The 72,089-nt window shown below is 32.8% G+C and overlaps 2 protein-coding genes, 2 long non-coding RNA genes and 1 other non-coding gene across 5 annotated transcripts; 4 read left to right on the top strand and 1 right to left on the bottom strand.

Moving 5' to 3' along the window:
- Positions 1-14,258: 14,258 nt before the first annotated feature.
- LOC140016963 (uncharacterized) lies at positions 14,259-17,137 on the top strand. Its single transcript, XR_011823246.1, has 3 exons — positions 14,259-14,494; positions 16,114-16,188; positions 16,972-17,137. It is a non-coding gene; the product is annotated as an uncharacterized lncRNA (long non-coding RNA).
- A 22,599-nt stretch (positions 17,138-39,736) lies between these two features.
- LOC113716021 (uncharacterized) lies at positions 39,737-44,887 on the top strand. The gene is made up of 2 exons (XM_027240323.2): positions 39,737-40,615; positions 44,411-44,887. The coding sequence occupies exons 1-2, from the start codon at positions 39,737-39,739 to the stop codon at positions 44,885-44,887; spliced, it is 1,356 nt and encodes a 451-aa protein (XP_027096124.2).
- Positions 44,888-47,774: 2,887 nt separating this feature from the next.
- On the top strand, positions 47,775-50,537 carry LOC140016822 (uncharacterized). The gene is made up of 2 exons (XR_011823073.1): positions 47,775-47,817; positions 50,470-50,537. It is a non-coding gene; the product is annotated as an uncharacterized lncRNA (long non-coding RNA).
- A 2,850-nt stretch (positions 50,538-53,387) lies between these two features.
- LOC113717482 (U1 spliceosomal RNA) lies at positions 53,388-53,549 on the top strand. Its single transcript, XR_003454399.1, has one exon. It is a non-coding gene; the product is annotated as a U1 spliceosomal RNA (small nuclear RNA).
- Positions 53,550-56,692: 3,143 nt separating this feature from the next.
- On the bottom strand, positions 56,693-57,340 carry LOC140016545 (protein ASPARTIC PROTEASE IN GUARD CELL 1-like). The gene is made up of 2 exons (XM_072070087.1): positions 57,253-57,340; positions 56,693-57,063 (listed from the first exon to the last, which is right to left on the bottom strand). The coding sequence occupies exons 1-2, from the start codon at positions 57,338-57,340 to the stop codon at positions 56,693-56,695; spliced, it is 459 nt and encodes a 152-aa protein (XP_071926188.1).
- Between the last annotated feature and the right edge of the window lie 14,749 nt (positions 57,341-72,089).

Raw genomic sequence — 72,089 nt, 5'->3', positions numbered from 1 at the left:
TTAATAAATGGGTATAATTGGGTAACCCATCAAACTCAATTACCCCATTTAGAATTCTCTTCCCCCCACCCTTTTTTTTAAAATTTTTTATTTTATCATGATGTTAACTACTTTTGTTTCATTATTATTATTATTATTTGTTGGTTTTATCTTATTATTTTATTTTCTTTAGTTTGTTAACTTGCTCATTTTTCAGCATTACCAATTTATGATAAGTTTTAGCCTCTTTTCTTATTTTTCTAAAATGAAATTTTAAATTTATATATGAAAAAAATGTTAGGGGTTCAAAATTTTTGGATTAAGTTTTTATATTAACTTTTATAGTACTTAGTTCAAATTTTTATATTCTTATTATTCAATTATTAAATAATATGTAATTTTGTGACATAGAGTATAAATGGAAAAAAAATTGGTAATTAAGCTTATTGAGCATTATAAGTAAATATTTAAAACTAATGATGGGTACAAAGAGCGGTATAAATTGATAACTTAGTTTGCAAAAATGAATTTAAATGAGTTTACAAAAAGTTAAAAAAAAAGGGTTATAAATGAGTAATTAAGTTACCCAATTCATTTTTTGACTTATTCATTTATACTCATCTAATTAAATGGGTATAAATGGGTTGACTTACTTATACCCATTATCCATTTTATTCAACCCAAACCCGTTCAAATCACCCATTTTGACACATCTATCTAAAATTTACCATTTTGAGTTACACTATGGTTCGTGATTATTCTTTTCCACTTTCGGAGTTTCCTCGTAGCTGATCTTCCTGTTCTGCCCACTTATTTGGACGCACATATTGGCGTAAACCTTGTGAGTCAATGTCTATACTGTTTTTTGAACGTACATATCAAGGGAGGCAACCATGTCTTTGAAGCTGGCCAGTAAGATTGAGAAACTTTTTCACTTTGGGCAAAAAAGCAGAATGGCCCTCAAACTTTATAGATGATTGACTTTTAACCCTCCAACTATTAAGGACATATGTTTGCCCCTCGAACTTATAAAAGGATATACTCTTCATCCTTTTGGCTAGAGATATTTTCAGAAACCTCTCCTGAGACACTTGATACATTTGAAGTTTTAGATATGTCACTCAATTCCCACATTAGTGAGATGGGACCATTAGTTATTATGATAACACAAATTGTTAAAATTATCTTCACTACTGTAACAATTTTGAGGTAAAACATTATGAAAATAAAAGTTTTAGGCAAAACATGTAAATATTATATTATCATCAACTGGGTAGAGAATTCAATATTAAACAGCACAAAAGAGTAGAATTGGAAGAAAAATATATCTCTCTCATTAAATGATTATTTTAATGATACAAGGGTGAAATTATTATAAAAAAGTATGGTTTTAAGGGAGGTTAATGATGTTTTTTGAAACTCTAGGAGTGCCAAGTAATATTTACATGAATCTTGGGAAAGTTTCTAAAAGTATCTCTAGTCAAAAAGGTAGAAAATATACTTTTTTACAAGTTGAAGGGGCAAAAATATACACTTAATAGTTAGAGGGCTAAAAGCCAACTAACTTAATAGTTTGAGGGCCATTCAGATTTGTTGCCCTTTCATTTTTAACATGGTAGTAAACTTGATTTGCAATATAGCATAGTGTTATGGGAGCTTTTATCATGAAAAAGGTGGTAGATTTGCAAAATCGATTTTAGAAAAAGATGCAGTTTTAGTCTCCAATATTTAGTACATGTCTGGAATTAGTCTTTAAAGTTTCAGCCAAAAAAAAAAAAAAAAAACTGATCCCCAATGTCTAAAAACCTGCATAGTTTTAGTTCCTAAAATTTTGGTAAGAACAAAACGGTCCTCAATGCATCCAATTTAAAGCAGGTTTATGACAAGTAAAAAATTTTCTCCATTATTGACAGAATTTAGTTATGTGCAGTAATGTGACTATAAATTAAAAATAAAGCAAAGGACAAAATAATCACTGGCTTTATAAAACAAAACTAAAGACCAATAACTCACATGCTAGTATGTGAGTAGCTAATTAACCAGTAAAAAAATTGTCAAACTACAAAATTGAAACTAGTCATCGCTACCGACCCCAAGCAAAAAGCCCTAACACTTGGTTTTAAGCATATAGTTTAACAAAATTAATTTGTTTTTGTTCTGTTAGTTAATTAGTTACTCATGTATCATGACAAGGGTTATTCTAATTTATTTTTTAAGTTATCTTTTGTTTTGCTTCATTTTTTCACTAACGAACACATTATTGAATGTGACTGTGACTTTAGGGGTGGCAATTCATGACACGACCCGAAAACACGACACGAACCTAACACGAAATTAATGGGTTTGGGTTGAGGTTTCGAGAGTTCGGGTCAGAATTGGGTCGAACCCGATGAACCCGAAAAGAAAACAGGTCAATTTCGGGTCAATCCGTGGTGACCTGATATGATCCGATGTGACCCGTTTATGAATTAAAATTAATTTAATAAACATAAAAATTATTTTATCTAACTAAACTAAATCATTTTTTTCCAAAGGCATTAATTACTTAATCCTAAATGAATTTATTTAACTTGTGTGAAGTTAAAATTATTATATTTGGACAAATAATATATTATGTTATTTTTTACTTTTATGCTGTTTTAATTTATTTTATATTTGGTTTGGGATAAAACACTTTTATGGTGTTTAATTTATTTTAGATTTGGTTTGAAATTATTTATTTAAAATTTTATTACTTGATGATGTAATTAATTTTGTGAAAAATTGATTTTATTAGAAATTACAGTGATAAATTAATAAATTAAAATTAAGTTTCGGGTCATTTCGGGTCGACCCGCCAACCCGCCAACCCGAAATTTTCGGGTTCGTGTCAGGTACCCTAACCCGTTTCGGGTTGGCGGGTCGAGTTCGGGTCAACAGGTTCTTTGTTATACTTAAGCCTCAACCCGACCCGCCAACCCGAACCCGATCCGATTGCCACCCCTATGTGACTGTATGCCCTTTGTAATTGGAAAAATCTGCCAGTTGTAACTAAATTTGCTTCAAATAAAAAATGTGGAGGATCAGATTTTCTTTCAACAAAATTTTAAAGGCTCAAAGAGCACAAGTACTAAAGATTGGCAGCGCTGCTCTATTTGGATTAACTGTTTTTTTTGGTGTTTTTAAAAAATTGTACGGTAGCATAGTTTTTAGAGTATATTTTGGGATATTTTTAGAATATATTTTGGTTATGTAAGTAGTAGAGTTTTTAGAATATATTTTGGGATATGTTTTAAACATTAAAAAAATTTAGACTACTTTTTAGAGTACCGTTTAGAGTACTTTTTAAAAATTTTTATAGTATTTCAAAAACTAATTTTTGAAAAACTTATGGATCCAAACAAAATAGTTTTAGGGACAATTCACTCAGGTGTCAAATTTTGGGGACAAAAACTGCTTTTCTAAAATAAGATATGCAACTTGAGCTTTCTTATGGTATCTAATAATATCAAGTAATACAAAAGATAGAAATAATTTCCTAAACCTCCTTAAGGTTTCTAACAATTACAACCATATCCCTTGATATTTGAGTTATTACACTTACTTCTTTTAGTGCTGTGAAAAGACTATAATAGCCTTGACAATTTTACAAATCCTAAGTAGAAAGTGGTTGTAAAGGAAAAAGAAGACCGCATTTTGCAAATATTTTTGTAAACAAAAGCTCTAATATCATCTCACTTAATACATTATATTCAATTCCTAGGTTATTTAAATTGACTTCTTGCTTAGTTTTGTTAAATAACTAACTAGTAGGGACACATTTGTTAAAATCAGCTGCTTCACAACTTACTTAGCAAAGGGAAAAAAATAAAAAATAGTCCAAGCATTAAAAAATAATGCCTTAACACATGGACTAAATTTTGCTGCAAAGAACTATCTTAAAATTTTTACTTAGCAAGTAATGTTGATATTTAATTTTTTTATTTAATTTTTTTTGTAAATCAAGTAGGGGCAATATAGGATATTCATTAGACTTTTTTGTGCTTACATCACCATTTGTTACCAAAACATACTTTTTAAGGGAGGTTTCTGTAAATTTTGAAACCCGAAGGGAGTTGACTTATAAACCTCAGGCGAGGTTTCTAAAATTATCCCTAAACGATAAAGCAGGAATCTTCCAATGGTATTTGAGCATATTTTACCATGTTTTAATTTCAATTTTTCGCATTGGCATTTTATCATGCACTTGGTTGGTACACCACCTACCTTATTGTTAATGTCATGTTTACACTTTTTGAATGTCCCAAATGAAGAGTCGTCTTTCAAAAGTGAAAATGCTATTCATCAACTTCCCCATTTTGCTATTGAAAAGGTAAAAATTTCCATATACCAATGGAATCTTCAAATTTTCAAAATTTGAATTTGAGGCTATAGTGTCAATTCATTCCATGCCACTAATTAGACACAATAATTACATATTCCCTCAATAAATTGGTCTCTCAAACAAATGCCTCTAATTATGGGATAGAGGGAGTACTAAAAATAAAGAACGTTAACCAAAAAAAGAATCTAGATACCCATAATAGCCCCGTACCAACAACCCAAGTAGGGAACTGGCTTTTCGTATTTGAAATAAGTGGTTCCTTTATTCTTTACGTTTTTTTTTTCAATAATTTGTATATTTTGGATAGCTTGAAAAACCTACTTTGGCTACGAAATTGGGCATTTTATCTGTATTTTTTTATTTGATCTTTGTTTATGAAATGTGGTGTGGTTTTAAATAATGATGTTATGAACCTAGAAAACACTAGAATATCTTGTTTATTCTTTTTTTTTTTTGTCAATCGTCAACCCTACTCCTACTCCTACTCTATTCTAACCTAACTATGGAGGAGATCCAACTGGGCCCATGGGAGGACCGATGGGAACAGAACCACCACCGGACCAGACGGGTGCACCACGCACCCATCTAGATTTTTTGAAGAACCACAATTGTGACAAATTGGTGGGAGGCAAGCCTCACCAAAGCCTTAAAGGCATGGCGGTGGCCATCAGCCTAAGGCTGATGGTTATATCTTGTTTATTCTTAGCAGAACCAATTCCATCTTTATGAACCGCCCAACCGAGTTGTAGTTGAGATATGAGCCATACTAATCGGATAGTAATTGGATTATGATTATGAACTGTCTCATCCGAGCTTTAGTTGAGTTATAGGCCGTGCTAATCAGAATTGTAGTTGACAACCACATATTGAAAGCGAATAAGATGCAATGTAATGCTTCTAACTTATATGGATGAATGTGATATGTCTATGATTGTTAATGACCATAAGTTTGCTATGGAATTATTTTATGATTCTGTATCATGATATTTATGAAAAGTAAAAGAAATTGTAGCATCCAAATTAGGCGCCCGAAAGGCGACAACAGCTGAGTAAGATAGCAGCCGGAGCGAGATAATGGCAATGTTTTAAAAGATAAACGCATTGGGGGCAGGGTTTAGTATCTCCCAACGGGGCGAAAGCCCCGATGTGTGAGGCGTAAGTCCCCCAAATTTTTATTTTTAAAATAAATATGACCATGATATATATATATATATATGTTATAAAAAAGTCATTTGGAGACATAAATAAATATAATAAAATTAGTTAAAATTAAGAAAATGTATACATATAAAGTATTATTATTGTATAACTCTAACTAATAATTTAAGAACATACATATTAATATTTATTGTATAACTCTACCTAATAATTTAAGAAACATACATATTAATATTAGCTACACAAAAAGCAGAATAATTAATATTATAAAAGTTCAATTTTAGAAACAAACTAGTCACAACTTAGAAGTCACCACAGTATCAAGCACTTAAATTACAAACATATAAATTCAAGTAAACACAAACTTCAAATGTTAATTGTTTCAGTAAACAAACTTAACTAGTATAAAAAATAAAATACCAAACTAGCAACCATAGTGCTTATAATACATAACAAGGAATAACGCAAATAATTAGAAACAAACTGACAAATAAAGTGACACTGTTCATCAAAGTCAATATCATCCATTGATGATCATGATTCCTATCTTTTAATGTTTACAAAATAATTGAATATTACTAATATCTTTTCAATAAGAAAACTTTTCAGCTCTGAAGTAATTTGATTCAAAAGTAATTGAAAGAAGATAAAGGAAGTCGAAAGCTGTCGGACGCTCACAAAGATAATACCGGACGTCTGATAAACAAGGCAGATACTGGACAATCATATCGGACGAAGAACATCCCTATCGGACTTTTGAAAGAATTGAAATAATTTTTCAAACTCTCTATCCGTCTTCGGACGCACAAAGAACTCTATCATCGGACGTCCGAAAGAATTAAAATGATCTCTCAATCTCTCTGTCTACTTTCGGACGCAAGCATCGGATGTATCGGACGTCCGATACTTCCAACGGCTAGTTGACTCTTCAACTATCTTCTATCCATTGAAAGCCATAATGAAACACTTTTCTGGTCTCATATAAATAGTGCATGGTAAAAAACTTAAAAATAACTTTTTGCACACTGAGAATACAAAAGATAAATAGTAATTTTAGTGAGAAAACACTCTCCAAGAAATATTTGTACTCTTGGTAGTGTAAGGTTCCTTGTAAGCTTTTTATTTGTGAGAGAATATTTCAATAGTGTAGCTTTGTGAGGGTTATCCAGAGAGATAGTAAAACTTTCTAACTTGATCGAGTGAAGTTTGGGGTTAGGAGAAAGAGAGCCTTCTTTTGTACACAAAATTGATTGTATTTCATCAATTTCAAGAAGCTTGTTTTGTGAATTGATCTTCAATCTCAAGAGAAGATTGGTAGTCTATTGGTTTACAATTCTTCTCTTCTTATTTACTTATTATTATCTTGTGATTCTAAAATTGCATATTTCTTCTACTTCTCTCAAGTGATATTGTTCATTCATTGATTGATTTATTGTGTGATCATTTAAAAAAGAGGGTAAATTTTATATTGAACAAAAAGTGCTCATAACTTGATTAGTTTTTTAATCAACCTAATTCACACCCTCTTTTAGGTTGTTTTCAGGCCTAATAATTGGTATCAGAATTTGGTCTTCTAAAGATTAAGTTCAAGCAACTTAGGAGTAAAGATGACAACTAACAATGTCATATTTTTTTAAAGACAATCTGTAACTAGACCTCTTATGTTTAATTAGTCAAATTATGTGAGTTGGAAAGAGAGAATGATTATTTTCTTGCAATCTATTGACATTGAATTGTGGTTTATTGTTAATGAAGATCCATATGATGTCTCAATAGAAGATGAAAATACTCATAGGTTTAAATCAAAAATAAGAAATGAATTAACTATTGATGATAGAGCTCATCTCACCTTAAATACAAAAGTTATGAATGTGTTATATAGTGCTTTAGACTCAAATGAATCTATTAGTGTCAAAGGTTGTAAGTCGGCTAAAGAGATTTGGGACAAATTGAGAGAAATTCATGAAGATAGTGAGAATGTTAGAGAATAAAAGAAGTCTATCTTAGTCACTAAATATGAGTCGTTTAAGATGGAATCTCATGAAAATATTGATAAAATGTATTGTAAATTTAATGATCTTATTAAAAAATTAGAGGTTCTGGAAAAGAAATACTCCTTAGGAGAGAAAAACAGAAAAATCTTGAATGTTTTGTCCAAAGATTGGGAAAGTAAAGTGACTACTATTGAAGAGACGAAAGATTTGAGTTCAATACCTATTGAATCTCTTATGAACTCTCTAACATCTTATGAATTGAAACTTAAGACCAAGGTACAAGAAGAAGAAGATACAAAAGCTACAAGGAACATTTCTCTAAAAGTATCTCAAGATGAAGATGACTCGGTTTCACTGGATGGTGAAGATATTATTGATAATGATCCAGTTCTCATCACAAAAAGTTTCAAAAGAATCCTCAACAAAAGAAAATTCAGAAAAAGAGGATCTAGCAATTCGTATTCCAATCAATTCAACAATACAAGAAACAAGAGAAAGCAAGAGACTAATTAAAAGTAAGGTGACAAATGCTATGAATGTAGCTAATTTAGATACTACATGAGTGAGTGTCCAATTAAGAAAAAGAAAAAAGGAAAAGCTAAAAGAAAATCAAGATTCAACAACTTCCAAATCACATGAAATGAATGCAATTCCAATGGTGAAATTGAAGACGAAGAAAAATCTGTTCAAATGACTTTCATGGCCATTGGAAATGATGAAGTAATAACTTGTAACCCTCAACTTGATAGTGATGATGAAACTGATGATATTTTTGAATCCTTCATTGAAAAATTGAATGATAGTTTGAAAAAAACTTATGCTTTTAACAAAGAATTAAAACATAAAATTAGTTTTCTTTTTCAGGACAATGCACTTCTTTTTCAAGAAAACAAAAAACTGAAAATTGAAAATAATTACTTGAAAAAAGGTGAGATTGATCTACAAAATAAAGTTGATAGAAAAACAAGATTTTGTGAAATGTTTAAAGAGGAACAAGGTGATTTGGAAAGAAGAATGAACAATCTAAATGAGTTTTTTCAACATAAAAAGCAAAATTATTTTCAAGAAAATGGATCAAAACCTCATCTTGGTACTCATAAAATTTATGGTGCAAATAACTTTACTATTCATAAGAGAAGACAAGTAAGCTTTCTTAAACCTTCTCATATAAACAACTCCCTGGTTATTTGTAGTTTCTGTTGTCAAAAAGGTCACATGAAAAGTAATTGCTATGTGAAGAAGAACATGAGAAAAGACATAAAAATGCATGTGGATAGTTAGACATGATACTAACTCTCGAGTACTTAAAAATTAGGGATAATTGCAGAAACCTCCCCTGAGCTTTCTGACATTTGCACTGACCTCCCCTGAGGTTACTAATCCTTTGCAAATTTAGTCCAAACGATTAAAATATTATTTTAGAGAGTGAAATTAGAAATTTGTACCAGATTTGCCCTTTGTGCTACATATCAAATGAATGACAAAATACTATAAATCAATTAACAATTAATAAATTTTAAGGAGTATAATTTATAGACAAACACGCATTACTCATTTAAAGTATCAGCTCTTTACGAGTATTTTACTTTTAAATATTTAATTTATGATAAATATATCAATATTTGTAAGTAAAATTCAAAAATTATTATAGTAATATTTTTGCAAAAAGGAAATCGATAAGTTATTTATTTAATATAAATTAAATATTTTTTTTAAAAAATAAATGGCCCATAAAGTATTAATTTTTTATGGCTTTCATCCATTACACGAGTAAAGTATTCGCTCTTTATGTGCATTTTATTCTGAATCATTTAATTTATATTAAATACATAAATATTTGTAACTAAAATTGAAAAAGTGTTATATTAATATTTTTACGGAAGAGAGATTGGTAGGTTTTGTATTTAAAAAAAATTAAATATTTGAAAGTAAATACAAATCTGTATTTGAGCGTAAATATTTGTATTAAATTAAATGTTTGAAAGTAAAATATCATTAAAGAACCAGTACTTTAAATAGTTACCAACTCTTTATAGGCAAACACGCATTACTCATTTAAAGTACCGGCTTTTTATCGATATTTTACTTTCAAATATTTAATTTATGATAAATATATCAATGTTTGTTAGTAAAATTCAAAAAGTGTTATAGTAGTATTTTTGTAAAAAAGAAATCGGTAAGTTATTTATTTAATATAACTTAATTTTTTTTAAAAATAACCCATAAAGTATTAATTCGTTATGACTTTCATCCATTACATGAGTAAAGTATTGGCTCTTTATGGGTATTTTATTTTGAATCATTTAATTTATGTTAAATACATAAATGTTTGTAAATAAAATTGAAAAAGTGTTATATTAATATTTTTACGGAAGAGAGATTGGTAGTTTTTGTATTTAACAAAAATTAAATATTTGAAAGTAAATACAAATATATATTTGAGTGTAAATATTTGTATTAAATTAAATGTTTGAAAGTAAAATACCCATAAAGAACCGTTACTTTAAATAGGTAATGCATATTTGTCTATAAACTATACTCCTTAAAGTTTATTAATTATTAATTGATTTGTAATATTTTGTCATTCATTAGACATGTAGTACAAAGGACAAATTTAGTAAAAAATTCTAATTTCATTCTCTAAAACAATATTTTAATCATTTGGATTGAATTTGCAAAGGATTAGCAATCTCAGGGGAGGTTAGTGTAATTTTTCAAATCACAGGGGAGGTCAGTGCAAATGTCAGAAACCTCAGGGGAGGTTTCTGCAATTATCCCTAAAAATTAAAGGGTACCAAATATTATTTTTTGAACTCTTGTGTAGGTAAATTTGGTGAACATCATTAAGAAATCAAAATAGTTCATAGACAGTGGATATTTAAGATACATGATCGGTGATCTATCACAATTTATTAAACTCAAGCCAAAATCTAGTAGCAAACTGGCATTTGGAGATAATATAAAAGTTAAAACAACAAGAGTAGGAGATGTTGTAAGAATGGTGAGATTTTTGTTCATAATGTTCTTTTGGTTGATAATTTGAGTTATAACTTGTTAAATGTTAGTCAATTATTTGATAGAAATTTATTTATTTTATTCAAGAAGTATGAGTGTTTAGTTCTTGATTCAAAATTTAACATCATTTTCAAAAGAAAAAAATTTAATGACATCTATTTTGTGATTCTTGAAAATATTAATTTCTCTAACTTTTAATGTTTTAAAGTTTCAAATGAAAATTCTTAGTTGTGGCATAGAAAATTTTGTCATTTCAATATGAATTTGTTAAAAGATTTTCAAAAAGAATCTTGTTAGAGGTTTGCCAAAAATTAAGTTTGAAAAAGATAAAATTTGTGATGTTTGTGAATTTAGAAAACAAATCAAAATCTCTTTTAAACCCAAAAATTGTGTTTTTACTTCAAAACCATTAGAGTTTTTACATCTTGATTTGTTCGGTCCTACACAAATTACCAACTTGGGTGGTAAGAGATATTGCCTAATAATTGTTGATGATTATTCTAGATACACTTGGGTGGTTTTTCTTGCTCATACTCTAGATACTTTCAAAAATTTTATTTTGCTATGTGCAAAAGTTCAAATCTGCTTGATTTGAATATTGTCAGAAGTGACAATGGTTCGCAATTTAAATTTTGTGATTTTTCGAAATTTTGTAATCACAATAGAATTACACATGAGTTTTTAATTGCAAGAACTCCTTAACAAAATGATGTTGTTGAAAGAAAGAATAATATCCTTCAAGAAACTGCAAGAACTATGTTAAGTGAATGTAAGTTGTTAAAATATTTTTGAGTCGAAACCGTAAATACGGCATGCTATGTAATGAATAGAGTTCTTTTGAAATCAATTTTGAACAAAACTTCTTATGAGTTAATTTTTAGTAAAAGGTCAATTGTTGAATATTTTAAAGTTTTTGGTTGTAATTGCTTTATCTTAAATATCAAGGAGCATCTTGAAAATTTTGATAAGAAAACTAATGAAAGTATTTTCTTGGTTTATTGTGAAAATGAAAAAGGATATAGGGTCTACAATAGAAGAACTCTTGTTATAGAAGAAAATATACATGTCACATTTGATGAAACTAATGATGATATTTTCAAAAGTTGTTGTGAAAATAATGATGTAGGTGTTCAAAAAAGATTCAAGAAACTCACGATTCAAGATGAAGAAAATACTCCATTACAAAAAAAAATAAAAGGAAGATAATCTTCAAGAAAATTAAGTATTAGAAAAAAATAACAAGGATGTTGGTAGACCTAAAAATCTTCCAAAAGTTTGGAAATTTGTTCAAAATCATCCCAAAGAACTTATTATTGGTGATCCATCCGAAAAAGTAAGAACTCGCTACTCATCTAAACAATTAATAGATTATTTTGCTTTAGTATCTCATTTTGAACCTAAAAATATTGATGATGTTTTGAAAGATGAAAATTGAATTTTAACCATGCAAAAGGAATAAATTAATTTGAAAGAAACAAAGTTTGGACACTAGTTGAAAGGCCCCAATGTTATCCTATTATTGGTACCAAATTGGTCTTTAGAAACAAATTGAATGATAAAGATGAAATTGTGAAAAATAAGATTAGACTAGTGGCTAAGGGATATACTTAAGAAGAATGGATAGATTTTGATGAAACATTTACTCCCATCGGTAGACTAGAATCAATTAGAATGCTTCTCATATTTGCATGTTTCAAAGATTTTAAATTATTCCAAATGGATGTTAAAAGTACTTTTTTAAATGATTTTATTGATCAAAAGATTTATGTTAACCAACCTCCAGATTTTGAAAATGAGACATATCTAAATCATGTATTTAAATTTTCAAAAGTTTTGTATGGGCTAAAGCAAGTTCCAAGAGTTTGGTATGAACGTTTAAGTGATTTTTTGGTTAAGAATGATTTTAAAAGGGGTATTGTGGATACCACTCTTTTCACTAAACATATCTCCAATGATCTTATAATTATGCAAATATATGTGGATGATATTATTTTTGGTGCTGTTAATGAATGTTTATGCATGGATTTTTCCACTATTCTGCAAAATAAGTTTGAAATGAGTATGATGGGAGAGTTAAATTTCTTTCTTGAGTTCCGAGTGTTTCAAACTCAAGATATTACATTCATTAATCAAGCAAAATATACAAAGAAATTTCTTAAAATATTTGGAATGGAGGATTCGAAATCAATTAGAACGCCTATGTGTACATCAATCAAACTTGACAAAGATGAAAAAGGCATAAAAATTGATGAGAAGAAATATAGAAATATGATTGGTAGCTTACTTTATTTAACCACAAGTAGATCCGATATTATGGTTGTCATTTGTTTGTGTGCTCGTTTTCAATTTTGTCCTAAAGAATCTCATTTAAATAATGTTAAAAGAATTTTTCAATATTTAAAGGGAACCTTGTATTATGTTCTTTGATATCCAAAATATCATGAATTTGCCTTATGTGACTTTTCAAATGCTGATTTTGGTTGGTGTAGGATAGATAGAAAAAGTACTAGTGGTGTATGTTATTTTCTTGGTAATTGTTTGGTATCATGGTTTAGTAAGAAACAAAATACTATCTCTTTGTCTACGGCGGAAGCGGAATATGTAGCCGCCAATACATGTTGTGCTCAATTGTTGTGGATGAAAAATATCTTGAATGACTTTGAATTAGTGTATGACTGTGTGCCTATGTGTTGTGATAACACGAGTGCCATAAATTTGACAAAAAATTCTATTCAATACTCTAGGACAAAGCACATAGACATAGAACATCATTTCATTCGTGATCTTATCCAAAAAGGTGAAATTTGTGTAAAATATGTTTATTCGAAAGGCCAAATTTGTGAGGACCCGAAATTTTTTATTTTATTTTATCGAATATTAGTAGTTTATTTAAATATTTATTTACTCATTTTTCTCCAAATTATTTATTTCGATCATTTAAAATCCATTTATATGGAACGACGCCTCTTTTATATTTTTAAAAGCGTTTTGTTGGAAAAATTCACTCTTCAAAAACTTGTTTAGTTCGGAATAACGAGTGTACGTTTTTCGAGACTATATTTGAATCGAGAGTGTATTAATATTGGAGAATTAAGAACGATCAATAATAGATTAAGAAAGGATAATTGAGGAATTAATACTCAATTCACGTGAGGACTCGTAAAATTATTATTTTTAAACCCCTAATTTTGGCTCAATTAATTATCTATTTGGATTTTTGCCCGAATATTATTTTCTATCCTTATTAGACCCAAATATATGGTTTTATAGCTTCGTTATATTTTTAAAGTGTCTCGTTTCAAAAAATTATTTTCTTAGAAGCTTGTTTAGTAAAAAAGTGAAAACGTGTCTGAAAACTTTAGCCAATTAGGAGTACAATAAGCTCAAAAATTTAAGACATATACAATGGTCCTAAAATAGACAATTTTAGGTTTAATCACACAAGTGATAGCCAGTGGTACAATCGTTATAAGAATTTTTCAAAGGTTTCAATTTTTATTGCGCCTAAATTAGAAATACGTGTTTGCACGTGCGCGCTTAATTGAGGGACTTTGGACCATTATTTTGGGACAATTAAGAATGAATAATATTTATATGAATGTAAGTGCCCTAGAGGTTTAGTGCACTAGTGCAACAAACGTAAGAGAAATCGAACACAAAACGCGCGCGTAGGACACTAGTTGTAATTGATTTGACGTATTTAATATATTAGACGTCAAGCGTCTTATGTACGCAAAGGAACCAGCAATCTCATTTCATTTTCTGCAAAGCTTCATGGCCGGATAGTAGCAGCAAAAGGGACAACCGAAACCTTCAACATTTCTTCTTCCAAAACTCATGCAAATCACCACCAAATCTTCTAAAAATTTAGCACCACTTAGCCTAAGTCTTGGACAACACATTTAGCTGGAAAAGGGAGGAGCTTTCACGGTTCTTCAAGCTTCAAAGGGGCCGAAATTTCTATCCTAACCAGCCATCAAAGTAGGTAGTAATCAATCACCTTAAACTTGTCTTTTGGAGTTTGATTTATGCATTTGAGCTAGAATCGTCACTTTAGTAGCTTGTATTGTTGGGAAAATTGTTAAACGTGGGCTCTATGAACTCCCACTTTGGGTTGATGGCTGTGATGATGTTTGATGATGGTTTTGTTGCTGAATTAGAGCTTAAGGAAGTAGATTAAAGGTGCTTTGTTACCAGAAACGTTATTGAACTCTTGAAACAAAAAGTTCCCATTTTACCCCTGCTCTGTTCGGTCATTTTAATGCAGAAACTGAGGATTTAATGGCCTGATTATGTTGTTTACATGTTGTAGCAGTTGTGTACAAATTTTTGTTGAAAAATACTGAGTTTTGGTGGGTCAAACGAATTTATTTCCAAAGCTAGTAATCTGGGAAAACGGTTGCCGTAGTAACCAGACCAGTGTTCGTGTTTTGTCCATAACTCCGTACTCCGACGTCGAAATCAAGTGCCGTTAGTGGCATTTGAAACTAGACGTTCCCATGTTTCCAACGGTGTATAATACACATTCTGGTTTCATGTGTGTGAGCCACACCATTCATCTGAAGTCGGCTGTCCTGTTTCTCCGTTCTGCCGAAATGATTTGATGATGCTGCAACTTTAGGCTTAATTTCGAACCAGTTGCATGCTGAAACTTGTAACGATTTCTTCTGTGCAATTTTAGCCCTGTGAATGTATTTTCTAACACTATCAACCATTCCCAATTCTGAGTTAAATTGAGGGAGTTATGATCAAAATACGGCGGCTGCCTTGTTTTTGAAACCTTAGATTTGGACAGATTGCCTTAAGGATTTTTCCAAACTTTGGTTGATTGATTAACCACCTTTCCGAGGGTATTTTTCCATGAAATTTGATAGAGAGATACCCTTCATATGGGAGTATTATACTACAAAATTTGGTGTCAATTCAAGTCCGTTTCGACACTTAACAAAAGGTCCAAAGTCGGAACCAAATCTGGAAATTTGTTAACTGTCTTGAAATTTACCCAACTTTGAGCTACCATATCTTGGTGCTCGAAACTTCGATTCTCAATCCGCTTGTTCTGCCCTAAACCTTACTTGCACCTCTAATTTAGCTACAAATTTCAAGGGCTGGTTTGCAACGAGTGAAATCTGCTGAATTTTCAAAGTTAGCGAAAAACTAACCCCGGCTCAATCCTGGGTGATTTGGAACAGCAACTTTAACCTCATTTTTGAACACCTTACACTTAGATTCATGAAAAAGTGTCTTCTAAGAACTTTTAGTACTTTGGAAGAGGTTTCGAACGGTACCAAGGTTTCCAATTTTTGACATGTGGAATCTGAGATACGATTTTTTCAAAATATCGTATCAAAACTGAAATTTTCTGAATTTCAAGGAAATGGAGTTTTTCAAGTATTCCTTATTCCTTCGATAATACTTGAACGTTTATGCTTGATTTCCAAGATAACAAAACTCGATTGCTCTTGTACATTAAGAAACTCCACTTGAATCTCGATTTACTAGTAATTGAGGTTCATTTTCATGAAATTTTCCCAGATTGTACTAGTGCACAATCTTCCTTGATAATTGGGATGTGTGAATGATAATTCACTATTAAATGCTCAGGCGCTCAAGAGGACCTTCCAGAGGATCTCACGGGAGACGCCTAAACCATCATTTGAACTCGCTACTTGAATCACTGTGAGTGTCAAGTGCATGAACTTGTTGTTAAGTGGTTATCTGTTTCTTATCCGTTATGTAAATTTGAAATTTTGAGACGAGGGTGTACTTTATCGCACTCGTTCTCTTTCAAATGAAATTATATTCGAATTTTGCTATGTGAATTCGTATCCAACTTGTACATGGTAATGTGGATGTGATTTGTACTTGTGATTCGTATATGTGATCCGTATTTGTGATTCCTATTTGGAATCGTCGATTTGAGCGTTGCTCATCGACTTATATTCGTATTCGTATTCATATTCGGGGGACGCCCAAAACTCGTTGGCTAACTTTGCGAATCGAGCCAGCATGGGCTTGGTCGATAAACTTAGCAAACCATGAGATATTTGTAGAGCATGATCTATTGGAGAGATCTTGCTCGGCATTACTCGTGCAGTATTGCCATGATATACTCGAGTATTATCAAAAACTTTGATGAGCGGGCCCGATAAGGGGGTGTAACGGTGACGGGATTCGAAGAAAAGTGGTGTATCTACGGATTTGATACTTATGTGGTTGACGGAGTGTCAACGTGAGATGTGATCAAGACTTCGACTCGACTACGTGCAATTTAGCTCCTGAGAGCTACAGTATCCTTGAATTGTTTCTGTTTATTTTTCCTATTCGAAATGTGAATTATTCGAATTTGATAGCCTTACCTACAATGTAATTGTTGTCGCTACTTGGATTATGTGTTTGCATGTGTGTTTTCTTGGCCTCACTGAGTATTGGCTCATCCTATTAGTTTGTTTTCCTTAACAGGTTGGATTGGAAGATTTTGGTAAAGTCGACTAGATTATACTTTTGATTGGAATCGGGGCTGTAAATGTGTAGTCGACTTTTAATGGTTGCATTTTGGAACTTGATGTATCTTTTGTGAACATGATGTAAGATTTAAATATTTAGTTAAGGAAGCGACTTTTCTTTATTTTGACTCGTAGTATTTGGTATGTATCGTTAAGTTCGATTTGATTTGTCTTGAGTCATGACGAGAGGTGGGCAGGCGTCCCGCAGATACCCTTGGGTTCGCCCTTGGGAGAAGTGGGGGGCGTCACAAAATTTACTGATATTCTTACAAAAGCTTTACCCATGGATTAGTTTACATCTTTTAGGACAAAATTGGGTGTTTTGGAAAAGACTATCTAAAATTTTTTGGTCAACCTTTATTGGACATTCGATAGTAGATGAACGGACGTTCAACAGTGTTCTAAGTTATTTTCAAAAAAGTTTTGTATTGGATGGTACTGTCGGACGATTCTTTTCGTTTAACTGTCCGACACTCAAAAACGGCATTTTATAAAGAAGTTTTTCCCTTCATTTGGTTCAGAAATAATCGCTCTCTCGGACGCACCCTTTCTCTTCCCTTCAACTTTAAAAATTTAAATTCGTTTCTTCTCAAAACACATTTCTAAAAATTGATTTCCCAAATAATCTCACAACCCCTTTACAAACAGATTAGCATCTAAACCTTTTTCTAACTGTCAAACATTTACCCTATCCCAAATTTCATCAGAAAACCTTGTTTCTAAAAACTCACCCAGTTAGGCAGATTTGAGCATTCAACTTCGTCTAGATAGCAAGTTTAGTCTATTTCATCCACATTCTACAAGAAAATCATTCCACAGTTCACTATGGTTCAATTGAGAGGTGGGTCTTCTAGTACCGAATGCATAATCTTACTCAGAGATGAAGAAATTGTGGTGCTATCAATAAGAAAATCTGCTCGTCAGTCAGAAAAACACAGTGATAAAAGGAAACGAACTGATCAAACCAAGCCACAATCTACCACATGCCCAAATTCATCAATGATGATATCAGAGATAAATTTGAGTGGATTTCACAGATAGATTTCATCACTCAAAGAACCATCATTCCCTCTGAATTCCGTAAGCTTGATTTAGACCCTACTCTTAAACTTTATGAATTTAAAAAATGGTTTCATATTCTGTCTCTGCCTAACACCTACTATCCCAAAATGTTGCATTAGTTTTTTGTCAATTTTAAAAAAGATAGTTCTCATACTAAACTCATTTATCGTGTTAATGGAGTGGACATTCTTCTTACTCCCGATGTTGTCAACCTTGTTTTGAAAACAAAAATTGAAGAAGGCTATCGTAGTAAAATTATAAATTTTTTTTCATATGAAGAATTTTCAACTGCTTATCATCATTTTCACACTGAAAAACTAATGGTTTACTTTCACACTTGTTTTAATACACCTGTTGAGGCCAAGTTGGAAGATCTAAATTCTCAAAATCTGATCATTTTTATAATTATTTCAAATCTGATGGTTCCTACTGATGGTCATAGGACTGATCCAAACAAAATGAAACTTTACCTATTTTATTGATTTGTTCAGAAAATTCGAATTGAATTTGGTTTTATCACGTGTAAATTTCTGCTCAAACTTAGTACCGACAACCATAGGAAACTTTTTTATGAAAAATTTTTAACTCTAATTTTTGTTCATTTTAAAATTCCTTTCACTGGAGTATCTCCAAAAGAAATTTCCTCCTCTGTTTTCATCAAAGTATATTTTGAAAGAAAAAATATCTGATTTTTTGATGGCCACTGGTGTTATAAGGAAGTCATTTTGAAATTTTGAACCAAAAGTCGTCATGAACCTCTGTTACTTCTAAACCTCCCAAACAGCCTCGTATCACTTCACCATTTTCCATTCATTCTCGAAAATCCTCTACTCAACCCACTTCATCAACTCATGAAGTCATTTGCCTACTTGATGAACTCAAAAAACATGTTCTTCTCCCTGAAAATGATCTAATGATGATCATGACACTTGAGCAATAGGCTACATTCTTGGATAAAAGAAATCTGCTTATGCATCATGTTCCACAAGAGAAATAATATACACATCAAAAGGAGCCACGAACTGAGTCCATTTCTCCTACTGCTGAAGTTGATGCTTCAACCTTTCAGCCTACTCCTCATGATTCCCTAACTTCAGAAAAAGGCAAAACTCCAGCCACTGACGAAAGTGAAGGACATCATGAAGAGACTGAAAATGAATTGGATCCCTCTCCATTTTGTCTTGCAAGGAGGAGGCCCGGATCATCTAAGATCACACTTTAGGCACTTTAGGGTCATTTGCATTTCATATTAGGATGCATTTTTAATAGTCTTTTGTAATTTTCTTTTGATACTTCGAATGTTCTGAACTGAGTTTCCTTTGATGTTTTTTGAATGGTTAATGGATTTTGATTGACATGAATTTTGGTATGAATATTGGTCTCATTGATGTTCATTGGTATCATTGGTATTCTTGGCTGATTGCTATCTTTGGTATTATTGGTTGATGATGGTTACAACTGTTGTTATTTTTTATGGCAATTACCCTCTAATTTTATGATGACAAAAGGGGGGGGGAAATTACTAAATAGATGTTGGTTTTGGATGCTAAGAGTAAGAGGGAATTTTTGCTCAATTTTTTTAAAGATATTATGTCAACTATGTTAGTACTTAATGATTTTGGATGCTATGACTAAGGGAGAGTTTTTACTCAATTTTCTCTTTATCATCCATTATTTTGTCATCATCAAAAAGAGGGACAATGATGATCTTGATCTCTGTCTTTTGATATTTACAAAATAATTGGATAATACTAATATCTTTTCAATAAGAAAACTTTTCAGCTCTGAAGTAATTTGATTCAAAAGCAATTGAAAGAAGATAAAGGAAGTCGAAAGCTGTCGGACGCTCACAAAAATAATACCGGACGTCCGATAAATAGGACAGATACCAGACGATCATATCGGACGAAGAACTTCCCCACCGGACGTTCGAAAGAATTGAAATAATTTTTCAAACTCTTTGTCCGCCTCTGAACGCACAAAGAACTCCATCACCGGACGTCCAAAAGAATTAAGATGATCTCTCAATCTCTATGTCTGCTTTCGGATGCAAGCATTGGATGTATCAGACGTCTGATACTCTTAACGGTTAGTTGACTCTTTAGTACCTTTTATCCGTTAGAAGCCATAATAAAGCACTTTTCTGGTCTCATATAAATAGTGCATGGTCAAAAACTTAAAAATAACTTTTTGCACACTGAGAATACAAAAGATAAATAGTAGTTTTAGGGAGAAAACACTTTCCAAGAAATATTTGTACTCTTGGTGGTGTAAGGTTCCTTGTAAACTTTTCATTTGTGAGAAAATACTTCAATAGTGTAATTTTGTGAGGGTTATCTGGAGGGATAGTAAAACTTTCTAACTTGACCGAGTGAACCTTCGGGTAAGAAGGAAGTAAAACTTTCTTTGTACACAAGATTGATTGTATTTCATCAATTTGAAGAAGCTTGTTTTGTGAATTGATCTTCAATCTCAAGAGAAGCTTGGTAGTCAATTGGTTTGCAATTCTTCTATTCTTATTTACTTATTATTATCTTGTGATCCTTAAATTGCATATCTCTTATACTTCTCTCAAGTGATATTGTTCATTAATTGATTGATTCATTGTCTGATCACTTAGAAAAGAGGGTAAATTTTATATTGAGCATAAAGTGCTCATAACTTGATTAACTTTTTAATCAATCTAATTCAACCCCCTCTTAGGTTGTCTTCGGGTCTAACATCCATGTCATCATCTTGATCTAGTGTATATACACTAGGTAATTTTCTTCCAATAGGTGATGGTGGTTCTGGAATTTCTATCACATCACAAGATCTAATTTACAGGCAACAATCTCCTTTTCTTTATTATTTTTGCCTAATCATATATTATGTTTCAAATAAATTCATATCAAATTTACTCAATGTCTCAATATAATAGATAGTAAATTAGTAATAAAGTTGAATCTTATAAAGTTAAAAACTTAATAGATGAAGTTAAATCTTTATTTTCTTTTTTTTTTAACACAATTTGTGAGGCATAAGCTTTAGCACCCCTCTTCAGAGGCGTACCCAAATGCCTTGGGCATACGTCCAAGGATAGTATTGGAATGCCCGTCTTAGGGCGAGTTCTACGCCCCACTTCAGAGACGCACCCAAACACCTTGGGCGTATGTCCAAGGACAATATTGGAACTCCTCGCCTTGGGACTCGCTCTAGAGCTCGCCCTGCAAATGCTTTTTAAAACATTGGATAGTAGTATATATGGAGAAGATAAAGGTAGCAGCAAAGTAACTGAAGCATGGAGGAGAAGCAAGAATGGTGGCTTAGATGGCTGAGAAAGAAATATGAGAGATGGTGGTAATGTGTGTGTTTGGTGTTTCATTGGATGTTTCTTGAGATTTTTTTAGTCTTTTATGGGAATTTTTTTATTTATTTGAGAGTTTCTGAATCTTTTTCCTAAAAATATCAAAAAGATTGTTATCTAATACCACGCTAGAATTTAATTCTTTTGTTTACCATACGAATTTTACAAGTATATATATTGTTATGGTACAACATGATGAAAGAAAAGAATTTTTCAATAATCAGGCAACTAATAGGCAATTGCAACAATATATCACAATTAAACACAATTTTCAAAGTAATTCATAGATTTCTCAAATTAATGAATGCGGGAATGCCTACTTTCCATTGGTAGTGATCTTGTTTCTTTTTCTTTTATTTAGAACAACATATTTTGATAGAAATTGGCACTAAAATCGTAACCATTTTTAAGTTTAGCTTTTCTTTCAAATAAACTTTCTTCTTTTACAAAAATATATTAATATTTTCATTCAAAATGTAAGCTCATGTATAGCAAAATTCAGAATAGTAGTTTTAAATATAAAAGCAAAGGCTCAAGTGACGTGGACAGATTACACTTTCCTACTTTAATTTTGTAATAGCAATAATATTTTGGATAAACTTTGCTATAATTAGAGTAAATTTTATATACACTGATAATATATATACTATTACAATTAGGAGTGGCAATGGAACAGGGTTGGGGTAGGAGATCTTTCCCCTGTCCTCCGTCCCGTTGTCAAATAACTCCCCCCGTCCCCCGCCCCTTGCCCCCAACCCCTGCCCCTTTTCCCCCGCGGTCCCCTGCGGGGAAAGAAATCAACTCATCATATATGTTTATTTACAATAATACAATTGTAAACAATGTTAAATAAAATTAAAAAGCTGTCAAGATGGAAATAAAAGCATAACAAGTCAAGTTACATTCATTCTTGTATTCAACAAATTCAGTCGAGTTGATTTCTCATATTCAACAAACTAAAAACACTTAACAATAAATCCAGTTTTTCTCTTCATTAACATAACTCAACAACTTCAGAACATTTGTCCTTCATCAACCTCGAGATGTGATAACTCACTTGATAAAGCAACACTAACATTTGATGCTAAAATAAAAGAAGAAACTTGTCACTAGGCTATAATGTAAAACAAACAATTGGAGAAAATCAATTTAGATGAATCAAATTTCTTTAATACCTATTCAGTAACACAATCAACATCATCTTCTTCATCAAACAATGTATTACATGATATCCCTTCCGAATTAGAGCAAGTAGCTGCACGAAAAACAAAAACCCACTAATTTGCTAAATAAAGAAATACCAAAAAAATTGTATAAATTTAAAAGTAGAAGTTAAATCTTTTGTATACCATTTATTTCATTCCAAAGCCAAGTGCGAGTACACATCAATGCTTCCAAGGTATTGGGATGAAGTTTACATCGATAAGAACTAATTATTCTTTCATAAGTACTAAATGCAAATTCAGATGCCACACTTGAGACGGGTACAGCTAGAATATCCTTAGCCATTTTTTGTAAAGTGGGGTAAAATGCTTTCCAATGCTTTCCACCAACCAAGTATGTCAAAAGTTGGAACTCTTGGTAACACATTTTTTTCAAGATAAAAATCCAATTCCTACTTAGAAGTAACATCACTAGAGTTAGAAGCCATAAACTTATCAAAATCAGCAAGAGGATCCATTTCAACTTCATTCTTATCATGAGTCCACTAACATGTTCGCTATGTGAAGTCATGCACTGACTATCAACTCTATTTCTGCTAAAACTAGATCGATATTGATAATCATGCAACAAAGAATAACAATTTTGACGAATTGCTTCAAATTTCAGGAATGATTTATCATCATAAATGATAGGAAAATAATACTCAATCAACTTCATTTTGTATCTAGGATCCAAAACTATAGCAATGCCAAGTATCACATTACAATCTTCCTAATATTTTTGATATTTTGCCTTCATCTTTTCTGTCATTACTCTAATTAAACAATTTGGACTTTTCATCCATTGAGCTAATGATACCTTAATGTTACAAACTTTTGTAAAAAATTCATTTGATGTAGGATATAGAATACCGGAGAACATTTCAGTCACTTGGTAGAATAATTTCAACTTCTCACAAATGGCATTACAAACTACCCAATCATTATCATTTGGCAAACTAGTGTAGTGTTTCTTATGCACTTTAACTCATGAAAATACATCTTTATAAATTTCAGCCGTTTGTAACATTAAAAAAGTCGAATTCTAACGGGTTTTACAATCCAAACACAACTTTTTAGTAGAAGAAATGCGCAATTGGCGAGCCGCTTCTTCAAAATTTTCAATTCTAGTAGCAGAAGCAGTTCCAATACACCACACTATCACGAATTCTTTCAATACCATCCGATATCATTTCTAAACCATCTTTGACAATCAAATTTAAGGTATGGGCAACACAACGCATTTGAAGTACTAGACCATCTATCAACAAATCACTCACATTCAACTTTTCCAACAAACAATTAATCATACCATCATTGGTGGAACAGTTATCTAAGATAATCGTAGATATCTTATTATCAATATTCCAATCCATCAAAGAACTAAGAAGCATATCACTTAACACTTCTTTGGTATGTGGAGCAGGAACATAGATAAACCTAAATCAAGAAAAAAATAAGTTGCTCATATATAACAAACAATTAACATAATTCAAGTTTTTAACTTTTGAAAACATACCTCAAAATTTGACTTTGTAAGATCCAATAATCATCAATATAATGTGCAGAGATAGTCATAAAGCCTCTCTTTGTGTTGCTAGAAGTCCACATATCGGTTGTAATTGCTATCTTACTTCCAAGATTCTCCAAGGTATTACAATTCTTCAATCTTTGCAATTCATAGATCTTCAAAATATCTACTTTAATTGTATTTCTTAAAATAAGTTTAAAACTTGGCTACAAACTCTTAACAAATTTTTGAAAGTCTATATGATCCACAATAGATAATTGATACTCATGCAATACAATTGCAGATGCAAGCTCATGGCAACACATAATTGTGCAATTCTTGTTTACCATCATTCTTTTTACTACCACTTCGAAGTAACATTTGCCTGATATCTTGTTTAGACATTTTAGCACACTTTTTGTAATGATTATGCAAGGGACTTGTCCCATGAGTGCTACCTATCTTGTATTTTTTTTTACAATACTTGCACACACGATAAAAAATGCCATCTTCACCTTTCTCTATATCAAAATGTGCCCAAACTTTTGATTTTAATTTTCTTTTTTCTTCTTCAATTTCATATTCATTTTCTTCTACTGCACTGTCAAATCAATTGATTCAACATTCATTGATTGTGGAGTTGATGAATTATCCCCTTGTTCAGATGCAATTAGATTTCTAGACCGATTCATTGTGATGATAATTCTACAAAGACAAGAAAGCAAATAGTACAATAAACGGACTGCTCACAATGATGAATTTCAAAATAAATCATATAATACAACAAATTTGGATAAAAATTTGTTTTTCTTAGTACGTAAAATTGCAGACAAGCTTTACCAGACTCCAGGAAGCAATCAGTTATATAAAAGCTTGTCTTAGTTACTAAGGCACAATAAACTTAAAGTCACACTATTGAAGAGGGATCCATACCAGGCCCAAATGGCAATGAAACTCTGAAGCAGCCAACTCAAAAAATTTCCAACAAAAGATGAATCCCACAATGGTTCAATTCAAACAGACTTCTCTAAGAAATACTTTAACTCACAATGGTAACTTCCTAATCCTAATAAGCAACCAGAAGTCAAAAGCTATAGACAACAGGTAGAAACCAATATCATCACTTGCTAACAATGTTGAAAGGCTGAATAATTGCCAAGTTAAACTAGCTGAAAAAGCCCCTTAACCCGCTAGAGAGTGGAAATAGACAGAGCTATATGGTAGCCTCATCATCAAGTCTAACAAGAAAGGACAAGTCAAACTGCCAGGGAACTACTCCCATTTAAGAACAGAAATTGCAAGTAAATCACAAATAGCAATAGAATTAGAGTTGACAAAATCATCAATGACCAAATTAGTCTTCTTTAAGCCTTATCACTTCTCCTACTCGATCTGAATCATGCTAAAGTAGATAAATTTATAGCAAGCCTGCAAGAAACCATCATACCAGAAGCAAAAGAACCCCAACCTAAGATGAAGTGAAAAATTAAAACATACCTAAATCCTGATTAGCGGCAGATGAACAGCAGGGAGCCAATTTGGGGACTGTATGAACAGAATGGTAGGCCAAAATTTGAGCTGCTGCTGCAGGCTGGGCTCAGCCGCTTGGGTGACGAGAAAAGAAAAAAATGAAAAAACAAAAAACTAAAGAGAAAGTTGAAGTGTGGACTGTGGAGGAAGGGAAGGGAGCTGATCCAAATAGCTTGCTTAATTATTCTTTTAGTTGTTGGCTTGTTGTGGCGGTGCGGCTATTGCTATTGGCACTGAGAGCTTTGGCCTTTGTAAGTGAGGGTGCAATTTTAGGAAATTTAGGATCGTATTATATATGTATATATTAATTTTATATGGGGGACAGGGCGGGGAATGGGGCGTGTATGTTGCCCCACCCCCCGCCCGTTTTAAGACAGGGGGAAATATTTTGTCCACACCCGCCCCATTTCTACTCCTGCAGGCACCTGCCTCCATTATCATCCCTAATTACAATTAGATGCACGATATATATACAAAATTTGGAATTTCAAATTCAAATTTGAATTATGCGTTATGCATCCAATGGTGAAATTGTATCCACTATTAAAATATTAATCCTAATTTTAACTATCTTCCTTGCATAACTTTTTTCATCCCTCTTCCTCATCACTTTCCTATTTTAATTTTTTTGGATGATAGTACAATAACATTTTGGATACACTTTGCTAATATTGTAAGAATTAATCTTATATATACTGTCAGTGTATATACTAGCATGAATAGATAAGGGTTGGGGTTTAAACTTGGATCACTCCCCAATAAAATTGGATCATGTGAGTAGGAATAAAATTGATATTCCCAGTTATCAAACTGACACAACAACTCTTGTTGGAGCATTTAGATATTATAGCATAATGACAAGAAAATAAGAAATTAGAGGAAAAAAATTAAAAGCATGGAAAGAGCAAAATTGGCTTTGGCATGTGGTTGAAGAATGAATGAGAGGAAGTGTTTATCAAAATTATGATCCTAGGAGAAAAGGGTTGGGGTTTTTGAGGCAGGGGGTTGTTCTTTTTGTGGGGGAACAATTAATCTTAAATCAAACTTGAACAAAAAAACAGATGCAAAAATATAGAAAAAGAACACACGAAACTACTATTTGTAACAATTGGAAACAGATTTATAGCAATTCTAACACATGCAAGTTTGTCAATTATGAAACTTGCTGTTTGTTGGATCAATGGAATTTAAAGAAATAATCCAAGAATTTTGTGATCCAAATTACACAAATCTATTGGAAATATCAATTCTAATGCTATAAACTTAAGATTGAATTCAACCATACATTAAATTACATGCATGCTGAAGTTTCTATGATCAGCTTCTCTCAAATGCTTCTATGATCAATTCTAATGCAAGTTCACATTGGAATTGTTTATGAATTAATTTTTGTAATTAAAAACAAGTTTTCGAATCCAAATCAAGACGATCAACATATAGTTAGCTGCAAACTACGTTATGACCTTAGGTTGCATTTGCTTATGGATTAATTCTGTGATAAAAACCAAAAGTTTTCCAAATCCAGATGAAGAAGAGAATACCTGCAAGAACTGATGTGGTGACCAGAGGAAGCGGTGGGTGGCCCAAGAGAGCAGGTGTGCAACGCCCCCACCTCCTCCTAGGGCGTACCCCTGGGTTTGGCGGGTCGTCTGCCCAACTCTCGTCAGGACTCACTCACGCGTAACTCGAGAAAGATACCACGTCCATAGAAAAGAAACGAAACATCAATCTCAAACTTAACATATACATTGATGTTCAAATCCAACTACAAGGTTTATACACGTCAAAAACGTTAAAGTAATTACAACCCAAGTAAAATCAACCCTAGTCGGGTGTTAGTACGAGAACAATTGAAAAATTCAACACTAGACTACGCTAGTCTGTACAAGTCTCACGCCTCGCTCGTACCCCCTGTAAGGAAAACAAATGGCGTGGAATGAGCTAAAAGCCCAGTGAGGTTCTAAATAGCAAGTTGACCATTATTTAAAAGTACAAGTATCACATAGCAAAGTAATGAGTATGAAAAGTTCATAAAAGTGAGCAATAACACTTCAAGTAGCAAATCTCAAAATGAGCGAGTGTAAAGTTTTTCTTTTAAAACGAAACAATAACACGATAAGTACTAATCATTCCAAAGTATAAGGATACGGATGGCTCTCTGGAGCCAAATTCCCATTGCTTCACCAGAATTTGATCAAATATTAGTTGACACTCTGTCAACTTTCAAGTAAAGTAACCAATCCAATAGTACTGCGCTTAACTCCAATCCGCCCACCATTCAAACCCCTTACCGGGCCCGAACACCAACTAAACACTGGTGGTAATACTCAAGTATACTGATTAGTCGAGAAGATAACACTCCACTCGACAACACTAGATACCCATGGTTCGTTATCTAATCGACCAAACCTTTGCCGGCTCGACTCGATTAACTAGCCAGTGGAGTTTGGGTCCCCAAGAAGTCGATGAGGTAACATCTCCAATCGACAGAATCAAGATAAAAGTATGGAGACGGGAATGAGAGGCACCTCCCACTCACATTGAGTGTGGTACATGCTGCCGCTCAACACTTACAAGTTAAGTACAAGTATATCAAGTCAATTGCAACAATAAACACGTAAATATCATATTAGAGCAAGTGCGATAAAGTACACTCTTGCCCGATCAAACAAATTACATATCATTAAATCACATTGGTCAAGTATTGAAAACAAGTGTCCAGTTCAATCAGGTATTTGGAAGCACTCACCAAAGATTTAGTGCTTCTTCGATTCACGTTCAAGTATTACTCCTTGTGCGGAGTTCAAATCTGCGATAAAATATCATTTAAGAGTTGAAAATCAACTGGCTCGAAACTGAAGAGTTTCACTTAAAGAAAATCAAGTAACTGAAACTCATTTGGAAAGTATTCATGCTCGCTCTTAAAACTTTGAAACTTTGAAGCGATTAAACTTTGAAATCACCATTTGAAATCACCATTTGAGTCGAAATGACAAGAAAAACGTACTTCGATTAGTCGTTACTTTCATTTTCCAAGGGTACAAGTTTCAGCCGAATGCTAACTCATAGACCTCTATGAAACAAGACTTGAATACCCTAGACGATTCAAGTAAGATTCATTCCCGAATTCATACTCAAGTCGCGAGTACTTCTACCTAACCCTCGAGTGTAAATTTGGGCAGCACGCCCTTTGTGTTTACCTATTTTTCAGCTATTTATGGCTTCACTGTTTTTCTTAATTCAACCCCAAAACACATACAAATAATCAATCTCATCACAATAGCCGTTCAATGGTTCAAAATCATCCAAGTACAACACAAGTATAATAATCCAATCGGAAATCAAGTTTTGAAGGCAAAAGGCTAAATGGCAAATTCAACATCTTATAACCTTTTAGTCACAACTAGAGTTACATTTATTAGATTGGTGTGAACTTTAAACCATTTTGAAGCTAAGAAAAAGGGCTACAACTTTCATGAAGACCACTCAATCCAGTTCACAATTGATCTAGGTCAAAAGTATAGATTACAGAACCAGAAGGTCCTTGTCAGTATGGTTGTCAGCACTGAATTCAAATGACAATAACTTAGGCTACAGAATTCCGTTTGAGGTGTTTTTGGATGTGTTGGAAAGTTGAAACATAGGGCTAAAAGTTTCATGTTTTGGCCAAAGGCTGATTTGATACGGATCAATGTGAAAAAATGCAGCCAGAATGATGAAATGTCAAAACTGTTCGCAAAACTATTCCTATGGCAGTCATGGGTATTTTTGTCATTTCATATGTTACAATACTCAGATTGAGCTGAAATTTTACATGAAACTATATAACATCATTTCCTACAACTTTCATGTTTTGACCTAAGCCTGATTCGACTTCTAACATGGACGAATGAAGCTGATCAGAAGCTAAACAGGTTAGTTTCAAATTCTGGAATTTGAATTTTTCCTCTAGAATTTCATATCTAATAAGCATTCAATCATCAAAACCAACAATTACTAACTCTATAACATTCATTACTAGATACATAACCATAATCAAAGCTGAAAATGTAAACCCTAGCTCCATATTCCAACATATCATTCCAAACTAACCGATTAACCGTTATAAGGCAAGATTAAGAGCTTCTAACTAAACTTTAACAAGATTAAAGAAGAGAAAAGGGATAGGCAGCCATGGTACCTTCCAAAAGGTGCTTGTAAGTGAGAACCAAACATCTTTCTTCCAAAAAGTTTCCACACAAAGCTTGCCAAACACCACAAGGTAAGTTTAATCGGTTTAGGTTTTGAGATTTCACTCAAACAAAAAGGATTCAAGGTTAAAGTGGAACTTTTCTCTCTTGGTTTTTCTCCTCCCTCAAGCTTGGCCACAAGATGCATAAATGAAGAAGAAATGAAGTAATGTTGGTGATAAAAATGAAGAAAAGTGGTTGGTCAAACAACCATTGGATGCTTGCCAAGTGTCATCACAAGATTACATCTCAAATTTTTTCTTTTCCCTTTCTTTTTTAGTCAATAATTTTGGCTGATTAGAGGAGATATTTAGGGCTAATTTTTCTGAAATAAAAGTAAGGAGATTAAGGTAATAAAGTAGTGTTCAAGTGGTGCACTCAATCGGTAGCGAACGGTACCCGTCGGTTCAAACCAATTTTCCTTAAATCGCGCGTACTAGGGTTTTAATTTATGATTCACTAACTTATTATTATCACTTCTAATCACACACTTTCTCTTATCTAAAACTCACTCTTAATCACCAAATTGAGCACACACTCCACACCGATTAATCACACTACCAAAAGACGTAAAAACCTTAGTTTACCTTAACGATAAAAGTAAAGGGAAAACCCTTGATTCTATGATTAATTGTAACTATTGAGGAAGTGAATGAGTAGTAAAACTATTGTAAAATAATGGATTCCAAATAAAAGGAAATTTTTAAGAAAATATGAGGGATTTTATAAGTCCTCAAAATCACACTACCAAAATGCACACAAAAACACACACCAAAACCCTAGCATGCACAAAAACCCTAACTTATGCCCTTCCTTTAGAAAAATTATAACTTGAATTATAAATATCAAAAATTTATATAACTTGGCTTGTTAAAAACTAGACTTCAAATACTAAGAATCTTTAGAAGACACCTCAAAGAGATTTAGTTCATAAGTTTGTCCAAATTGAGCCATAAGCTACTACAACATTCCTATTGTTACTTGTGCAGGGCAGAATTTTCAGTCAATTTTGCCAATTTCCTAGAATTTATAAACATTGAATCAAACTCTAAATTTTACATATAGGAAGTCCTCTGAGTCTAGTTTCAAACGCAACAAACGGAACTCAATTCCGACTTTCCTATACAAAGTTATAGCCAATTTTTCAAAGCTGCGCAGAGTCTCCTGCGAAAATTCTAGATTTTCTAACAACTTGAGATTATGAAACTTTTCTTAACAAAATTCACTCCCTTGACTCAAATTCAACCATTAAAGCAACCAAGAATCAAACGTAAGTGAGTTCACATAAAGGTTATAAAGAAAAGTAAAATTTTGGGGTCTCACAAGGTGTGAATTGTCCGTCTGCTCAGACGGGAGAAATTAGACAAGGAGAGAACATGTAGTGAGAGTGAAAGCTTTAGATATATACTTGAAAGTTTACAAATTACATTCTGAATTTGATTGATTGATCACGACAACTTTTTTATTTCTTTGGCAACAATCTGAGAGGAGTGAAGAGCAGAAGAAATTGAAGAAAAATTGTGCTAACTTTTTGTTTGTATTCAGGGTGTAAAAGGTTGATGGCTTTGGACTTTTCTTTCACCATGCAATAATCCGCAGCCAACTTTGTCAAAAGTCCTATCTAGACACTTTAACGGTTGCTTACTGCAAATATTTTTTGAGTCCTGATTTCTAGTTTTCTTCTTTTGTTTCCCCTTTATTTTTTTGGTCAACGATTCTTTTTCCGTATAAATTAGAAATGGTTTGTGAAAAAATAATTTCTTGGTCCACTAATTTTTTTTTTTACAATTTCACGTAAATTGCTTCTTAAGAAGAAACCATGCCCAAAGAACTAAAAAGGTCATTGAGTATCTGTTTGTGTGATTGAGTGCTTTTGTCTGGTGGTGTTTGATGGTTACTCTAGTCAGATTATGCTGAGAGTCAAATTAGTTTCATGAAGGTAAAGAGAAAAGCAAACTTTGAACCATTGAAACTATCTGTATCCAAGCTAATCTGTGTATGTCGACATACCCTCTTTAGAACTATAGGCCCCGTTTAGCAAATGAATTTTTTGGATGTTTGTCTAAAATTTTACTGTAATTTATTGTAGAAGTTGTAGAAAAAATTTTTGAAATGTGTAAATTTTTGAATATGTTGAAGTGTATAGTTTAAAAATTTTGAAAATTTTTTTGAGATTATTTTAAGTAAAGTTGTTAAAAAACTTGTAGTAGATAAACTTGGCCAAAATTTTGCTTGCCAAACAAGGCCATAGTTTCTTCTCTTTTCAAGTGATAGCATCATTTGGCTCTTAGTATTTTGTTATTTCCATGGTACCCTCACATCTCATATCCAAGTTCATATGTTTTAATTGGGATGATAATTACTAAAATGAAACTTTTCCTCTTCCAAAGTTCACTATACTATATTATAAGACAAAAATGAAAAAGGAGAAAGTAAAAGGTCATTGCAATTAGACATCTTAAAACACTTAAACATAGATTGTAAAAAATCCTAGGATACCTTTTGGGTACCATTCCTTCAGTTTGTATCTCTCATTAAATATAACTAGCATTTTAACCCGTGCTATGCACGGGGTTATATTTCAAATCAAAAAAATATTGTATATATTTATATATTGTGGTACAGAATAATATATATACACTAAAAGTTTTTAAGAAGTGTATTCTTAACATGTTGAAAAAAATTTTAATTTATAATATTTACATGATAGAGGAATTGTTAACGGATTTAATGAGAGGGTTAGATTGGATGGTCAGGTGAGAAGAATTTTCTTTAAAAAATAATTTATCAATATCCAACAAAATATATTATGTTATACCCATATATCAAAACTTATAATATAAAAAAAATAAATTATAACCAATTTATTTTCTTCAAATTTTAGAAAAAAATTCTTTCTCTTATCTTGTGCCCCTAAAATTGTTGACTGCATTTAGATTAGCATTTGTCATAAACTTTAACGTAGATTTTTAAAAAAATCTCTGCAATATGTATTTTTAGAGTTCTCAAAATTATTAAAAATCACCATTCTTGTGTAGATTTCATATCCCTACGACCCTTTCGTTTTTTCTCCTTTCTCCGCCCATCCTTGTAATCCACATTTTTTTCTTCAGCCTTTCCTACAATTTTTCAACTCCTCGCCATTCGCTTCCCTCTCCCACCCATCTAACCTCTAGATTCATATCCCCGCGATCCAATATATTTAACTTTACCTACCATAATGAAAATATAAAATTAAAATTGATTACAATGGTTGCAATTATTAGCATCTAAAAATTGAAATGAAAAACTAACAATATCTATAATACCTTCCAGTACTACAATCAATATATATATATATATATATATATATTAACATAGGAAATACATATTTACATATGAAGACAGCGATAAGACTGCATAAATAATTAATGATACCAAAAGATATCCTTAGTGTTTGGGTTTTGCATTCTTATTCAAATGTAATCAGCGTCAAATTTGGCTCAGATTTATACAAATTAAGTAGTATCTTAGGGCCGAATGTTTTATATCTTTCTCTTAAACTATAAACTTACTTTTTCAAAAAATTTTGGTAGAATTAGTATTGTTATTATCATTATTTTTATCAAAAATGAATCTTTCAAATAAAAATTTCCACGTTATAAGGCTAGTAGTACTATTTTTTTTATATTTAGTTGTTTCATAATTTAGATTTCATGAATGGTACCCATTCTTAATATTTTAAATCCATGACATTATTTCGTTTCGTTGTTGTTTTCTATTTAATTTCGCCATTTTACTTAGAATTACTAAGTTAAAAGATAAAATATTATCATTTACTTTTTTTACTTTTACAAAGTTTGGTAATGTTTTCTCTTTATTTACCCTCCCACTAATAAATTTCAAATCAAATTCCTCCATAATTGGAGCCACTTCTTACTTATTTAAATTAGAAAGGCACGAAAGCCACTTCTTATTTAGGAAAATGTTATTTGCACTCCATTTTTTTTTATAATTTGCAATTCTAGCATTTATTTTATTCTATAGTTTAATTAATGAAAACCATATGATCACAATGATTATGGAAGTGTGAATAACAAAAATGGGAGTGTAAATAATATTTCCCCTTACTTATTATTTAAATTAAGAAGGCATGAAAAGGATGTTATATTTGTTATCTCTTCTTATGATCTTTTAGAAGTCTTAATTGGAGTAGAATTGTAAATAGCACATTGCAATAAGGAAATGTGATGAGTTGAAGTTTAAATAAGATAACATGCGCATTAACTAATAATTTGAAATGAAATGATTTTAAAAAATAACCAATTATTTCAAGTCTGAAGAGTAGATGAGAAGGTTTGTTGCTAAAAACCCCTTCTCAAATTTGGTAAACTAGCATTTTAACCCGTGCTATGCACGGGGTTATATTTCAAATAAAAAAATATTGTATATATTTATATATTGTGGTACAAAATAATATATATATACACCAAAAGTTTTTAAGAAGTGTATTCTTAACATGTTGAAACAAAATTTAATTTATAATGTTTACATGATAGAGGAATTGTTAACAGATTTAATGAGAGCGTTAGGTTGGATGGTCAGGTGAGAAAAATTTTCTTTAAAAAATAATTTATCAATATCCAACAAAATATATTATGTTATACCCATATATCAAAACTTATAATATAAAAAAAATAAATTATAACCAATTTATTTTCTTCAATTTTTTAAAAAAATTCTTTCTCTTATCTTGTGCCCCTAAAATTGTTGACTGCATTTAGATTAGCATTCACTACAAGAAAAATTGGTCATCAGTGACAACTTTTCTCTGTGACAAAAAAAAGTTGTCACAAAAGGGGATTCTTTATTGACGACTTTCTAACTCGTCACAAACCTCTAATGGGAGCCAACTCATTTGTGACGACTTTTAGTAAATTCCTGTCAAAATTTAGCAAGAGCGCGGGAGTGTTTAGAACACACAATAGTGACGACATTAAGAACATCATCACTATTGCTTGGCCTATTTACGGACGACTTTTTGTTGTCGTCACTGATCACTAAAAAAAAAGTTATTAGTGACAACATTTTGTAGTGATGACAATAAGTCGTCACAAAAGGAGCTTCTTTAGTCGCGACACCTAAAGTTGTCACAATTGCATCAAAACAACTAAATGCTTAGTGACGACCCGTTATTTTCGTCACAAACTACACTGCAAGAAATATGGTCATTAGTGACAACATTTTCTTGTGACAACAAAAGTCGTCACAAAACGTGGTTGTTTAGTGACGACAAGGAAAGTCGTCATAATTGCTCAAAGCAACTAAGTCTTCAGTGACGACCTTGAAAAACGTTGTCACTAAAATGATCTATATAGTGACAACTTCTAATATCGTCACTGTCACTCTACTGATTCGGATTTAGTGACAAGAATTAATCGTCACTGTTTAAAGTACTTATTTCTAAGTCACTTTCATTAATTCTACTGTGCCACCCTAACTTTTACGATTTAGCCCCAAATGTTGTAAAAAATTCCATTAATTCCATTATGATACCTTAACTTTTACAATTTAGCCCCATATGTAGTACACCGATTTCTTTAATTCTATTATTACTCCCTAACTTTTGTAATTTAGCCCCATATGTAATTCACCAATTTTATTAATTCTACTATGGTACTCTACCTTTTGCAATTTAACCCCCATATGTAATACACCAATTTTATTATTTCTATTATGGCACCCTAACTTTTACAATTTAGCCCCTATTTTTTTATTAGGAAATTGCGAATGGTATCTTGATAAACTATGCATAAATATTTTATAATTTTCTCAAACTTAAGTAATAATTTGTTATAAATTCTAAAGATATATCTTTCATTACAATAGTTATAAGACAGGCAGGTCTTTTTATCAATGGAATAAGAAATTTATGCCAGATTTATCCTTTGTACTACATGCCAAGTAGTATTAGCAAAGGAATAACAAAGTACTACAAAGTAATTAACAAAATAGCCTTCAGGGAGTATAGTTTATGGGCAAATGAGCATTATCTATTCAAAGTACCAACTTTTTATGGGCATTTTACTCTCAAACATATAATTTATGATAAATTTATAAATGTTTGTAAGTAAAATTCAAAAAGTGTTACACTGATTTCTTATAAAACGAAAACTGGCAGGTTATCTTTTCAACATAAATTAATTTTTTTTAAAAAGAAATGGCCCATAAAGTATCAACTCTTTGTGGGTTTCCTCCATTACATGAACAAATATTCTGCTCTTTATGGGCATTTCACTCTGAATCATTTAATTTATGTTAAATACATAAATGTTTGTAAGTAAAATTCAAAAATGTTGCACTAATATTTTTATAAAAGGGAAACTGGTAGGCTTTGTATTTAACATAAATTAAATATGTGAAAGCAAAAAAAAAAAGAAATTACCCATAAATCTATGTCTTGCAAATCTATACTAGTAAAATAGTTTCAAACAAAATTAAACATTAAAATAAACTGTAATTTATACACATTAAAATATCTGTAATTTATACACATTTTGCAACTACTACTTTATGTTTTCTCTGTAATGAATTTTTTAATTATTGAGAACTTAAGTTTTGTCTTGCAAATCTATACTAGTACAATAGTTTTAAACAAAATTAAACATTAAAATAAATGTTTGAAAAAGAACAAAAGTACATTTATCACTTGCAGTAATGTAACAAAATTTTCTCAACCATTATCAATATTTTCACAAAAGTATTAAAAACTAGCAATTGACAATATTAAAAACTAGCAATTTAATTAGTGACGACTTTTCTCGTCATTATAATCTTGAATAAATTAGTGATAACATTATGTCATCACTAAATTTTCTTTGATTTTAACTTAACAATAATGTCTTATTAATAGCATTTGATTATTTTTAATTTAAGTCTGTTATAACCATAGAATTTGACTTTCGTTATTTTCAATTAATGATGTACTTTAGTGCTGCAATTATAAAAAATTGCAGGGCTAAAATATTTGCAAATTATAAAAGTATATTTTCACTTATATGTAATTAACAAATTTTGCCACCTATATTGATGAAAATTTGTGTTTTTGTACTAAAAAATAAAGAATAATACTATAGCAATAAAATCTATGCTTCAAACCAAATTAAAAATAAAAAAAAGCATGATGATTGGTCTCAAATGTTGGGAAAATGATTATTTTTATTGAAACTATGTTATAACCATATAATTTGAGTTTAATTATTTTCAATTACATGATGTTCTTTAGTGCTGCAATTATAAGAAATTAGTATAAAATATTAGCAAATTATAAAAGTACATTTTCAATTATATGAAATTAACAAATTTTGCCACCTATGTTGATGAAAATTTTTATTTTTTGCTAAAAAATAAAGAATAATACTATAGCATTAAAATCTATGGTTCAAACCATATTACAAATCTAGAAAAAAACATGATTTTTGGTATCAAATGGAGGGAAAATGAGTGAAGTCAAAATTTTGATCAAATCATAGTGAAAGTGCCGCGCAACAAAAACAATATCCAAAGCAAATCAAAGACCAAAGCAGCGAAACACATTCTGAAAACAAAAGCAACGGAACACTTGGTCTGAGTTAAAGCAACGGAACACTTGAGCAACACAAACTTTCATCGAGCTGAAACAAACAAGCTTCTGCACTGAGCACAAAACAGAGTTTCCGCACGGCACCTGATACTTTCACCCACACAACAAATCCGTTCTCTGGCTTCTCACTAGCATCACCATGGCTGTCCAGCATTAAAGGGCAAGGTTTTCATTGGAAAGGTTCGTTTTTCTCTCTCCTATACATTTTCCCCAATTTTTCCAAATCCCTAATATTCTACAATATTTTTTGCAAATTTCTGCCCAAAATCTTTTAGCAGCTCTTAATTATTAGATGCTATCATAGCTATGTTGTTATTTACTTGATCATTTTCTCCAATTGCTTTATGGCCCTAATTTTGATAATAGCTTTTGGCATATCCTCTAGTTTTCTTCGTCAACCATATTATCACATCACTAAATGACTTTCTGATCTTAGCCGGTGACCACAATTTCATTTAGCTATGGTTTGTTTTTCAATTTACTTGACCGAGCTCAGGTAGGACATTAGGAACTATGATGAGTCAATTTCAGGCTAATTGTAAAGCGTATAGCCATCAGTGGAAGCTTTAAGGACTTTCACTAACCTGGAATTGGATGTTCCCATATTTAGTTCAAAGTCACATATTCCTTAAAAGATATGAGCAATTTAAAAACCTGTCTTTCTTGTTAGTAAACTGATTATGCTCAAAGTCCCCTTTTTCCTCAAGATACTCCAGATTCTAAGTTTGTTAAAAGGAGATGCTAAATTTATCTTTAATTGATGTTAAAGAGGCTGGTGGAGAAGGTCTATGCCTTGTATTCAAGTCCTTACAGATGCATGCCTTTTTTCCTTTTTGCCCCCTCTTCTCTTTTTGCGAGACTTTTCTGCTGCCAATAGAGTGGTGCACAGAAGCTAGAAGTACCTGCTCAGTGGTATGCAGTTGTCATTGTGCATTGCCCTTGCTTCTGTTTTTCGTTTTTTTTCCCTCCCCTGTAACGTTTTCTTTGACTTTGAATCTATGTATTCTGTGCATTACTGAACACTTACAATCTTCATGGTCAAAATTTGTATATGTTACGAGGTTTGATTGTACAAAAATAGAGCATATGAGTTTTGACTGCATGCTCTTTTTTTGCCGTGCAAAAAAGATTGATCTTATATGGCTCTGTAAGTATAATGGGAGTAGATTGGTCAGTATGTGAGGAACTAAAGCAGAGAATTAGATAAGGAAGAACTGGCCCTGAGCATCGAACATGTGAATAAATTTCTGCTACGAATCAGTTTCCTAGCCTTAAATGAACCGACAAATGAGATAGATGAAAATATCTTCTAGAAATTATTATTGCTTCAAATCAAACTCACATACTTTAATCTCTCGTTCTCTCTCTCTCTCTCTCTCTATAGAATTAAATCTGAAGACTTAATTCCTACCACTAATTATACAAGACATTAGTGGCTTACCATATAATTGGGGATATTCTTGATAAATAGGGTTGGTGACAAAAGCACTGGACGTTTTCTCCCAGTTGCATTTCAAACCAGATATAAGGAGGTTCTTGTAAAGGCACATACTGCTGCATCTGGAGCGGTGCTAAGATTGCAAATGGCTCCTGTTCTTGGTAGGAAAAAGAAACCAATTGAGTGGTCTGAGTTTCAGGTACTGTTCCTTCTTACCATTATTCAGGCTTGAAATTTATATTTGTGCTTTACTCTTCTATTATTTCTGCGTTGGGCATCTTCCCTTTACAAATATATGATGCCTGATCCTATGTTTTTTGAACATGTAGTGTGCTGTTAGCTAGCAAAATCAGCCTATGAAATTGATTATTCATGTTATGGCTTTATCTTTTGTTTGCCAAACTTTTGCATGTATACTGTGGCTGCAGATTCTTTTTAGTTTGTTGCCTTACTAATGCATTTGTACTTGAGATGGTTGATTTTTGCTAAAAATGTGTTTTACACCTTGGATCCCATTGCTGGTATTTGAGAAGTTTAAATTTAGTTCATATGACATTGCATTTGTTTTCTATATAATGTGGCGGACATATTCTTTATGGTAGGATAAATGGCTGCAACAATATGGATAGGAGTTGGATGTCTATTAAGAACTACCTAGACCCCAAGTATTTAGATGGAGTTGGTGAATTTATTAAGTTTACTTTTCTAGGCAAGGATCCTAATTGTAAACTACCATGTCCTTGCAAAGTATGCAATAATTTTAAGGATCAAACTAAGGAAGTCATGGCCAATCACTTGTGTCGAGGAATTGTTGGTAGTTATACTAGGTGGATATATCATGGCGAAGGGTTTGAATCTGATGATGAGAATGATGACATAGAAATAAATGACAACGATAGTGACTTTGACAGTATGGAGGAGCTGTTAAATGATGTAGGAGTTGCTAACTTTGGTGAGAGTTGGAGACATTCACTGGAACTTGATACGGGTGCTTGTACCGAGAAAGAAGGAGAAGCAAGTAGGTTTCTCAGATTATTATCGAAGGCTGAAAAATCTCTATACCCGGGCTGTGAAAAGTATTCAAAACTCTCGTTTATTGTCCATATCCTCCACTTGAAAACAATGAATCGGTGGACTTGTAAATCTACTGATATGTTGCTGAAGTTCTTGCATCAAGTATTTCCTACAGCTTTGATTCCCAGTTCATATTACGAGGCAAAAAATTTCATCCGTGAGTTGGGGCTGAAGTGTGAAAAGATCCACGCCTGTAAAAATGATTGCGCACTTTTTTGGAATGAAAATAAAGGCCTTGATCATTGTCCAAATGAAAAATGTAAAGCACCGCGGTATAAATCTCCAAATTCCAAAATACCTAGAAAGGTGTTGCGTTATTTTCCATTAAAACCAAGGCTGCAAAGACTGTTTGTGAACAAAGAGATTGCTCGGGATATGAGGTGGCATAAGAAGAGACGTGTAGATAATGAGAACATGATGCGACACCCTGTTGATTCATTAGCTTGGAAGGATTTTGATAGAAATCACAAGTCCTTCGCTGAAGATCCTAGAAATGTGAGGTTAGGACTTGCTAGTGATGGCTTTAATCCCTTTGGAACCATGAGCAATTCATACAGTATATGGCCTGTTATCCTTGTGTTAACCTTGGTTGATCAGTCATTGATTTTGATGATTAACAAACCAAAATGTAGATTTGGACTAATGTTTTTATGTGAGAAATTTGTTAGAACAGGTCATTGATCCAAAAGAGAATCGAAAAGATTTGAATCAAAGAGAAGTTAAGAAATATGAAGGTTCGGACGTAGAGGATCGGACGCTCATTCATTGCTTCGGCCGTCCGACACAAAAAGAATGAACGTTGAACATTCTGATTTCTATCGGACGCAGGGTTCGGAAGCAGAACAAATGATTCGGACGTCCGATAGGTGGTTCGGACGCATGGTTCGGACGCAGAGCAAATGGTTCGGACGTCCGACAGGCCAACGGCTAGTTTCGACAGCATTTAATATTTGACCGTTGGAGAGTCTTTTGGAACCATTTCTCACCTTCTATAAATGCCCCAAAGCACTAGAAGACACAAACTTTTGGCCAACACTAAATACAAGCTTACAAGTGAGATCTTTGAGTAGAAATATTCTTTGTTGGTAGTATAAGGGGTTGGGAAAGTTGGGCTGTGAGGTTGCTCAAGTGAAGGTTACTCTCTAGGAGCAGTAAAATCTTGGTGAAGGTGAACCTATCACTTGGAGTGGTAAAACCTTGATAAAGGTTGCCTCACTTGTATAAAGTAGTTCTTAATTGAATGGGTAAATTTTCAATTGTAACTAGTTGAGGGTTTACTTGGAGAGTAGCAAAATTCCTTTGCTCAACCAAAGTATGTTTGGGGTGAGGAAGGAGTGAGCCTTCACTTGTACAAGTTGGTTAGCACTACCATCAATTGAAGAAACTATTTGGTGGATTTAACTCCAAGTTTGGAAGAAGCTTGGGAGCTTGATTGGTTTGAATTTCTTTTACTTTATTGTTACTCTATTTTTGTGCTTTAAAATTGCTTATATTCTTTGTCACTGTATTTACTTGACTACTTGTCTGGTTGAGTATTTTGGTTGTATTTGGTTGCATCGGGGTTTACAATTGGTATCAGAGTTTGGTCTCCTAGAGATCAAGCTTAACCGCTTAGAGTAAAGATCATGGCAACCATAAAAGTTTCCTTTTTAGAAGGGCAATCTATTGATAGACCACCTATGTTTAATGGTTCTCATTTTAGCATGTGAAAACAAAGAATGATAATTTTCTTACAATCCGTTTATATTGAATTATGGTATGTGGTAGAAGATGGTCCTTATGAAGCTAGAATAGTTGACTCTACCACTAATTTGAGTAGATTAAAGGCTAGACAAGAATTGAATGAAAAAGACAAGAGATACCTTTCTTTGAATGCCAAGACCATGTATATATTGTACAATGCATTAGATGTAAATGAATCTAGTAGGATTAAAGGTTGTAAATCAGCTAAAGATATTTGGGATAAATTGTGTGAATTTCATGAAGGTAACCAAGATATTAAAAAACAAAAGAAATCTTTGCTTGTTTCTCAATATGAATTTTTTAAAATGCATCCTCTTGAAAATGTTGATAAGATGTGTAGTCGATTTTGTGACATTATTCAAGATCTTAAATTGCTTGGAAAAGAATATTCTTTGGGTGAGAAAAATAGAAAGATTTTGAATGTATTGCCAAAAGAATGAAAAAACAAAATAAATGCTATAGAAGAGGCAAAGGATTTAAATTCTATGTCCATTGAATCTCTTGTGAATTCCTTAACATCTTATGAATTAAAGCTGAAATTCAAAGTGCAAGAGAAAGAAAATGCAAGAATGTATAAGAGAGGCATAATTTTTAAAGCATCTCAAGTGGGGGATAACCCATCCTTCATGGGTAATGAAAACATGGAAGTGGACAATGATATAACTCCTCACATCAAAAGTTTCATGAAGATCTTCAACAAGAGAAGTTCAAGGGGAGATTGCAAAATTACATAGGATGAATGCAATTCAAAAAGAGAAAAAAAAGAGTTGGCCCAAATGGCACTAATGGCCTTTGGAGAAGATGAGGTAAATTCTTATCACTCTTCTGGTGATGAAGATAATGAAGATGATGATGTGCAAATTCTTATGATTAAAATGTATAAAAGTTTGAGAGAATCTTATGCTAAAAATAAAGATTTGAAAACAAAAATAAATGATTTGTTGGAAGAAAACTCCAAACTTTTTCAAGAAAACAAATGTTTGAGAATGGAAAATGATGATTTAAAAAATCAAAAAGGTGTTTTTGATTGCAAAAATAATTTGAAAAGGAAGTTGGAAGAGAAAACAAAGTTTTATGAAAAAATATTGGAGGAACAAAATTTGTTAAAGAAAAGAATTAATGACTTGAACGAGTTTCTCCAAAATGAAAAATAAAAGTTTTCTCAAACAAAAGAAAGCAAATCTTTTCAAGGCACAAATAAGTTTGCTATGATAAGAAGTAAGAAAATTAGTTGCATTAAATCCACTTATGTGCAAAATACTTCTATCATGTGTCACTTTTGTTGCCAATTTGGACATATACAAAATGATTGCTATGTAAAGAAAAATATGAGAAAAGGTATGAAATCCATGTGGATTGCTAGATCATATTGTACTAACTCCCAAGGACCCTATAAAAAATTACAATTGATTTTTTGAAAGTTTTGACATTCTATATGGTCTTGATTTGAAAAATAAAGGGGGAGTTTGCTTTTTGATTGATGCCAAAAGGGGGAGTAGGATTTATTGAAATTTCTTTGTATGTTGGCATTTTCTAAGGGGGAGTTTTATTTGAACTTATTTGATCAAAAAAATCTTCATTTTGTTTGTCATCATAAAAAAGCGGGAGATTGTTGACCTTGGTTGATCAGTCATTGATTTTGATGATTAACAAATCAAAATGTAGATTTGGACTAATGTTTTTATGTGAGAAATTTGTTAGAACAGGTCATTGATCCAAAAGAGAATCGAAAAGATTTGAATCAAAGAGAAGTTAAGAAATATGAAGGTTCGGACGTAGAGAATCGGACGCTCATTCATTGCTTCGGCCGTCCGACACAAAAAGAATGAACGTTGAACATTCTGATTTCTATCGGACGCAGGGTTCGGACGCAGAACAAATGGTTCGGACGTCCGATAGGTGGTTTGGACACATGGTTCGGACGCAGAGCAAATGGTTCGGACGTCCGACAGGCCAACTGCTAGTTTCGACAGCATTTAATATTTGACCGTTGGAGAGCCTTTTGGAGCCATTTCTCACCTTCTATAAATACCCCAAAGCACTAGAAGACACAAACTTTTGGCCAATACTAAATACAAGCTTACAAGTGAGATCTTTGAGTAGAAATATTCTTTGTTGGTTGTATAAGGGGTTGGGAAAGTTGGGTTGTGAGGTTGCTCAAGTGAAGGTTACTCTCTAGGAGGAGTAAAACCTTGGTGAAGGTGAACCTATCACTTGGAGTGGTAAAACCTTGATAAAGGTTGCCTCACTTGTATAAAGTAGTTCTTAATGGAATGGGTAAGCTTTCAATTGTAGCTAGTTGAGGGTTTACTTAGAGAGTAGCAAAATTCCTTACTCAACCAAAGTATGTTTGGGGTGAGGAAGGAGTGAGCCTTCACTTGTACAAGTTGGTTAGCACTACCATCAATTGAAGAAACTATTTGGTGGATTCAACTCCAAGTTTGGAAGAAGCTTGGGAGCTTGATTGGTTTGAATTTCTTTTACTTTATTGTTACTCTATTTTTGTGTTTTAAAATTGCTTATATTCTTTGTCACTGTATTTACTTGACTACTTGTCTGGTTGAGTATTTTGATTGTATTTGGTTGCATCGGGGCTTACACCTTGTTCCTTACAATCTACCTCCTTGAAAATGCTTAAAGGATCCATTTTTTTTCCTATCAATGATTATTCCTGGTCCCAAAGCACCTGGAAATGACATTGACATATACTTTAGACCACTAGTTGATGAGTTAAAAGAGTTATTTGCCACTGGTGTGGAGACATATGATGCCTTCAGGGAGGAGAAGTTCATGTTACGTGCAGCACTTTTGTGGACAATAAACGATTTTCCAGCATATGGCTATTTGTCGGGATGGAGTATAAAAGGGTACAAGGCATGTCCTGTGTGCTTAGATGAGACGACTAGTCTATATCTTAATAATGGTCACAAATGTTGTTACATGGGCCATCCCCGTTTTCTGCCTATTGATCATAAATGGCGTCGAGAAAAAAAGCAATTTAATGGAGAAAGAGAACATAGACAGCCTCCTAGGACCCTATCAGGTGAGGAAGTCCTCCAACAACTTCTTCGTATTGAGCAAGTTGAGTTTGGCAAGGCACCTGATTTGCTGCAATAGAAGAAAAGAAAACGCGTGCAGAACAGTTCAAATTGGAAGAAGATGAGCATATTCTTTGAACTTCCATATTGGAGTACCAATAAAATTAGACATAATTTGGATATTATGCACATTGTCAAGAATGTATGTGAATCTTTGGTAGGTACATTAATGAATATCCCTTCGAGAACTAAGGACACATGGCAGGCTAGGGAGGATTTAAAAGAAATGGGATTAAGGGAAAAGTTGCATCTACAACCGGGAGGTGGCGCATCTAAAGTTATGCCACCTGCATGTTACACTTTATCACGCCTAGAGAAAAAGAATTTCTGCCAGTTTTTGAGCACTATCAAGTTCCCGGATGGCTTTGCTTCAAACATTCCTCGGTGTGTGAAGACCAAGGAGTGTCAACTTTTAGGAATGAAGAGTCATGATTACTATGTGTTCATACAACGACTTCTTCCACTAGCAACTAGAGGAATGCTGTCAAAAGATGTATCTCAGATTTTAGTAGAGATCAGCAATTTTTTTCGAAAAATTTGTTCTCGAACTCTCTATCTAGATGAGCTGGAAATGCAGGAAAAAAAATATTATTTTAATACTATGCAAACTTGAGAAAATTTTTCCTCCAAATTTCTTTGATGTAATGGTCCATTTACCCACTGAATCCAAGATTGTTGGACCTGCCCAATACCGGTGGATGTTTCCATTTGAGAGGTACATACCTCTTATTTTTAAAAATGCCTATTTGATTTACCTCCAATTTTCTTATTTTCTAACAACTCGGGCTGAATTTTTTTTGGATAGAAAAATGGGTCAATACAAAGGCTATGTGAATAATAGGGCACGACCTGAAGGCTGTATAGCTGAGCGCTACTTGGATGTCTTACATTCATTTCCAGGTATTTGCATGATGTTCCGACTAGGTTTAATCAAACGGAACGAAATATGGAGAAACACGAAGCTGGTGGAAAATTATCTATATTTTCTAGCTTGGCTCGGCCCTTTGGGGCAGCACTGATTGGTTATCTTAGTGAGGTTGAATTGCAAAGAATACACCTGTTCATCTTGAAAAATTGTGAAGAAGTAGATGATTACATGAGGTAATAATATACTTTAATGCTAAATCTATGTCGTGTTCTATAATATGTTCTTCATTGCTTGTAATTAAAGTCATTTGATAGAATATGTAACTACTTCTACTACTACTACAAATTTAGGGAGCATAGACAAATTCTTGAAAAGCAAAATTTATCGAGCATACAGCAAAGGCTAGACTTGGAGTTTCCAAAGTGGTTTGAAAAACGTGTAAGTATTGGAAGAGATGTTAAAACTTGTCAATTTCCTTTACTTTTTATTTTAGTAAACTATTAAAGAATCTGGTATGGCTGATGTAGGTCATGTATACACATGCACGTGGAGAATGTACTGATGAATTGTTGTCCTTGGCTAGAGAACCTGATTTTCGAGTCAATACATTTGCTGGCTGTAATGTGAATGGATTTAGATTCCACATTAAGGCTCGGGAAAGAGAAAGAAAGACACAAAATAGTGGAGTTATGGTAAAGGGGGAGCATGCTGATAAAGAAACATACTTCTATGGTATAATTACTGATATAGTTGAGGTTGAATACTCATTTACTCAAAATCGAGTAGTTGTGTTTAAATGTGATTGGTGGGAGTTGAGAAATAATTCGGGAATCAAAGTAGACAAGCAGAGCAATATCACTAGCATCAACATGTCAAAAACATGGTACTCAGACCAGCCTTTTATATTAGCATCCCAAGCTGAACAAGTTTTCTATCTTCAAGATATGAAGCTTGGAGGTAATTGGCATGTTGTAGAGTTAGTTAGTCCATGCTCATCTTATGATGTTCCTGAGAAGCATGAAGATGATTTGGTTGATAACGAAGAGGCTTACCAAGAAGAGTATCATGAAGATTTGATTGGTGTCCAAGAAAATCTTGAGTTGGTCAGTTTGAAGAGAGGAGATGTGCAAACTGAAGAAAGGATAGAGGCTGGTGCTATGTTTTTTATAGAATTGTCAGCTAGCCGTGCAAGGCAATTGGATGACAATTTTATTGATAATGATGAGAAAATTGAGCAACAATTCAATTCTGAGGATGAAAATGAACAATTTGTACAAATCGATGACTATGAATCAGTTAAACAATGTTGTTCATTGAATTTCTTAATCAAATTTTTTCTTGTATTTTTTCTGTAGTTTATGATATGTTGTCATGGTTGCTTGTGTTGTTTACGATTTTGGTGGTGCTTGCGTTATATGATTATGTAGATAGATGGCTGGACAGGGGAAAAAGGGAAAATTTACTTTACGACAAAGTCAGGATGCTGGGCGAGGAATTGTGGAGCAAACTGAAGAAAATGTAAGCTGTCAGGTAAAGAAACAAGAGTCATTTCCAGATATTTTCTTTTTTCCTAAACTAGCAATTATCATCCTAAACTAGTTACTATTGATAAGCGCATTCTTATGTTATTGTAGCAAGCTAGTGAACCAAAAAATAGTGCAATTCCCAAGACAAGCAATGTCACTGAACCTGTATTAACAAAAAAGTCTTCTAGGATCCGTCTATTTGATGAATCTGAGATTAGTTATTATTTTTTTCAATCTGCCATTTAGATAAACTGGTTTATGACAAAGCAATTGATTCAACTTTTACATGTCGCTGTATAATGGTGGCTTAAATTGCTAGATTATAGATTCCTAGTGCATCCTCTGCTAGAGAAAATGCTACAAGAAATTCAGGTATACAAGCTGAGAGTAGACAGATTGCTGAAAAATTTTCAGGCAATGGAATGACATCACAAGAAGCTGCTAGGATGCAAACTGATGGAACTCCTACTTCACAGCATGTTGGATCTAATCAAGCTATTGGTTGTGAAAGCAATGAAACTGAAAGTATGCAAGACCTTGAGTCAAACGGTTCAGGTATGTCAGTTTTACGTGTAATTCTACTCTAATTAACTAATTATTGCCATGGCTGCTATTGTTAGCACTTATGGTCTTGTTTACTTTGTATCTACTAGACCAAGTGACGTTAAAAAGAAAAAGAGGATATACGCGTAATATTGCACTATCAAATGAAAAGAAAGCTGGAAAAAAGGTGAACATTACTGTTTCTGAAATAAGTGGAAGACTAGTTGGAGAAGGTGCACAGCGATACATTTCAGAGGCAAGCTGCGTTATTCGAAAGTATGGCAAGTGGAAAGCACCTAAATAGGGCAAGCTTCCTAAAGATGATAGAGATCAACTGCTAAGAATTACTAATGTAAGAATCTGCTATCATAGTATTTTTTTGGTTTTCTAGACGCAATTTAAATTAGTCCATTAATTTTTTCTGATTTTGATATGTCCTTCTATTTTTAATTCAGAATAGTTTCACTTATGATGGAGGAGAGCATGTGAAACCAGCTTTAATTAAGCAATTAAATTCACAGTACAGAAGTCGACGTTATAATTTTCACATGCTATTCAAAAAATATGGCTCTAAGGAGGAAGCTCTTGCACGTCGACCAGAATATGTGGAAGAATCAGATTGGATTTACCTTTGCAATTACTATTGTAGTCCAGAATTCAAGGTATGTGTAGCACATACTTGTTAATTTGCTATATACTTTGCCAATGTCTCTTTTTTATCTAGATCTGAGATAGAATTGACAATTGTAGGCCTTAAGTGAGCAAAATAAGCTGAACAGATCAAAGCAGGAAACTGCCCATACAGCTGGAACAAAATCATTTTTACATCATAAGGATGACCGGGTCAGTAAACGTGTAAAGTAGTTCATTTATGATGTGTGGTTGGGTTATTTAACCTATTTTGCTAATAGGAAGCTAAGGAGGGAAGGACAGTTGGAACAATTGAACTTTATGACATGACACATTTTAGTCGAAAGAAGAATGCTATGGTTGACGAGACATCAGTTGAAAAACTGGTAAGAAAAATATCACTTTCAACTGAATACCAATGCTTCATGTCTCTTATGCCTATGATTGTAGAGCAAAATGAAGGAGTTACAGCTAGAAGCTCAATCTAGTGGTGTAAATCGAATCGAAGAAGACATCTGTATTGAGGTGACTGGGCGTATAACTGGATATGTACGTGGTCGTGGCCCCTCCAAGGCTAGTTTAATTACACAAAAACTTGTAGAGATAGAAGAATTCAAGAAAATGGCAGAACAAGCTGAGAAACGATCAGCTGAATTGGAAGTTCAAGTCCAATCTCAACAGCAGCTGATGCAAAGGCTTGAGAATCAACAAGGTGAAATGCAAAACCAGCAGCTTGAAATGCAGGAACTCCTTAAGGCTTTACGAGCAGAATTGCAGTCCAAGAACCAAGGCAATGAAAATGCATCTGGTAGTAATAGCTGGTAATGCATCCTTCTCATACGAATAATTGAATTACAATACTAATGTGAACTGTTGCTATTCTGATCCTTTAACTTATTGATTTTGGGGCTGATGTTATGCATCATTGTGGACTGTTTTTGATAATAGCATTTTTTGGGGCTGATGTGACCTGTTTTTGGGTAACTTGTGGTCACTGTGGACTGTTTTTTGGTAATAGCTGGTAATAGCATTTTTTGGGGCTGATGTTATGCATCATTGTGGACTATTTTTTGTTATAGTTGTGTAGTTTATGGTTATGGTTATGGCTGATCTGTAGTTTTTGGTAACTTGTGGTCACTGTGAACTGTTTTTTGGTAATAGCTGGTAATAACATTTTTTGGGGCTGATGTTATCCATCATTGTGGACTATTTTTTGTTATGATTGTGTAGTTTATGGTTATGGTTATGGGGCTGATGGTTGTGTAATAACATTTTTTGGGGCTGATGTTATGCATCATTGTTATCTGAACTTATTCTTTGGAAAATATCTAGGTATCATGTATATAGTGCTGTTAGTTTATCAATAGAGAGGTAAAAATCTGATTGTTCATCTGCAATAGTATATTATTTTCAAGTACAAGCGACAGACCATGCATGGATAGCAATCTTCTTTTTGCCTATGTAGTGACTTGAAAGAAATGAATATAATGCAAAGGGGGCGTTTGTGAACTTTGATTGGTTTCACCTGTTTAGATGGTCTTCACTTTCACATTGTGAGGCAAATAGCTCATTCTCTTTGCACAGTTTAATCCTAAAAAGGCATCGTTTCCTTCATGATTTATGAAGCATAAACTCCTAAAATCAAAGAGAGCTAGTACCTCCTGTATTCACACCTCGTACAATAAGTTGCTTTCTGTGTTTTAATATATAAACAACCAAAAGCATAAAGATTAAACAATAATTACTGTGGGAGTCCAATTTAATTGTTCAATAAGTTGAGATATTTAAAGAAGAAGAAAGAAAATAAAAAAAAAAAACTGTTTTAGAGAGCTCTTTAGTTGAGCTTATGCAGTGTTGTATTTGTATAGATTGGACTGTGATTTCTAACTTCTTGCTGGTGTTGTAATATGTGGGCCCAAATTATATGAGGTTCTTAATGAATTGTAATTTTTGTCTTAATAATCTAAGTCTCATTACTTGTTCTTTATTATTGTATTCCTCCCCTTACCTACTTCTTTTACTCTTTTATGACAGATAAATGCTATTCATACTAGCTTTTGGAAGATATCTATGGTTATGGTTGAAGAATGTTGAAGACAAAATTGCCTTTTGCTCATGGAGTGGTTCATTTAGATGTTCTTCAATTTCTTAAACCGTGATTGCTTTTGTAAATGTACCTTATATACAAGTGATATTTTGGACAAATGTTATTTTTGTAAGCATTAGTTGGGTAATGTACACTTGAATTTGGCATTTGAGAATGCTATATTATTACCATATAATCTAATGCAAATACTTCTGGTTATCAATCGTTCATATTTATTTGTATGGTTTGTTTAAAATCAATGATTTAGCAGTGATTACAGGCCAAATTATGACTATTAAACTATTGAGAAATTATCTAATGACAAAAAAAAAGTTGTCACAAAATAGAAAATAAAAACTCCTTGTCACAAAAGAGACTGTCACTAAATCTAAGCTACATTTGTGACGACAATTGTCGTCAGTAAAATAGTTATATACAATGGCTTTTGGTGCTTTTTAGTGACGATCTTAAGTAGAGCATTTTTGACAAAAGATCAATACGTCAATAAAACACTTCCGGATTGTTGTCACTAATGACAACTATTTAGTGACGACATTTCAGGTCGTCACTAAATAGTTGTCATTAGTGACGACAATCTGGAAGTGTTTTATTGACGACTTGATCTTTTGTCAAAAATGCTCTACTTAAAGTCGTCACTAATGAAAACTATTTAATCGTCACTGTTTACTTTTACCGACGGGGATTTAGTGACGACTTTGTAACGATCAAAAAGTCGTCAATAAAATGTATTTGTGACGATATTTGTATGTTCTGTGATGACTTTGTGTTGTCACAGATGAACAATTTTCTTGTAGTGATTTGTCATAAACTTTAACGTAGATTTTTAAAAAAATCTCTGCAATATGTATTTTTAGAATTCTCAAAATTATTAAAAATCACCATTCTTGTGTAGATTTCATATCCCTGCGACCCTTTCATTTTTTCTCCTTTCTCCGCCCATCCTTGTAATCCACATTTTTTTCTTCAGCCTTTTCTACCATTTTTCAACTCCTCACCATTCCCTTCCCTCTCCTACCCACCTAACCTCTAGATTCATCCCCGCGATCCAATATATTTAACTTTACCTACCATAATGAAAATATAAAACTAAAATTGATTACAATGGTTACAATTATTAGCATCTAAAAATTGAAATGAAAAACTGATAATATCTATAATACCTTCAAGTACTACAATCAATATATATATATATATTAACATAGGAAATACATATTTACATATGAAGACAGCGATAAGACTACATAAATAATTAATGATACCAAAAGATATCCTTAGTGTTTGGGTTTTGCATTCTTATTCAAATGTAATCAGCGTCAAATTTGGCTCAGATTTATACAAATTAAGTAGTATCTTAGGGCCGAATGTTTTATATCTTTCTCTTAAACTATAAACTTACTTTTTCAAAAAATTTTGGTAGAATTAGTATTGTTATTATCATTATTTTTATCAAAAATGAATCTTTCAAATAAAAATTTCCACGTTATAAGGCTAGTAGTACTATTTTTTTTATATTTAGTGATTTCATGAATGGTACCCATTCTTAATATTTTAAATTCATGACATTATTTCGTTTCGTTTTTGTTTTCTATTTAATTTCGCCATTTTACTTAGAATTACTAAGTTAAAAGATAAAATATTATCATTTACTTTTTTTACTTTTACAAAGTTTGGTAATGTTTTCTCTTTATTTACCCTCCCACTAATAAATTTCAAATCAAATTCCTCTATAATTGGAGCCACTTCTTACTTATTTAAATTAGAAAGGCACGAAAGCCACTTCTTATTTAGGAAAATGTTATTTGCACTCCATTTTTTTTTATAATTTGCAATTCCAGCATTTATTTTATTCTATAGTTTAATTAATGAAAACCATATGATCACAATGATTATGGAAGTGTGAATAACAAAAATGGGAGTGTAAATAATATTTCCCCTTACTTATTATTTAAATTAAGAAGGCATGAAAAGGATGTTATATTTGTTATCTCTTCTTATGATCTTTTAGAAGTCTTAATTGGAGTAGAATTGTAAATAACATATTGCAATAAGGAAATGTGATGAGTTGAAGTTTAAATAAGATAACATGCGCATTAACTAATAATTTGAAATGAAATGATTTTAAAAAATAACCAATTATTTCAAATCTGAAGAGTAGATGAGGAGGTTTGTTGCTAAAAACCCCTTCTCAAATTTGGTAAATAGCGGTTTCTAGTGAAATTATGTTGTTATATCTTATTATTGGGTTGGGGGAGTTTTAATTGGAGTGAAATTGTTAATTGGAGGAGTATTAATTGGAGTAGGAAGATGTGTGAAGAAAAGAGTGTTAGTTGGAGTAGGATTCTTATTTAATGGAAACTTAGTGGTGTGTTTCAAACGTAAACATGATATATTTTACAAAATAAATTAAATATAAAATACTAGAAAATTAGAATTGAGGGTGGGAAGGTGTGTGGAGACTTATTGCTAAAAAACCCTTCTCAAATTTATATAGATATAGATAGTTTAACTATTAAATACTTAACTATGTTTAATTTAATGGTCCTTAACCCCTCTATCATTATCCTACAGCAAATTTTACTCGTGAGTGTGATACCTAAAAGGGGCAGTAGAATCTCGATAAAATTGGAACTCATGTATATTTATTGATTATTAATTTGATTTTCTTTCTCTTTTTTTTATCCGAAACGTAACAATACTTCTTGTTGTTACAAGCTAGGAGTTAGGTCCCACAATACAGAATAGAATGACAAAAGCATTGACGAAAGCATCATCCCACATCGAGACACACAAGAGACGGCAAGCCTTGTAACGCATACTTAAATATCCCTGGAAGCTACTTGGAAACATACTTACCTGGACGGGGTCAATGGGCGATCAAGAAGGCCCATGGCCTAGGTTGGTGACCTCCATTGCACTTGGGAGGGGTGCCCGCCTAAGGTCAGCCCAAGTTGGTTGATCCTACGTCATAATTTGTGGTAACGGGGGCCTGCGTTCGCGCGGCCCCTGCCCAATGCTTAATTCCTGCCCAATGCTTAATTCCAAAATATTGTCTTGTAACTTTGTGGGCTTCGAGGCTCTTAATTGCCAGGCGGAGCCTATGGGTCCAAATCATGAGAGTTAAATACTCCCTCCTAAAATATCCTTCTATTAAATGGAGTATGACTAATAAATTAAATAGAGTATGATTAATGATTACTTAGGTTTACAGTAAATAAATTACATTAAATGGAGTATAATTACTTAGCTTTACAGTAAATAAATTAGGTTATATTCAATAATAGCCTACATTAAATAAGGACATGTTAGAAAAATTACAAATTAACTATATATATACATTCATCAATTAAAAAATGGACTACAATTTAAGACGTATGAAGAAGGAAAACAAGTCTAGGGCATTTTTACAAATTAACTACATCAACATTTTTCAATTGAAGATTGGATTATAATATGAGATGGATGTAAAAAGAAAATAAGTCTGTCAAGAATGAGATGGAGGGAATATAAATATTAGTTTCTTGTTGGAAGAAATTATGTGAATTTAAATGTAGGAGAGCACACATAGAAGGCAGCTTTAACAAGAAAAAACCAATGTCATTATTTTATTTTGTCAATTATTTAACCAAGTAATAATCTATATGCCATAACTTATTCAATATGATTTCATCAAGGCAATGATATATTAAATTAAAAAAATCAAAATATCCTGGTAGTCTAAGGACCTTTGCTTCTTTGCATAGTAGAGTTAAAGTTTTGGAATAATCCCCTTCTGATGCTTACTAGAGATCCCAGAGGAAAGCATGTGGTCTTGGGGGCCACCTTTCTAACACTCAGCTCGCGTAACGATGAGCAGCATATAGTAAAGGTTTGAAATCCATAGGCAGTGAACCAGTGATGGAGCCTGGATTTTTTTAGGCGTCAAAATTTTTTTAATATGCTATATTCAAAATAATTTCTATCCATTTAAATATATGATATCTAAAAAAATCAAATGTTAACTTTAATTATAAGTATATATATATATATAAATTCTTATAATAAAAACTAAAATTATATAAAAAATTAGAGGGGTCAACTTTATTTTACACATATATTTATACATTATAAATTAAAAATTTTAATACTTAGGGGGAGTTTGGCCCCATCAACCCCTCCTTAACTCCGTCATTGTCCATAGGTCCTTAATACAAACTACAAGAAACGTAGGTCCCATTTAAATTGAATAGCTACAAATGTAGAAATGACATCCATCCCTAATAAAGGTCTCAACGGCTCTGGTGGATTCTCAAATCTTTCATTTAAGTTATGAAGGAATTGGTGGATGGAATCACGATTAAAGCTGCGTTTTATAAAACTGAAGTCTGAAATCAGAAATCTAAAGTCTGAATACATTAAGTTATTGAATTATTAATTATTGAATATAATACATTTGAGTGCATATTACATTCAATAATAAGTGAATAGTTTATCACTTAATTTTGGGATCAAGTTTTGTCTAGAAAATTCAATGCTACTTAATTAATTCAGATGTCCAATTTTTTGTTATCAAACAATTTGAATATGTTAAAATCTGATTCTATTAAATTTAAGTGTTGAATTGACTTATCAAACGGGACTTAAGATGAATAAGAAACTGTTCATAAATGAAGTGGGCATCATTTGGTCCAGCTCCGGCCCTCAATTTGTAGGCAATCAAACACTCAGCATTAATCAATCCAACTCCAAAATAAAATAGGGTCAAAAGGCATTCGCAACTCAAGATTAACTTAATTAATACTCACCTCTAAACATGTTAATCGACCGAATCTTACCCAGATCCAAAATAGATCCAATGTATTTGAATAGGATCTGGGTTTAATTTCTCTAATTTAGATCTCACCCAAACCCAAATTCTATCTGTAGGTAAGAAAGTCTTGGATTTGGATTGGGTCTCATATTCTATGATTTATATTCAAATTCAGATCCAAATTAAGACCTTACCTAGAGCCATATATAAATAAATTATATATACATATGTATAATAATCTAATATTCTATAGCTATTGGATCGAATATAGCAAAACTTCATGACTATTAGATTAAATAATATGCTCTTAATCTAAGAAATCAACTGGAAAGCAAATCGATGGAAAGGGATACAAGTTTACAATAGCCAGGTTGTGCTTTAATTATAACCACCATTACTCTCCATGAAATAAAATGACGAGAATGGTTCCAAAATGATCAAGAATCCATATAACATCTCATCACAACACAAGAAAATGACTCCCTAACCGAAAACTATATGGTTATGGTTGGATTGCGGTCTTGTTTTGAATAATCTAAATAGAGATCAAAATATACAGTGTAATCCTTGAGAAACAGACTTTGTGATGTAGGCCAAAGCCAGTGTCTGTTACATTTTTGTTCGGTCTATTAAGCTATAGTGATTATCAAATCAACAATTACTTTTTGTGTCGATGGAACATGCATGAAAAAGTTGCATAAAAGAATCAATAACATGGTAAGTCGCAATCGCTTATACAAGGGAGATAGAATCCACATATTTTCTTCCCTTCAATCCTCAGTTTCTTCTTCACGTGATCATTAGAAATTTGTTGCAAGGATGGATGAGATCAACGTTACCTGTTACGTACGTTTGAAAGTTCTAAACTTACACTTTATTATTTTGTTTTCAAAGAACTTTGATGGTTTAATCTTTATTACATCAATAGTACATGTATTAGGTTAATTAATGTATACATGAGATTCACTATTGTACAATTTATCAGTATATCAAAAATTAGTACAATTATCGTTTCCATAAAATTAGTTATCACAAATCTTCCATAATTTTAAACCCTTCTTTGAAATAACCACACATCGACACTAAATACTGTGCATCGTCGTGCTGACATTCCCTTTACTGATTTGACAAAAATAAAAACTGGATCTAAACTCTTTAACGTTTTGAATATCACTCTTAATCTACTATATTATAAATGTACAATTCATATAAATAATAGAATCCAAGTTATTTAAGATTCTAGTTTTATTAGAATTAAATCCTAACTGAATTTTAATTTTAATAAACAGCTATATATAGCCTTCGCATTTATCCGGGCTGAAACCAACCAGTTTCTTGGCCAAATCATAACTGATGTTTGCCTCTCACTGCTGTATATTACCGATGATGGAAATTGAGCCTGAAGGAGCGAAAGCAAAGCATAACTTACCCTTGGAATCAACTGGAATTAGGTAATTTTGCGACTTCAACGACCACATTTTCCCACCGGAAAAATGAAAAACCTTCACTTCATCGGGGATAGAGGACAAATCATAACATGTATCAAGTAGAGAATAACCACTCATGGGATGTAGGTTCTTAGCATGCTTTGCAAATGTGTCACGCAGGGACTCATATGCCCGAGTCACTACTATTCTCGAGTCAACCATAACTCCTCCTGTTCCATCACTTCCAACCTGAAAATCTGAGGGTTGAATCGGCAATTTTTCTCCCCCAGCACTAATTCTCACGAGATCTACATAAAAGTATATAACAAATTTCAGGTTATGAACCATTGAAATAATGATTGAGCCACAAGATGGGGTTGAATTGAACTTGAGAGTTGAAGATGGATGGGTATCCATATCCACCAGACAATACGAAAACAATGTTGCTTTAATTTATAAAGGAAATGACGGCGATTTAATTCCTAGCCTGGTTAAACCGACTGAGCCAGAAAACAACCCCTCATTATCATGCCCGCATCCAACAGCAACATTGCTAACTGAACCGGCCCTCCCAAACGTCACCATTTCCGTGTCAAGTCCCCGTACGTAAATGACCCATCCCCATAAGACACGTAACAATGACACGTGTCATCACTGCAACTGTTGATTTTAAGGGAATTACACTGCCGGGAAGAGCATGATAGGGTATTAAAAGTGGATGATCCGGGTTAAAAATCAGGTCGGACTGTTGGTGACAAAAGTCACAAGGCTGGCACTGGAGCTAGCTAACGTCGCTTCCGGTGTCTATGGACATGAAGAATTCTTTAACGGGTTAGCCCAACCCGACCCGAGCTAAGTACTCAAAGGTTCCCTGGCTTTCCCCTGAGGTTACTGGGTATTACAGGTCCTCGGGTTGGATGAATCTTTGATGAACAGTTTGAGAAATAGAGAGTTGAAGCTCGTAGTTGATGGAGTTGACTCGAGCTGAGCCGGAGGCTAGTCTGCAGAATAGTTTTGGAGGTGGCGTTTCACCACAGAAATGCGTGGATGGAGAGAAACTGAACACCGATGAATTGGCAGCAGTGGCGGTGGTGGCAGTAGTAGTGGGGCACGGAGGAGTTGTTTTATAGAAGAGTTGAAGAGTTTTATGAATGAAGGCAGCCGCGCTAAGGACTTGATTTTTTTGTTGTTGTTTTTGAGGAAGAGAATAAACAAGAGACGAGTGGCGGAAGGAGAAGAAGAGGATTAAAATGAAGAAGATGAAGGAGGAGGAGGCATTGCATATGGAGGGTGTTTTAGTTGGAGCCATGGGGGAAGTTTTCTTGTTTTCTTGGGACAGAATGCACAGGACGGAAGCAATGAGAAATGGACTCGTCCCTTTTTCTTTTCTTTTTCTCTCTCTCTCTCTTCTCTTTTTTTTTTTTGACAAAATGTGTTAAAAATAACAAATCAGTAGATTTTATTATTTTTATTTTTATGAACAACCATATCACGATTGTTCATATTTTTTTTATTGTAGAATTTGTTTAAGAATCAAGTAATACTTGTAATTAAAAATTATCATATCAAAATTGTTATCAGATATAAAAAAAGATTTTTTTTTACCTTATTGAAGCATCTTTTATATATGCAGAGGAGGGGGAAAAATAAAAAAAAAAAAAACCCAGAGTTAGTAACCAAAATGTAAAATGGGTATGTATGATAATTCATAATATGCAAATAAAGCAAAAGAATAATAAGGCACTGGCCTCTGGAACAAACATTATTGCATGGCTTCCGTAAATTAAATTTCCATCCTGATAGTGATAGTAGTAAAATTCTTGTATGATATGTCAAAATATCCTTAAACAGACATAAGAAACAGATTGAAAAGATTCACATGCCGCAGACATCCAACCTAAAAGTAACCGGAGTAGGGGCAATTAGGTATCTTGGAATTGGAGCCAATTACCAGAGTTGGCGAGGTACAAGGCAAAATTTAGAATGGTGCCTCATCTAAGGTTTAGACAAAACCTAAATGAATTACAGCCCATGCCACAACTTGAGTTGATGGTACCGTAGCACAGTAATGTTAGGATAGACAAAATATATGACAAGTATATGTACTTATGGAACAAAGCATGCCTTACTGCAGCTAATCCCCAAATGTTAAACTATTTCCTTTCAGCCATCAATACCAACACATGCCACTTTGAAACGAAGAATTGTAAGGGCTTATATTTAGAAGTGCAAAATGGATATATGGATTATAATTGATTTCATATAAATGGATCATGGATTAAATAGTCCAATCTGTTTAAATACATATAATAAATGATTGTGTATGGATTGGATGCAAATGGATGATGGATATCCAATTTTTTATTTAAAATTCATTTAACTAACACATCTAATTTCTTTAACTAATACGTAGCTTAAAATGACACTCCTAAGTTAATTAATAGGATGAGTTTTGATAGAAAAGAAGAATAAAAACAGAAAAAATGGAAAAATAAAATAAATAAAGCACGTAAAAATTTGGAATATGCTGATTGAGAAGAAACCTTTGACCACGCGAGTTGGAAGAGCTGATTAGTGTGTCTTGGACTTGGAATATTTACTCAGCATCATAAGAAACAGTAGTACTACCAAAACATGCTGGGTTTGCTCGTTGCCTTCTTAAATGGATTGAGATGGATTGAGTGGATTATCCACTTAAAACCATCAAGACAATTGGTTTTATTTGGATGTCCATTAATGTCCATTTAAATTTTTTCGGTAATCCAAAACTATTTGAGTGAGATGGATATGGATGGTTAAATGGATATGGATGGAAATTGCGACCTCTACTTATGACTAAATGTGCAAGTCAAATATGAAACATCAAAAGAAAGATATGAAAAGTGCTGTACCAATCCAAAAAACTTAAATACACAAGTTAAAACAAGATGAAAAATGAAGTTCAAATCCCAGAAATTCTAAGCCAAAGTTTTGAGTGCCAAAAATTACTGATGAGCAACTTTTGATCGAACTTTTATTTCAGGCTATTATTCTTTACATCAATTGCCATCACCATGGAGAAATGGCACTTGGACTACAGTATAAACCTCCGTTGGGAAGCATCATACTTCCACATGAATGTTATTTTAGAAGCCTTACTGCCAGGACTTGAGTGTTTCACATTAAAGACTTCTGCGCCTGGATCCGGTGGATAGCCAACTGCTTCAGAGGTATCCAGCTCGCAACTGATTAGCCTCTGGTCTTTGCCTGGACTACTGCTAAGTTCCCTGGCCTTTTCTAGTACAAACTGACATATAGGTAAGAAAATGATCAGCAAAGGAAGGTTAGCACATTGGTCGAGCTAATCTGCGTAAATATGCTATGCAATCAAACAATATTTTTAATGTGTTCACAAATCATACGTCCACATGATTGCAGTTTGAATACATCGATAAAGAGGGTTTCACTAAATTTATATATTAAAATGTAAGAACAGCTTACCTTACTGAGTCTGTCATGAATAGCCATGTCCTGCACAAGAATAATTCCATTAGGAAGTATAGTTTGAAAAGAAAAATTAAAAGGGAGATTATAGATTCAAAAGAATATTTAATGAACCAGATGATGGATAGAAGACCATACCTCGACTGGTAGCTCCTCCGTAATCTTGGTCTGCAAAAGAATTGAAACTCAGAAACGCATGCATAGAGCAGAGAGAAAAGGGAAGGGAGTACATAATTTCAAGATTTATAAGTCCATTGTCGAATAGCATCACATATAACTCTCAAACCAAGTAAAGCAACAAAAAAATATTCATAGAACCTTAGCTAAGTGGTTAAGAAAGAAGTGTAGTACCTGATGCTCAGGATAGACGATCAGTTTCAAATCTTCCCAATGCTTTAACGTCCTGAGAAAATACTTCAATCGCAAAAGCCACTCAATTGAATGTCCTCTAAAGAACAAACTAAAGATAGTCTGAAGTTTATTCGAGGCATTGCAAGGAAGAAAAGGTTTATCGCAGTTGTTGAATTCAAGCAACTCTAACTGTGGAGCATCAAGTTGAGTAGCTGACATGTGACTGCAATCTCTAAAGATCAATCTCTTAAGAGTTTTGTTTGAGATCTTGAAACCCGCATAACTTTCGCAGCCGCGTATATCCAATGTTTCAAGAAAGAGAAGCTGAGATATTGGTGTCTCTAACATATCAATGTCAGCGGCACCATTCGCATATATTTTCAACTCCTTCAGTGCTGTAGCACAGGCTGTCCAGTCAATGGTCATTGGCCAAAGTTCTTTGACTTCCTTCATTGTCGCAAATGAGAAAGTACGAAGCTTAGCTGCATTGATTTGAATAATATCAACCATATCACAGAACAAACACTCAAAATGCTTCAATTCAGGTAAGTTCGGGACAGAGAGAAGTTTGTCCATCCAATTGCAGAATGATATCTTCACATACTCAACCAGTGGGCATCCAAGGAGAAACCTTTCCAGTAGAGACTTATCATCAAAGCACGAATGACATAATGAAAGGCTCTGCAGCTGGGGAAGTTTGATGTCCAAACAAGTCGCAAATCTGCAGCCACTCAACCCCAAAATTTTTAGCCACCTAGCTTCAACAGCAAATTGAGGTATAGCATAATGGAGCCTTTGACGACTTGATAAAGCGTTAATGCGATGACCAACATGTGTATCACTGGTTAAGCAGTCAATGCGAAGAACAAGCTCCGGCACAGCCCTCATCATTGCATAATCAATCCATATATCCAATCTTCGAGCCAGTGAGCCCATCTTAGGGAAGTCAATGTACAATTGGAATCTCTGTATATTTAAGTTTTCTATAAAGCGCCGTCTGATGAATTTTCCTGCCATTGACAGGAAATCGTCCTTTCTATTGCCGCTGCCAGTATATTCAAACGTTGGGCCAGGAACCTCTCTACCACATTCTTGAACCCGTCCTACTCCTTTTTCATCTTGTTCTTCGTCCTGGCCCCACATAGTGCAGATAAAATGGTAGACAACAAATGAATAAAGGGTCCAAATACGATACCAGGATTTGGACAGGATGGAGGTACAGGCAACATCTCGGGTGGGTAAAAACGAATAGATGTGATAAATGATTGAATCAGACAGTCGGGAGAAGTGATTGAGGTTCGCATCCTTCCGAGTTGTCTTAGGTTGCACCTCGTTTCCTGTCATTGGCCAAGGTGATTGAGGTTCATTAGTAGTCCGGGTAATGAACCGGTACAGATTGAAGAACTTAGTGAATTCGTAAAGACTACCTGGTTCCATGATGGACAAATATCAAAAGAAACCTTGGTAACACTTCCTGCATTAGTAAGAATAACGTTAGAATAAGATCTTCAAAAAAAAAAAAAAAAAGCAAAGTTGAAATCAAAGTAAGAAAAGTGTTCTAAAAAATAAAATTATTCACATCTAGTCGGAATAGTAGTGTAGAATGGTGCAATTACGACTTGGAGAGCATTGAATTTGCTATATATTAATGGTGCAATTATGCCGAAACTCTCTATCTATACTATATATTATACATAAAGGGAGAGCATTGAATTTGCTGTAAACTTTTTTTTTTGTCACTTTTTAGATTTTTAACTCTTCACAATCATTAAATTATAACTTCACCATCTAATTACATATTACCCATATTACCAACTAATGTAATCACACTAATTTTCACCCATAAACATTTACAAATATTGTAACCAACAAATTAATTAAAATTCCATTCAAAAAATTTTTAAAAGATCAAAGTTTATTTTATTTGTTTATGAAAATTTTATATTAATTCTTTCATATGAAAAATGATTGTTCCTAAATTACACATATCGGGTGTGCCCTTATCACTAGTCATTATTCAAGAATGTAAACTGATTTTTATACAATTATTTATGATCATTCAAAAATTAGAAAAGCTACGTCATTAGATATCAATATATACCACTATACATTTGTTGATTTTGTTAATTGTTCGTTGCCCCTGTTAGTGAAAATAATAAAAAATAGGTTGATACACTAAAGAGAAGAATAAATACAACCTACAAAGAAATGATCGAAAAAGAACAATAATAACAATCCGAGGCTTGTGAGCACAATTTTCTTAAAACAGATTCGCCCCCTCCAGATAGAGTGCTCGAGGTTGAGTAGGCGTCTGTCTCCCAGGATACAACGGATTAAAGGTGAATATGTCAGCACCAAACTTTCTTCACCACAGCGAACTCGAACTAGAGCAATATGGAACACTATAAAAGATGAATATACAAGAAGGAAAATAGAGAGAGAGAGCTTTTTTTTTCAAACAAAAGGAGAGTCGTCTATTTATAGATGCAGGCCAAGGGTGACTGTTAGAAATTGGCAACAAGTGTTAAATTCCAGATAATTATCTTCACGTTTATCAGAGCACCACATTCATGTTCATACATGTATCTCAATAAAATAACTCCAAAATCATGTATTAAGTACATGTATCCTATCCAAAATCGTGTATCAATAATTAATATACATGAATCCTATCATGTATCAATAATTAATATACATGAATCCTATATACATGAATGAATGATAGATAATTATCCTGGGTTCTTTCAAGAGTGCCATTATGAGAACAATTTTCTCATTCACTCTACAATGGATATAGCCATTTTTCCAACAGCCCCTTCCCATCTAATCAAAATTCGTCTATTTGGGAGCTTAGGTCCTTTGAGATAGAGAACAAATTCAAGTTCCTTTCGTTATTTTGGCCGTGAAAAGAAAAGAAAGTTACTCGTTTTTCCCCTTTATTTTGCATCATAATCAAATAGTTCCGCAAGGGCAAAGTTGGGAAATCTGCACGTTTAAACTAACGATCTTTTTTCCCGCATTTTTCAAAGGCTCGACAAAAATAAACAAATAAATTATTTATTCTCTAACAAAGGATCTTTAGAAATCCCTCCATTTCTCCTCTTCAATTCTTCTGCGGTGAAACTCCCAAAACAACACCAAGATTTATAGTAGTACAGGTACAGTTACAGATTACAGCATGATGACGGGGGAAAAAATGGAGGGAAAAAAAAGAACAAGTAAAACTTGGCTTAAAAAATGTGTTTGAAGAAATGAAACAGGAGTCTTAATTTAGCAAAACCATGATCCTCTGCCACGATGATCAACATAACAAACATCAACATAACAGATGAAGATAAATAGATCCTATAAGAAATCATGTGCAGAAACAATCACAAACAGATGAAAATAAATAGATCCTATGAAAAAATCATGCGCAGAAATGTATTTCAAACAGTGGGAATTGGATGTCAATCAAAATCCAATACATGCACAACTTATCTGAATTAGGATTTTGTCATATAAAGTCTGTGACCCCTAAACAATCAAGATAAAATCCTAAAAATCAATTTTAATCTTACCAAATGGGGATGGCATGCAGGCAACCTAAGTACAATCGAAGTGGAATCTCAAAAAATCAAGAAATTCAACTGCAGCATTTAAATAAAATTGAGACATTTGCTCCAATCCAATGTCAGACTGGATATTTCTTTTTTGTGATTAATCTTTTTCCTTAAGAAAAATTTCCATGTAGAAGAGGATGAATACCTGCAGACTTATGACCAGTGGCGGCGGGGGGTGGGCTCAGGAAGATGTGAATTGTTTGGGAATGGAAGAAAGAGTAAATGGTGCATGAGTGGATCCCTTGAACATACTTGAAAGTCAAGACCAAATTTAATTAGTCATGCTATTTTTATATTTTTTTTGGGATAATTTCAGAAACCTCCCCTGAGGTTTCTGACTATTTCACTTAGTTCCCTTGAAGTTTTTAAAATTACACTTACCTATCTTGATTTGACATTTTGGTAACCAAACCTTAAAATAAGGTCAAAAATTTAATGAATACCCTAAAATGCCCTTATCTTGTAAAGTTCAATTCATTCTTCTAAACAATTGTAAAGTAATTTGATACAATTATAAAAAAAAAAAAGAGGTTCAAGTTTTTCATGCCAATATTTGTTATTTAATAATCAACTATAACAATAAATATTTTGCTATGATAAGCTATTTTTTATTGTGTTTTATTGGGAATATAGATTCTTTTTAGATAGAGAAGAAAGTGTTACCTTGTGTTTTTTAATTTATGGACTATTCTTTTAATAAAAGTTTATGGACTAGCTTAGTGATGGAACTACCATAGTTTGGTAGTGATTTTGGGCCATTTGTTTTTTAATTATTGTTGATTTATTCTTGATTTTGAGACTTACGAGAAAATTGGATGATATTACAAGTCATAAAAAAGTACTAGTTTAACGTTTGATCTGGATAGATATTAACGATAACATTGATAGTTCTTCTATACTTCTAATGAAATATAAGAAAAATGAATAGGAAGGAAAAAGGAAAAAATTATAAAATCCATCCTTTGTATATACATGGCAACAAGATAGTTTTATTAAAATATTAAGGTTAGTATTATCATTTTAAATGGGTAAGGGAGGTAGGTGTAATTTTTGAAACCTTAAGGGAGCCACATGAAATTATCAAAAAAGGGGAGGTTTCCGAAATTATCCCTTTTTTTTTTTTTTTGTGCTCTAACCTGATGTAAGTTAAGAGTAGAAGAAATTGATGAAAAATCGTTCTAACTCATGATTTGTATTCAGAGGTCCCACAAAAATGCCAGCTTAGGTTCACAAATGTGTTACAGTGTGAAAATTTTGAAGTCCTATTTTGAGACTTTAACGGCTACTTCCGACAATTTTTTTTTTTTAAAGAATGAGTCATATTAGATCACTTGATAACTAAAAATTCTTTATTTAATGATTTTTTTTCTTTTGGCATTTGGCCTTGTCACTTTCATGTAAATTGCTTGCTGAATGTAAGCAATGACTAAAACTCTTAATTATGTTTGAATTATAAATTCTAATCCTGGCTTTTCATTTATTTTTCTCTTCAAAAGAAAAAAAATGCATAAGATTTTTTTTTTTTTTGGCATAAGCTATCATTTGTTAACTTATAAATGAGAGAGTTACAATGTTACATGATGAATAGTGCTTTTGGGGCCTTTCTGGATTTGAGGTTTTCGGTGACAATCTTTGACCTTCCATTGAGCTTGCCATGCTGTCTTTATGGGAGGCCAACAACAATCAGATTTTCTTGAGTAACATCTATTCTTTTTCACCATATTACACTTACCCACCATTTTTCCCATTTTTTTATTTTAAAACGGAGATTGTTGGCATAAATCTTTTTTGGGTGTTTTCCCATGCACATACGTTGTACATGAAAAAAATGCTTGTGGTCAGTTTAGGTGGAGCTGAAAATATGGTGAGTGGGACTTTTAGAGGCCGTTTGGATTGTTATTTTCTGAAGTTTTGTAAAAAAAAAAAATTATACAGATTTGATATACATTAAATAAAAAGATAATTGAAAATATAATTCACGAAAACATAAAATTTTTTTGGGCAAAAATGCCTTTTACAGGCTGTTCCCTTTCCCTTGGAGTTTTGAACCTGCCTTCAAATCTAATGGTGGGTTCCTTTTGGTTCATACTTTGTCTCTCATTTTTTTTTTTTTTTTTTATCAAAATTGCTGAACAGCTTAGAGTTCTAAATTACTTGGGTTTTGAAGACAATGGAAGGTAACAAGAAATCTTCAAGCTTGTATATGCTGCATCCCAGGTTTATTTCGACAAAAAGCAGGTTGAGTTACATTCGACTGCCCTTCCTAGGTTTATGCAATTGAGCCGAACCATCCTTTTCTCTGCATTATTTCGCATTAAACAGAAATTGTAATAGCATAATAGTCCGCAGGCACTCATAAGTTCATGAATATGCTGGCTAGACTTTGAAAGTTTAAAGTTATATTTCGAAACGTTAACGGCTACTATCAAATTGATTTTTTTTTACTCTTTTCAAGCTTTAAAAAAAATGTTTTACTCTTTTGGTTAATAACTAAAAATTCTTGACCTGTTCAATGAATTTTTGTGTTTTTTCCTTTTCAATTTCATGTAAATTGCATGTTGAATTGAAGGAATGCTCAGAGGATTTAATAGCGTTTGAATCCCTAATTCTTATTCTGGTTTCAGTTTTTCTCAAAGTTCATAATTATATATCCATTGTTTTTGTGTGACGGTATATACGTGTGGAGAAAGAGTGTTTATTTTTTGTGGCTTTTGTTGTTGCTGAAACTCTAATTTCAACTTAATATGATTTGTCTATTAATGCTCCTCCTGAGTGCATAACATGAACACATAATGTCAAAAAAGATGCAACAACACACAAATTATATAATTGCAAGTGCCTTAATGTGGTGGCATTGGATTTAGAATTGAATTTTTGTTGGACTTTACTTAGTTTTTAGTGGAATTAATTAGCGTTGTTGTTAGTTTAATTTTCAGGCAAACACGTTGAAATCCTATTAATTAGAGTTGGATTTAACTTTCTTGAGAGGTTATTTTCATGATTAATTTGTGAAATTGAAGAGAACTCCGAGTCTCAAAATGACAGCGAAGCAATTGAAATCATTTCTAAAAAGTGCATCATAAGGGCAGCAATGCGTGGATTTAGATTCAAAGAACGATCTGACTTCATCATTCTATGACTAAGAATTACTAACATATAGATTTGTTATATTCATTGATTTCAAATCTATATGTATCCGTGTTATATTTGTTTAATGTATTTTATGTCATTAGTGTAGATTTGTTTGAATGAAATAACCTTTCTTATCAAAAAAAAAAAAAAAGAAAAAGAAAAAAAAAAGTTACTAACGCCATATGATCCTTAGTTTCCCACACTAAGGCAGAGAGATTACAAGGGAAGCTAAAGAGGAGGATATCATTATCAAAGAAGTCATTTCCGTTTTACTATAAATAGGAATGGTTACCACCAATCTTATAAGCGCTTCAAAGCATCTAAAGATAGTCCCTCTTTAATCATCATCAGTCATCAAGTTATCAGTAGTACAACTTTATAGATTAATCTTTTACAAAAAGAAAAAAAGAAAAGTTTAATCATTAGTGTATTGCAGAACACACATTAAAGAGTACAACACACACACACCAATGCTGTAAAATCATGCAATACTACTCAAGCCTACAATGTAACGCTGTGTTTGTAGACATTAGACTTCCAATTTAATATAATTGTAGCAACCTTGAAACGAGCAGTTGAGTGTCTTGTGCTTGTATGAAGTATTCTGTGACAGGATCATTTGGATGCTTTGCATCTTTAGACAAAATCACCTCAAAACCAACTAATTTGTGGAGCAAAGTTGAGTCCTTTCTAAGATATATCCTTCCATCTTCTGTGACAATATCTGAGATGCACGTAAGATAATAATCAGCAAACATGAAATACTGGTTCAAATATAATACCAAACTGATGCACAAGCAATTGGCAAATTTGCATATAAGCGACACCAAATGGTAATGCAAGCTGACGTACCTCAATCATTTTGGTGCTACAGTAGATGGTAAATAACGATTTAGGGAACACTGATGGAAATAATTCATCCAAAAGATCTTTGTAGCTGTTCGATGATATGCATATACAATTCGGACGCATTAAATGGCAGATAGAAGAAAAGCGGATCTCAACTCAGTTTTTCATGAATAATCATGTTCTGTAGAAGCATTAAGAGTTAAACATGTCAAGAATAAATAAGAGAAACAATCCAGAAAAAATGCATAAATTAATGCCAAAAATAGGGTATCTCTGCTCACTGTTGTCTGGATTATTGCTAAAAAATATTTTTCCCCCTTATGCTGCTTCAACTTCCTCGTATGCCTTAAATATTTTGAGGTTTTTCATGTTTCATAATAGTTCTTGAATATTTCCTTTTGAAATATCGTCTGATAGTTCTCAAACTTTTCAAAAATTTCTTTTTCCCTCTTGTTTGTGTGCAAATTTGGTTTTGTGACGATATTTTGTTAGAATTTCTACTTGATTTTTCTTCAAATTAAGGTTGATGAAATTTTCATGTATCTAGCGTTGAGCGAAACCAACTTAATTGCTGTGGTTTATGCACCAAAGGCTGGGACAAGGAAAATGAAAGCCTCGAAAGAGGCTTGCTTTAGGCATTTGGAAGCCCAAAACAGGGCAAATAGGTAAAGATTGCTATCTATTCTTTTCGCCTCTAGGTAGATTTATATCCCTTTTCTATTGGTAACTGGAGGCATTTACACTCAATCAATTTGTTTATAAATTTGATCGATGCTTAGGGAAATAGGAAAAAGAGCATGATATGATATTGAAGTGGATATTGTTGATACATGCGCCTTCTGAACGTTCATCCAAATATCACCAAGTGATAATGTAAAGTAGGCAAGTCATTGGCTTTTGTGAATGACATTGCTGATTTTTGCAGCTGAATGCAGTTGTTTGCTAATATTTGACATTGCTAATTTTTGCATCTAGATGCAAGTGTTTGCCAATATTCGGAATGACTTCACGATAATTAATCACAATTTTTTTAGTTGTGTCCACTCTTTTAAAAAGGTGAAGATAATATATGAATTTTGACTTTACAATTGATTAATAAAACAAAGCTACTTTTTACCATACTTTGATAGTCTGTGGATCTTTCAATTATTTTCTTTGAAGTGCTAAACCAATTTTGGTGTATATTCATATTTGTTCCCAAAATGCTCGTGTTATGAACTATAAGGTGCACAGTCAAGATGTTAACATATTGGAAGATTGGATTTACAAATGTTTAAAGCATTTTATTTTAGCATAATTAAGACATCTAGACTGTGAGATTTTAATTATGTTTTCTCTGTACTTGTGATCTCATAGGTGGATGAGTTTAGAACAAGGAAAGTGGTTGATGAAGCAAGACTATGAATTAGCTTTCATAAAATAAACATAAAAGAATTCACCATTTCATGTATTTACTGGGAAAGGGTTTATTATGGTACTAAAAAGTATGTCCAACAATTCATGAAGCCAGTCATGGAGTCATATATATAGTGTATTCAATTTCCAACTATTTAAAGTCTGTCCAAGTACTTTATACTTGATAATTTCTATTTTAGAATCCTCCTCAATCTGTCCCTCGTTATTAAGCTTACATTCTCAATAAAATCACATAACCTGGGCAGCAATCTAGGCAAGCTTATGCACTGCCTGATCCAAAAACTAGTAAATATAAAATGTAAACTTGTTAAATCTAAATTAATCCAATATCAACCCGAACTCGATATTAACAAATAGATCAAGATCAAGCCCTTACATATGTAAGCTTTGTGCAGTTTAGGGTAATGCCAACATGTAAATTTTTTTATTTTTTTTTTTGGAGTGGGTTCAAAGTCACCAAATCTCTGGTTCACAAGTCTTAATTTATATGTCTACCCTTTTATAAACCAAAATTGATTAGGAAAATATTATTATATAATTGATTAGGAAAATATTATTATATAATTAATTAGTAGGAGTAAACTAGTCCAAACTCCAGTTTTGTTCTAGACTTCTGATAAGAGTTTATTTTACGTATTTTTAAGTGCATTTTGTTAGTTGATTTTGGTTTGATTATTTAGTTTTATAACTAAAATAAATAGGTTTTGGTAAAAATACACATTGTTTGGTAAAAGTGGCTATTATTGCATTTCTATTGATTTTAGTGATAAAAACTTCATTTTTATGCAGGTTTTCAAGTGAGGTGAAAAATAGATAATTGGTGATGAATTCAAGTGGTTAAAAGAGAAATGAAGTGAAAAACGTTCAAAGAGAGGAAATGCAATTCAAGACAGTTTTGACACTCTTTGGTATTTCGACTATATCTGGAGCTCCACTTATTGGGTTGAGGTGATCTTTATACCATTTTAAAGCTAAGAAAGAGACCTACAATTGTTATGAAGACATCGAAATCCAATTCTGCTGTTTTCATGGACAAAAAGTCAAAATACAGAAGCTGCATTCTGTGGTCGAAAATTGAAACAGGGGTTCGACCAGGTAATAGTATTTCGATCATATCTCAGGCTACAAAGCTCCAATTTGGATGATTCTTGAAGCATTGGAAAGCAACTCAAAGAGCTACAACTTTTGTGTTTTACACACAAGCTAGTTCGGCCTTCATCATAGAGCAAATCGTAGTTGAATCAAGGCCAAGTTGAAAATGCGAGTTGACAAAACGCGAGTTGATGCCCCGTTTTCTGTAGTCGCGTTTTGTAGCCGAAAAGCTGCAATTTGCTCAGCTATTTCTCTTGGATTCATACTACTTTCCAGTCATAAGTTGCAAGGGAATTCGGTGCACATACTTCAGAAGACAAAATGGCAGACAATATGGCTTATTTTCAAGTCAAAAACATTGGTTATTGACTATCCTAACAAAGTTGAGATTTGGGAATCAAAAGGTGGAATTTGACTTGGAAAAATGGATGCTCTTGAGCAGTTTTTATGCAGAGACATTGGGAGAGGTCAAAAAAATCATACGTAGCTAGTTTTTCTTCTTGTAACTAGTTTCTCTCTAGCTAGGAGTTCTTGGGGAAGCATTTGGAGTTTTCACTTGTAATCATCTTGTACAAGAACATAGCAGAAATTGGAGGGCTTCACCATCAATTGGCTAAGCTTTTTTTTATCTTTCTTGTACTTGTACTTTATGATATTTTGCATTAATAAACTCGTGAGTTTGATTGTTAAATCATTCATGAGTAGCTAATTTTCTTTATCTAGGGAGTAGATGAAACTTATGGCTAAATAATATGAATTGAATGTGATTTACACTTGTTATATCTTGTATTAACTTGTCTATTTGTGCATGTAATAATTACTTATTATTACTTGATCACCAATAGCATGTTTATAGTTGTTATTGTTCAATGAGAATTGATAGTAACAATGGAAACACATGAGTTGAGCTTAAGTTGTATATTCATGAAAATAGAGATACACTTAAGTGGATTTTCTAGCATTTCATGAAGGAAAATAGAGTAGAACTAGTATTTCACCATGAAAATAGGGAAAACTATATTACTCTAGGCCATTTCATTATGAAAATGAGATTTGGTAATATTGGAAATGAATCCCTGGTTAAACAAGAAAAATAACAAGAGGTAAATCTATTCATTTGTGTTGTTTATGCCATAAGTGGAATTTACATCCCTAGATTCAATCTTTAGTGAAATTTCTCCATTTGCATTTAATATTGATTAAACCAGATTTATAGACAATAGCATTATAATTTTCTTGCTCAGATTTATTGTAAGTCTAAATAATAGAGAGAAATAAGGGTCTAGTACTTGTTTAATTTGCTCCTCGTGGGATCGACCCGATACATACCCTATATTACGATTTCGGCCAGTATACTTGCAATCAACGGGTATAAAATCGGATTTAAACTTGCATTGATATAAAAATCC

Source organism: Coffea arabica, chromosome 11c (assembly GCF_036785885.1).
Source record: "Coffea arabica cultivar ET-39 chromosome 11c, Coffea Arabica ET-39 HiFi, whole genome shotgun sequence".
NCBI classification, from domain to species: domain Eukaryota; kingdom Viridiplantae; phylum Streptophyta; class Magnoliopsida; order Gentianales; family Rubiaceae; genus Coffea; species Coffea arabica.
This window is presented reverse-complemented; position numbering and strand designations above follow the sequence as displayed.

Bases quoted from the DNA above. Each gene is read 5' to 3' on its own strand.
- LOC113716021 (XM_027240323.2), top strand. From the start codon at position 39,737: ATGGCCAATCACTTGTGTCGAGGAATTGTTGGTAGTTATACTAGGTGG. The intron at 40,616-44,410 runs GTTGATCAGTCA...AAATGCTTAAAG, and splicing joins TTATCCTTGTGTTAACCTTG to GATCCATTTTTTTTCCTATC.
- LOC140016545 (XM_072070087.1), bottom strand. From the start codon at position 57,340: ATGGTGACGTTTGGGAGGGCCGGTTCAGTTAGCAATGTTGCTGTTGGA. The intron at 57,064-57,252 runs GTTTAACCAGGC...ACTTTTATGTAG, and splicing joins GTTGTTTTCTGGCTCAGTCG to ATCTCGTGAGAATTAGTGCT.